The sequence below is a fragment of the Bactrocera neohumeralis genome, chromosome 3 (genome assembly GCF_024586455.1).
Source record: "Bactrocera neohumeralis isolate Rockhampton chromosome 3, APGP_CSIRO_Bneo_wtdbg2-racon-allhic-juicebox.fasta_v2, whole genome shotgun sequence".
NCBI lineage: Eukaryota > Metazoa > Arthropoda > Insecta > Diptera > Tephritidae > Bactrocera > Bactrocera neohumeralis.
The window spans coordinates 62355052-62427140 of record NC_065920.1 but is presented as its reverse complement, the minus strand read 5'-3'; positions in this window follow the sequence as shown (position 1 = coordinate 62427140).

Here is a 72089-nt window from a genome sequence, read left to right as displayed (position 1 = left end):
GAAACACGTCGCGCGAAAATGTTTGTCCTGACTCTCCACCCGCTCGCTCGTTAGCTAGGAACACCCTCTACCGAATCCAGTCGGTGCGCGCACGCTCCGAAGTACAGTCGGGGCGGAAGAAATTCAGTCCTCTTACTTTCCTGACAAACCCAATATATCGCACACTGCAGATTTCTTTAAAATCGAAATCGAAATAAGCATTTGTCATCTATTTCTTGAATAAAATATATTTCAGTCAGTTCCTTGCAAGTATTTCGTTAAATTGCGATTTCTCTAGCCTAAATTTATAGTTGCAGAAGCAAGGTTAGTTTAAAAAATTTCGAATTCGATTTCGAGGTAAGTATTTACGATCGCAATTTTTTTAAAATATACATTATCAGTCAGTTACTTCTAAGTATTTCTTACAATTGGAATGTTTCTAACCATTATGCAATGTTAGTAGAAAATTTTTCGAATTCGAATTCAAAGTAACCATTTACCATCTAGATCTTAACATAAACAATATTTTCTGCGCTACTAATTTCTCTAACTAAAATATACATAAGCCTGGCTTTTGTGCTTGCAACATTTGATAACTATAACCTACCGAAATATCTTCCGGCTCGAGAGCTTCGGTATACGCTCTCGAATGCCTAATGTCCCTAGAAGCCAAACACGCCACACGCAACGGCAAAAAGTCAACAAAGAATAACAAAGGAATGCAAAGTAACAATATTATTGCTTGCCACAATGTAGTTGCAGTGTTGTTGCTATTGTTGTCTAGCATTGCAACATCTGCAGTTGAAAGCAAATCGCGCGAAACCAAAACTCGCGCGCACGGCAAATTTATACAAGGCAAACAAATGATGATGCTAACTGTAACAACAACAAAACAAAGCATAGCGACATAATATCCTTGAATCCTTTTGATCGCAAAGCAATAAGAGGAAAAAATGCTAATATTTGTATGTGAGTGTGTGTGTGTGTCTCTATACACACACATAGATAATCTCATAATAAACCGAAATGAAATGAAAGTGCAGCTCGCTGAGGCAACGGCACTCGTGCGTGCTCATTTAGCAAGCTCCCCAACCCGCTCATGCTGCATGTTGCAGCTATTGTGGCGCTTTGCATTGTTGCAGCATGCAAAACTATTTTATTCATTGTATTATTTTTGTGTTGATTCTTTTTCGAAATTTCCAAAATATTCATTCATTTCGTTATTTATTTTCGATTGTGGTTTTGTGTTGCAGTTGCAAGTGGCTGCATGTTGTTGTTGCTACGAAAGCACTTGTTGTTGCTACCAAAGCTATTGCCATTGCATTTACTGATTTTGCTATTATTATTTGTGCAAAAAATATAGTATATGTTGCATGTTGCACGAACACATACTCACTCGCAAGGTCTACTTTGTTGCAACATACACGTAAGTATTTGTTGTTGTAGCTGTGTTATTTCCGTAATTGTTTTGCATGCATTTTGAATGCTTTGACTTACACTTTTTAACCAGAAAATTATGCCTGCGGCATTCGGTACTGCACCTGCAACATGCAACAAATTTAGTTATTCAATTGCATTCGTTTCATTTTTCTGAATTCTTTACTAATTCCATTACACTGAATATATTATTGTGTGTAGAAAATATTGCCAACGCACACATACAAACACACACACCCAACTGCATAGGTGACTATCTGCAACAAAAGATTTTAAGAAATGGTTGTAGAACGGAAGATGATTTCTTTATATTATGCGGGAATAAATTGTTCTTTTGGCTGTCTGTTGTGCTTTCGGAAAATGCCAGTCACAATAATAACAACAGGAATGTAAGAGAATAATTGTAAATCTTCAGCATTTCGTTTGAAAGCTGCTGCAAGTGCATGATAAGACATTGTTGCAACATTGCTGCAGTGGAAAACTAAATTAAATGTTACAGTTAGGTTACCTTGAGCGTATGAAATGAAATGGTAAATTCAAAAAAATATGAACTTTATTTTTTATAAAATAAGTGATGTAGTAAAGTTTCGGGTAAACAACATTTTCGGGATCCCTAATCCATGTTTCTACCATATGATATTTTAAATGTTTATAGTCTTTATTTAGAGAAAGATTAATTAAAGAAATAAATCCCGAAAATTTTTCGGGATCCCGAAAATAAATATACAGATATTTGAATATTGATACAATTTATGTTTATACTACATACAGTTTCAATATTCTTGTTTTTATTTTTTTTTTTGTATAAAGCAGTTTGAACAAAAATCGCAAAAGTATTCAGGATTCCGAAAATGAGCTTATAAATATTTATATTGCCACAGTTTATGTTTATACTTTATAACGTGTCTTTCAAATAACGTTTTTATTTATCTAGTCATTCGAATGAAATCTCGAAAAAATTTCGGGGTCCCGAAAATTCGATTCGATAGTTATTTTTATAGTCGAACAATTTTAGTGATGATTGGCAAAATTTTTTAATGTTTTTAGTTTAAAGATTAATTAACGAACGAATTCCCGAAAATTTTGCGGGATCCCGAAAATAAATTGACCGATATTTTGATATTGATACAGTTTAGGTTTAATACTATACAATATTTCAAAATATTTACTTTTAATTTTTTTTATTCATATAGTTTTTTTTTTATAAAGTTGTTCGAGAAAAAATATTCAGGATCCCGAAAATGAGCTTATAGTATAAAATTTTTTACTGTCATAGTTTATTCAATAATATTTCTAAAATTTTACTTTTATATTTTTCTAGTCAATCGAAAGGAAATTTTGAAATCCCGCAAACTCGATTCTATAATCTTTCTTTTAATAATCGAACAGTTTTATTTATAAAGAAAATAAGGAAATTAACAGCATATCGAAAGCTTCGTAGCTTCTTGAAATTTTTTCGGGATCACGAAAATAAATTTACAGATACTTTATTATTGAGACATTTTCTGTTTATATACGTTAATCTCAAAAAAGTTCTGGATGCCGAAAATCTGATTCCATAGTACTTTCACTATATACTATTTATAAGGGGATTATTTGTAAGGATAATAAGGAAACTAACAAAGTATCGAAAGCTTCGTGATCCCGAATTTAAGTTTCTACTATACCATATAATATTTCTAAATTTTTACAGTTTTATTTTTAAAGTGATTCGAACAAAATCCCAGAACATTTTCGGGATCATCAAAATGCAATTAAATGCATTAAATGCAATTATAGTTGGCGCTGAAAGCGCGTAGTTCTAGTTTTATTCATCGCATCGGGTCATACTATACCTTTTTGGAAAGCTTATTTCACGCGCCAAGACGTGTTTGATTGATTGTCGTTTCTTTTAAGTCGTTCGTGAGTTATAGCGTCGCAAACATGGAGCAAAATGAAGAGAAAATGCGGCATATTTTACAGTACTATTACGATAAAGGCAAAAATGCATCTCAAGCCGCCAATAAAATTTGTGCAGTTTATGGACCCGATACAGTTTCCATTTCCACCGCACAACGATGGTTTGGTCTAGAGGTGGTCGAAGATGCGCCACGCTCCGGAAGGCCTGTCGTCGAAAATTGCGATAAAATCGCTGAAGTGGTCGAGAGGCCGGCATAGTAGCAGCCGTAGCATCGGTAAAGAGCTAGGCTTGAGTCATCAAAAATTCATTTAAATTTCAAAAAATAAAAATAATATGGCAACCCATTATTTAAGTACTGGTATAGTTTTAATTACAGAGAGAATAAAGTAAAGACAAAACATCAAAACATTTTCGCGATCTCGAAAATATGTTTCTGTATAATGGTAGTCATTTGAAAAATGTTAAAGATTTTGTAAAAGGTTAAAAAAAAAATCAGAAACGTCTTGAACATGTCTCAAATTGGTAAGGTGATTAATTTCTACTCTAAAAACTCTGAAATCTTAATGCTATATAACAATTTTCGGGATCCAAAAAATGCGATTATATATCGTTTTATATTAGCACAATATTATTTATAAAAAAACAAGAAATAAACTAAGTATAGAAACATTTAGGGGATCCTGGAAAAATCATGATTTACAAAGTCAGTATTTTCTAACAAAAATTATTAAAGAAACCCAGAAGCGTTGTGAAAAATTGGCTAAGTGTGGTGTATTCCTCCTCTACAGACTCCCTGCATTGTTAAAGAACATTGTGGAGGGAAGAAAGATTTCTTTATGAAGTGATTCCACCACAACTGAGCACCAGAAGGTTATGGTTTAACCCAAGAACTCGACTCCCATGTAAGTATTTTCATGATGTAGTTCTTGTAATCAAAAGGGGTCTCCCATCCGAGGCTTTTGTTTGAGCGCACAACCCTAGGAAAGGACGATTCGCCTTTTCACTTTAGCTCGTCTTCAAACGTATTAACGTCAACCTAGAAATCTAACGCAGAATAACTCTTGCCAACATATGCTACTTTGGACTGAGTAGGCAATTGAGAAGTAAAACCCTCTCAAAAACCAAATTCTACAAGCCACTTACATCTCTGTCCTGCTACATGGCTAGGGATATGACAACATCTGTTGATTCGGCGTTACGACTTTTCGAAAGAAAGGTTCCTCGGAAGATTTATCCTTTGTCCATTGGAAACGGCAAAAACTGCAGTCGATGGAACGATGAGCTGTACGAGATATCGATTGACATAGTTCAGCGAATTAAAAAATTGTTATGAGAGTATACGACGCAGAGCCCGCCGAGAGAAGCAGTGAAAGGGGATACCTCCACTCCGTTGGAAAGACCAGGTGAAGGCTGCACTTGGAATCTTAAAACGGTGCCAAGTAGCTTAAAGGAAGAACGACTGCTGCCCTGTTATAAATTCGACTATAACTGCGTAAGCGGTGTCTACGCCAATAAAGAATTGTAATCCAATGTGGGATGATATTATGGTAAGCCAGTTTCGAGAATTACGATGTTCTGTTATCGGGGTGAATTCTCATTTATATATTATTTATATGCTCACTTTTATCCCTAGACAAAGGCTAAAGTAAAACCAGTAGATCGTTTTCTGACTTGTGGCAGCTTTCTCTACTTAGAGCTGTCGTAGTGCTCCAGAAAGCCGAAAGAAGAGTTGCTATGGAATTCATTCATCTTTTTTGACCAACAGTTCAAAACAATATTAAATTATTTCGGGATTATTGGTTGGAAATGTAAAGTTTCTTCAAATTTTTCGAAACGCATACCCTTAAGAGCTTGCTTAATTCAAGAGCTCAGCATAAAAAAAAGTTTCAACAAAATCGCAATTGGAATCCCGATTATCTACTAAATATATATACATATATATTATTAGTTTCTACTATCGGTTATAACTCCAATTGGAATTACTATACTAAATATTATAATAATAAATCAGAAAGATACTGAAATATATTTTTCCTCCTTAGGCGTATTTGTGGAATAATGAAAAGAGAGCACAAAATTTTAAATTTATTGAAAACTTTTCTGATAGTTTTCGAAGTATGATGTTAAAATTAAAAAATCTGCAAATATTTAAGTAATCCTGAAAAGTTTCACGCCTTTTTCTTATAACAGTAAATGCGCGAACTGCACCCAGGCGTTCTCACTGTCAAAACAAAGAGGGAAAAATTTATAAAAAATCTGATTAAAAAGCCATAATGCAGTTGTCCACAACGTTAATATCAACAACCATAGTCCATTTATAATTGTTGCCCCCAATTACTTGCCCGTCCACAACGAGTCACTTCAATAAAAGCTGAAAGATGTTTGCAATCGAAAAAAGTGCGCCTGTCATTTGCGAAACTTTTCTGCATTTGTCAAAGCGGCTCACCCACGTGAGATTCGATTCGATCAAGTCGAATGTTGATGATCGCATGCAAATTTTCTAGAACGGTGAATGGTGAATGGAATGGTGACGACGTGCCCGACCCAACGACGCAACAACTGACCGACCGACCGACTGCTCTTACGAAAACACTCACATATGTATGTATAAGTGGAGCGTTGAGGCATCGTGCAAAGTGCGAAAATATGCGCAAATTGAATCGTTGTCGTTGCTGTTGACCGCTTGTCGTCGTTCTGGTGCGAGAGTCCGAGTACATACATACATACATACAGACATATGTCAGCGACATGAGTGATTGTCTCATTTGGCTGTGAACTGTAATGCAGCGATATGCTGTTAGCGTGGATTGTCACAGATCGCCGGATCGCCAGATCATTTGGTATTGAAATGTGCTCTCATGGTCGCTTCAAATGCATAAATTAATGTCAAGTGGCACAGTGGTTTGTTTGGTTTGAAAATTGTGTGAGTTATTTTTGATAAATTTCAATACTTGCACAAGAGTTTGGAAGATCAGGAAGGGAATGCAGACATATGGCTTGTATTTGTTCAGAATGTTGGAAACAAACTGGAATGGGTCAACTCGATCATATTACTAAAGAAGGTTATAAGTCAGGTTAGGTTAGATGACTGATCTAGAGAGATCGCAGGTGGACTGGTGTTTGTGAAGCCATAGATTATAAACCTTACAGCATGGATGCCAATAGGACAATTGTCTGTTAAAAGCCCCGAAACTAGGGAGAGGTCAGCCTTACTGAGGGCAAGTAGTAGTAGAAAACAAAGCATTACGCGAGTACCTATTCGCTCCTTGGTAGCTGATTAGCTTAACAATTTTCTGCGTTTCTGCTATGGCCTGGCGTCCATACCAGTCTTATCACAAAGACATTCGATGCTATTGATAGTGAGGTTAGGCACTCCCTGACCAACACTGACATACGGTCAATGAATTCAAGGTCACCTCTCTGATGGAGATTGCACTCCGGGGCAGTAAACCTACTGCTATCTTAGTGGCTGTAACCTCGGCTTGGAATTCACTGCAATAGAAATATAGAAGTCCGAGGCTGGAGTTGATAGAAAGCTCCTGACAGTAAACCCCTACACCAACCTTCCCATCAAGCTTTAACCCAACCGTAAAGAAGCTCACTGCCCTTCTCCTCCAACGGCTTCTTCCTACCCACAACTCCCTCGCCGGTATATGGGCAGAGAAGGATCCGCCAGAGTACGGTTTGGCGACTTCATCATCCAAGTGATCCGGTATTAAGTCAAAGTGTGTAAGGATTTCCGAGTCTTCAGACACGTGTTCTTTTAGGAACCCTGCCACACACCTTCCGACGATGCTTACATTCACTATGTATGTGCACGTTGGCGTTAAATGCCATTTTTGGGTCGGACCTTAGTGCACCGTAGTGCACCGTCCGTTAACGCTCTCGAGTTTCTTTGCAAGTATGGTCTTTTCTAGAGCCCTCCTCCACATAAAGGATCCATAGAACTTGACTATGGTATCGTGGAGCTAGAGGACCACTTTCGGTGGGAGATTTCACCTTTTGTCAATGCCTTCTCTACAGAAGTCTAAAGCGTTCAATGCCTTTTTGCTCTCTCTTCGATATTCGGCTTCCGTGAGAGAAAGTCATAAGAACATGAAGCTCTAACGGGTTTGAAAGTTCAATACTGCCAGATAGATGGTATTTTCGATGAGATGGGTTACCAAGAGCATAATAAATATTATCTTTAAGTCTTTGAACTGCTAAATGTTATCAAAAACATTTTATCATGCCATTTAAGTGTATCTCTAATTAGCGATTAGTAAACGAAGAAGAAATCAACTTGCCGCCAAATAAATCCACAGAACAAGTCTCCACAATACTTTTGGTATTTGAACAGAGTTATTTAAGATGATTAAAGCTTTCGCGAGCTTTTCTTGTCCACATAATTATAATAAATCAGTTGATTTAAAACTAGAATTATTATGTATTATAGAGGTTTTGGGCTTTCAGTGCAGTTCAGCTTTGCCTCACCGTTTCAATTAGCGGTTGTTGTACTTAGCTTATATCAAAATTGTTGTTGTTGTTTAGCAATGCAAACTTTTTCATTACACAGTTGCATTTAACCAACACACACACAAACAACCGCACACCTTTCACCGCCGCAGTAGCGCGCCCTGCAGTTAAGTGCCACGGGCGCCCCATATATGTGCCACTTTAGCGTATCGCACTTTACGCTCCACCAGTCAGTGACAAACGGCGCACTCCGCCCGCCAACGCGCCGCATCGCCAACACAGCCACATGCATTGCCTTGACGATCATGATTGATGTTTGTGCGCAAGTGCGGCGCGGCACAATGCAAATTACGATCAAAACAAGTGCAGCAGCGGGCGCAACGGCGGTAAGGGTCAGTCGGCATCAGCAGCCAGCAGTATGTAGGAAGGCGCGCAAAAAATCTATGCATTATATAATCAATCAATAAATTTGTGTCGTCCAAATGACATTTATGGATTGCTGTGGCAGCGCGGCATGCAAGTGCGGGGCAAGTGGATGGCTAGCTTTAAGTAGACTGGCGACTAGTACACAAAAACTATTTTACATATATACATATATACAGCTGCTGGTAAGCATTGCGTGCACTTTTGCCTATAATTGCAAAAGTCATACAATTTCTAAGAGGGAGAAAAAAGTTGGAACAGTGGCGCCGCGCGCAGGTGCGCTGCTCAATATTTATATTGTATGCATACATATAAATATATTTATACATATATACGTATATATAGATATATATAGGCAGCGACGTATGACAATGACACAGCTTTGTTGTCTCCAAGTCGCTGTTTTTGTTTTTCTTATTATACCCTCAAGAGGTTTTATTAAATTTGCCACGAAGTTGGTAAAATTTTGAAATATCGCTCTGAAATTTTGCATATCTTCTTTTTTCAGTAAGGAGCTGCTTATTTGTCGGAATCATCGCTATCGGACCACTATAGCATATAGCTGTCATACAAATTGAACGACCAAAATCAAGCTCATGTATGGAAAACTTGTTTAGCGAGATATCTTCACGAAATTTGGCACAAATTATTTTCCGAGACAATGATATTACTTCCAAAAAAATTGTTAAGATCGGACTACTATAGCATATAGCTGCCATACAAACCGAACGAACAAAATCTAGGTATTATATTGAAAACTTCTTTAATTAACGAGATATATTCACAAGATTTGAAGGAAATTACTTTCCGAGGCAACGGTACAATCTCCCAAAAATTAGTAAAGATCGGGCCATTATAACATATAGCTGTCATACAAACTGACCGATCCAAATCAGATTCTTGTATGAAAAGCACTTTTAATTTACGAGATAATTTTATGAAATTCGATAGGTATAATTTTTCGAGGCAACGGTACAATCTCCCAAGAATTAGTAAAGATCGGACCATTATAACATATAGCTGTCATACAAACTGACCGATTCAACTCAAGTCGTTGTATGAAAAACTCTTTTAATGGACGAGATATATTGACGAAATTCGGTAGGTATACTTTTTCGAGGAAACGATATAATCTCCCAAAAATTAGTAAAGATCGAACCATTATAACATATAGCTGTCATACAAACTGACCGATTCAACTCAAGTCGTTGTATGAAAAACTCTTTTAATTGACGAGATATCTTCACGAAATGTGGCACAGATTAGTTTCCGAGGTAGCGCTAAAATCTTCCAAAAAATGGTTAGGATCGAAGCACTATAGCATATAGCCGCCCTACAAACTGACCGATCAAACTCGAAAATAATTCTTTTTTATACCCATTAATTCAATAAGATTTATACCTGTGAAGGGTATTATAGTTTCGGCGCAGGCGAAGTCAACGTTTTTTCTTGTTATTGTTTTTTTTTTTTTTTGTTTATAAGCGCTTTTGTTGCATTGCTTGTATTCACATGTTTGTTTGTATATTACTTCGAGTGCTGGTAATTTGAATTTCTTGAAGTTAATCAATTAAAAAACAGCGTGTTCTAATTGAAATTGACAGCCGAGTCTTAATTAGCGCTCGCAGAGACATGCGAGTACGATGAATTGACGCTGTGTGTCTTTGCCACAGACATTTGTTGTGGCAGTTTGCGCTCACAGTTGCACCCCTCCTCGTCTCTAATCAATTCTGTAAATTAAGCCGTTGGCTTAAAAGGTGTCAGGCGTAGCCGCACATAACGGTATGTGAGTAATAGTAATTGTCGCACCCACATGTGCATTCTTATATGCAAGTGAGTGTGTATGTACTATGTATGGAGAAGGGGTTCAGCTCTACAGTGTACTAATTAATCTTCAGTCGCCACATTTTGTTGCATTTTATTTTTAATTTTGTGGCATTATTGATAATATTTTTTAATTGAAAGTAATGCAAAATGTAAGTTATAAATAAATTCTTCTAAATTTTATTTTTCGTTGTAATAGAAATTCGATGACTCTCATTCAGTACATTCGATCTATTGTCTATGTAGGAACTGAAGTTTATTTCGCCACTCGGGAGTTGAGAGAGACCGATTGAAGTAACGCAACATCTCCTCTTCACCTCAGGGCTAGAGGGTATCCGAATCCTTCCGTTTCCTCATACTAGTACGCCGACAGTTCTTCGGCACACCTAACCTCTCTTGACCACCTTCATGAAAATTGCGGACGTAGTCACCGTGACTCGCTTTCACCTTACATGGTTGATGGCTCCATCTTCCTTGCTACAATTGCACAACCCCAGCTATATCGGGTCAGCCCATTTAAAAGTTTCGCTGAAAGTTGGTACTGCTGCCGTTCAAGGCTTCTAACTCAGTGGTAGTCTCCCTCATGTCGCCTTTGTCGCTTAAACGTTGATTGGGAGTCATTAAAGCCCACTGATCCGCCGTCTTCGCCGCCACAAAGCACTTAACTAATTGGTAGTCCTTCTCATGGGCTTGCACCCACTCGTGTCCACTGATCCGCCGTCTTCGCTTACAAAAGGCACCCTTCTAGACTACTGGATAAACTGGCAGGTTGCTCAGGCTCCTGAACAATATGGCTGTAACAGTAGTACACTTTTATCTTTGCTACCATGCGGTGGCCCGACTTCAACATCGTTGCTGCAGTGTTTATGCTTGGGCCGCCTGTGGTGTCCTTAGCCCTGCCTATGATTCCAGCCTTTAGGCTTCTGCTGAATGGCTTATTATCTCTAGAAAGTAGCCGCGTTTTCAAAAGGAAATTTTCTTTTCTGCCTTTCGGAGTGCATGATTACGTCAATTCAGACAGTGACCACATGGTCGGTTTCGAACTATTACTATCATGACCCCAGAGTTTCCCAAATTCAAAAGGTTCAGTCCGGAAATGATAGTCCAAATCGAATCCGAGTTTAGGAGTTTGCACGGGCCGAGAATGACGCAACTCAATTAGCGTTACTCAAAATACACAGCGACTATTTTCAAAAAAGTATGCAAGAAAAGAACAATTAGTATTCTTGAACTGTTATTTTTTGGGACGACCAAAGGTTCCAAAGGTTTTGTCAATTATTACATAATATCATCAAAGAAAGACTCTAAACAGTTAACAACGGATAATCCATTTTGGGGTTTCCTACTTTTTTTAAAGAAAAAACACAGAAAGTTCAAATTTAATGGGAATGACGAAAGAACTGTCTTTAGCATTTATTTTTTCGTTCGAACATTTTGACTGGGAACTGGATCGAAGTATCCTAATACTCATATGGAAGGTCCTATCTTTGTTTTTTTGTGTTTTGTCTTGTTGTTCTTTCTGTTGTTGTTGTGGTGTGTTCTATTTTGTTCTCATGGGTCTCCGCTTCAAGCCGCTATCTCCGCGCGTTCTAACAGTTGTCCTATATGAACCGCGTGGATATCAATGCAAGCAGGGATGCCACACGAGAACATGTGTCCTTATGGGAGCTTATGCTTAGAGCCAGGTTCAGGCAATAATCAGGAGTTCATCTCAACTGAGCCTGTACGGCCAATAGTATGGCGACGTGCATTGAAAGTACTTGAAGATATGCCAAGGTTTTAATGAGACGGAGATGAGAACAGCATTAGCCTGATAGCCATTTCGGAGAGCGGCCACTCTTACCTACTGAGGTGACAAAATGCTGCTCTCGCCAGCCATTTGTCATAACTGATCCATTCCGGGTTTCCAGTACACCATAATTAGAATCTGACTGGCCTCGATTCTGATTCATTGACATCCGTACACGTTAGTTGCTGGTCGCTTTATGATCCCGCATCGCTTTGTTGCCTAACGTACTTAACATAGGCCGTCCACTATCCACCGCTTATGACCTCGGTAGTAGCCTGAGCTCAGCCTTACCCAATTTGAGTTTATCGAACCAAGCCGATGTAGAATAACACTTTAACTAGAATGTTGAAAAGACTAACTCTGTGTTCCCCCACCTATGAAAGCAAATCACTGTTAATTGATCATTATGTTGCATCCCACAAAGAGGCAGAATAGTTGAAAAATCTCAAATGCGTATACTGCATGAGCTTAAAGTTACTACTCGGACCCCGATCTTTCGAAATAGCAGCTCGTACCAAAGAATGGTCTAATATTCAGCCAATTTAATTCTCATACATACCAGTTCTGTGAACGAAGTAATTCCTTCAACTGTTCTTTAGTGCGGTAAACTTTTGTGGACTCTTTCGCTAAGTAATGCCGACATTCAAAAAATTTATATCTTGTCTTATGTTGGCTTTGCCCTATACTTTACGCACTTACTAATATGCCCATACTCGTTCACTGATTACACCTTATAATGTCATTGTCATCGAAAACCCACAGTTGACTACTGACAACTGACAACTGACAAATTTCTTAATTGAACTGTCTGTCAATCAGCTGAGTGCGTATATGTAGATTTTCATGTTGTTAACTGCCCACGTGACTGATCAGCTGTCTTGCATAACTAAGCGTTGATTGCATTCCATCAGGCAAGGCTTTGTGCAGTCAGCATTAAGTGTTGTGACATAGGAGTTGCAGCAGAGCTTGCGTGTCAAGGTGACAATGTGAATTTCCGCTGAATTTCAAGATTTTTTTTTACTTGAGAGATGCACTTTGCATGAAAGGAAGATATAAATGAAGACAAAGAAGTTGGTTGAAAGGAATTGAGTATATTAAAATTTTGTTTTATTTTTTGATTAAAGATAAGGCCGTATTTTTAGGGACACATTATGGGTGTTATGTTGAAGACACGATCAAAAAAAGTATGTGAGTTTTAGAAAAAGTCTTTCTTAAGTGGAAGCATTCTACTGAAGGTAACAACAAAGTTCTGGTGGACTCAGTTCGTGAAAACTTTTCACATGGTGTTCATCGTCGTTTTGAGGCATTTGAATACAACTCCGTTTATATCTGATTAGATCCTCATATTGGCACCAAACCTTAATTTTCGCTATCTATATAAGTCGTAAAGAACTAAAAATATTATAAAATACCTCTAATTTGATCTGATAAAAACCGATTATTCATTTGGGTAGAGAAATGGTAGAGACGAAAGTGTCAAATTAGAGTTAAATAGATTCGAGTTCCTTACGGGTCTTTCAGTAATTTTTTAGTTAGAAATTTGAAAGAATTGAATTGAGTGCCTCCTCAAAGACGCCGTACAGTCGGCATCGAAGACGCTATTATCGCTGGGAAGCATAGTATCGAAGAAGAACTGACTTAGTCCATCGGCAATCACGTACAAAAATAGGAGCTGTGCCCATTCACCTTATGGTAGACTTTATCGGCTTACAAAAGCCAAATCGTGCAAGAACTAAAGCCGAACGAACATCAAATTTGTGGCAAGAAATGGACACCGACCCCGAATTTCACAAGGGCATTTTATTTAGTGGTTAACGAACTCTTCACTTTTGGTTGAAGGGGAACGTTAATAAACGAAATTGTCGCACTCAATAATATTGCTAAATAATATTGCTGAAGTCATGGAAGTAATTGTTGGTTTGCCGTTATATTGGTTACGTTCTCAAAAAGTAACTGTTTGGTGTACTCTATGGGAAGAGGGAATCATTGGTCCATATTTCTTCGTTACATTAATGTTACGTTAGGTGAACGTTATAAAGTCTCGTTTAAAGATTTTCACTTGCCTGAATTGAAATATGTAGATGCCTTTTATACCAATAAGACAGCGCTACATGACATACAGCCAAAGAAACAGGCAATTTATAGAAAAAATTTTTTTAAGTGCCTTATCTCGTGTCTGTTGCCTATGGCATATCCAATAAGATTGAGGCGCTGGACCATTTTTTCTACAGTTGTTAAAGAGGCTAGTTTACGCAGATAAACCTCAATGGTCTGACGCCTTGAAAGAAAATTTTCGCCGGGTTATTGCTGATATACCTTCTCAAATACGCAAAATTGTTCGAAAATTACGCCGCTGGCTGGAATTTATGCGAGTTCATCGCGGTAAAGAATGTATTTCGCGCACTTTGCTCAACTTGCGGTCAACAAAATAGGCCTACTAAGCGTACTATACGCAACACTATCATTCATCTTGAGACCCAATATTCATTATTGGCTAATATTCGACCGAATCTGGCGTGAAGAAAATATAGCAGCTGTAGCTGAGAGTGTACACGAAGACCGTGCAGATTTCTTCAAAAAAGATGCCGGTGAGAAGGTAACCATCACTAGCGATCGTTATTGCGCCATCATAACCGAATATTTGATGCCGGAAATTGAAGCTTGTGATCTCGGCGAAACTTGGTTTCAACAAGACAGCACCACTTTCTCCACATTGTATCAGTCAATGGCTTTACAGAGAGAACACTTCGATAAGCAGATAATTTCACATTCTGGGCTGGTCGATTGGCCACCAAGATCGTGTGCTATAACACTTACTGACTTTTTCCTGAAGAGATATGTAAAACCTAAAGACTATGCGGACAACCCCGCTTTGATTCAGACTTGGAGACAATATGTTCGAACGAGTCATCGAAAATTGGACTCAGCGGACCAACTGAGGCGTTGCCGCAGTCAATGTTGCAAACTCCACACATGGGAAAAATTGTTTTCTTATCAATATGCACCTTTATTGCCAGCAAGAAATTAAGCAGACCAAAAGAAACCGCTACTGCTTGAATATACTATACATATGTACATATGTATATAAACTTACACTTGATAGGTATACAGTAGCAAAAAGCACATCAATTAATGAAGCTGCCGCTTGGCTGCGCGAGTCAACAATCAAGAGGACAACGTGCAACAGCTGCAGCACACAATCTGTGGCGAGCAAATACCAGCCGGCTTGAAGTGTAAATTTGTCGCCAACGCATTGCATTTAGCGCGACGATGTCTGGTTGCTTGCACAGCGACTGCGCTTGCGCAGCGTGTGTGCGTTGCAAGGTAGTCACAACATGCAACAGTGAATTGTGCCAAACGAAGGGTTGTTGTGTGGCGCACAAATGGAAAGTTGGCGATTTTCTCACGCATTTAAATCGGTTGCAAATATCTTTGTTGTTGTTGTTTTGACAGCTTTAATTGTGCTCATTAGCAGCACATAAAACCGGTTACCGCGCATCACTTACTCATACTCAACAGCGATTATGCAACTAGGCTCCACCGCATATGCGCGTTGCATTGACCGCTGACCATGCTTGTCAATCGCATTTGGCGTCAGCGCTAGCGCCAACGACCTTACTACCTGTCAAAGTCAAAGCACGGCGTTGTCGTTGTCACTCGCAGTTGTTCTAGTCATATGCAAAGTGACACAGCGCATGGCGGTATTCTATGCATTGCATTTATGTGGCATGAATGATTACACAATCGTTATTTACAAAGCGTTTTTTTTTTGTTTTTTCCGTTTGTTTGATTGGCTTTGCACCTGTCATAATCAATCACAGCGCCGTCCAGTGACAGTCAATTGCAATAACTGCTCAACTGATCGCTTATCTGTGGTATTTACGCGTCAGTGCGACAGGCGCACTCGGCCCGCTGGATTAGTGCCCTAACTGATATGGTGATGCATGTTTGTGAAACGGTTCTGTTGAACAATGTGGTCTATTCTTTAGCTGAAATGTCTTATTTGTCAACTTGAAAAAATTCCCCTGAAATTCTAGTCGGAAGTAGGTGGAATCGAGAAATATCTTTGCAGTGTCAATATATTATGTATAAAATATTTCTTATCTACACATTAGCTTTACTTGAGAATTTCCAAGCAAGCTGCGTTAGATTTGAAGAATAATTTGTATTTTAATTGATTACTGATCGCCACATGAGCCTTTGAATGTAATGTCTTCTCTTTGTTATATATATTATATAAGAATTGACATGTTATATGCATATACTACAAAGGGTGAACCATTTCGTGGTTGCCTACTTTTCTAAAGAAAAACACAGAAACTTCAAATTTAATGGGAATAGAATTTTTTGAAGATTATTTCTTTCAAATGTTGGCCGCGCATATGTCTCAGATGGTCCATTGACACGCGCGAAGTTTTGCTCCAAATCCTGAATCATAGCGGGATTATACGCATAGACTTTAGACTTTACACACACAGCCACAGAAAAACGGCTAACATATCATAAGAACTTGGTGGCCATTCGACCGGCCCAAAACCTCATCGAAATATTCTCTCAATAAGTCCATTGATTAATGCGCCGTCTTGTTGAAACTAAATATCGCCGAGATCACGATCTTCAATTTCAGCTATCAAATATCCGGTTATTATGGCGCGATAATGGTTGCCATAGACGGTTACGTTCTCACCGGCATCATTATACCCTGAACAGGGTATACATATTAAGTTTGCCGCGAAGTTTGTAACACCCAGAAGGAAGCGTCGGAGACCCTATAAAGTATATATATAAATGATCAGTATGTTGAGCTGAGTCGATTTAGCCATGTCCCTCTGTCTGTCTGTCCGTCTGTATATATACGAACTAGTCTCTCAGTTTTAAAAATATTGTTTAGAATTTTGCAAACTACATTTTCTCTTCAAGAAGCTGCTCATTTACCGGAACTGCCGATATCGGACCACTATAACATAAAGCTGTCATACGAACTGATTGATCAGAATCAAATGCTGGCATGAAAAACTTTTGCATTTGAAGAGATATATTCACGAAATTTGGTATAGATTATTTTCTAAGGCAACATTGTAATCTCCGTAGAAATTGTTCAGATCGGTTAACTATAGTATATAGCTGCCATACAATGTTTTTGAAGAAATATGATCAGATGATTCCATCGGCCCACAAACCACACCAAACGGTTGTGATTTTGGAAGAAATTGCAGCTCTTGAATCTCATCAGGCTGATCTTCGCCCCAAATGCGGCAATTTTGCTAGTTTACCTTTTAGCCAGAAATTGGTCTTGTGGAAAACGTCGGATCTTTTCGAAACTTTTCAAGAGCCCATAGAGCGAAGCGATGTCGCATGGGAAGGTCGAGCGGCTTCCGTTGTTGCACAAGCTGTATTTTGTACGCTTTCAATTTACATAAGATCTCTACGTAAAATGCGCCAAGTCTTTGTAGTCAGTTCGAGTCACTTTGAACTTATAAGAATGTAGGTCAAGATTTTTTTGCAAAATTCGCCATAACGACGTCACAGAGATGCCCAGCGTTTGAGAACGACAAGTGAAAGACTGATTTGGGTTTTCCTCAATTGATGCGTTAGTGGCAGCAATATTCTCGATCTGACAAGATGATTATGACGACCCTAAATTAGTCATAGCGTTCCTAAAGTTGAGGCCACTGACTCTGAATTTCGGTTGTAAATTTTAATAATTTCGACTAATTATTGTGTCGTTTCCTTGCTGAGGAGAAATGTTAAAAGAGCGGGAAAAAGTATGGCATCCTTTGCTGTCCCTATCGGTCTTTTTAGCGTCTCTATTTATGGGGGTATTCTCATGTAATCACTTCCAAAAATCGATTTTTTTATATTTTGACAGTAAAACCTATTGAAAACATGCTGTTCAGACCGAAATTCATAGTACTTGATCAGTTAAAAAAATATATATTTTAAATGTAAAAAACGAAATTTTTTTTTTTTTTTTGTACATTTCAAAATACAAATAAAAATATATTAAAAAATTAAAAAGATTGAATTTTGTTGTCGCATAAAAAAAATTTCCTAAAAAGTGGTAAAATGTATGCGCTCATGCGCCCTTATATCGGGTGATTTTTTAAGAGCTTGATAACTTATTTTAAAAAAACAACGCATAAAATTTGCAAAATCTCATCGGTTCTTTATTTGAAACGTTAGATTGGTTCATGACATTTACTTTTTGAAGATAATTTCATTTAAATGTTGACCGCGGCTGCGTCTTAGGTGGTCCATTCGGAAAGTCCAATTTTGGTAATATAAACATTTTTTCGAGCATTTCGGCCGGAATAGCCCGAATTTCTTCGGAAATGTTGTCTTCCAAAGCTGGAATAGTTGCTGGCTTATTTCTGTAGACTTTAGACTTGACGTAGCCCCACAAAAAATAGTCTAAAGGCGTTAAATCGCATGATCTTGGTGGCCAACTTACGGGTCCATTTCTTGAGATGAATTGTTCTCCGAAGTTTTCCCTCAAATGGCCATAGAATCGCGAGCTGTGTGGCATGTAGCGCCATCTTGTTGAAACCACATGTCAACCAAGTTCAGTTCTTCCATTTTTGGCAACAAAAAGTTTGTTAGCATCGAACGATAGCGATCGCCATTCACCGTAACGTTGCGTTTCACGGTCTTCAGCCACACTCTCAGAAACAGACGCAATATTCTCTTCTGTACGCACTGTACGCATTCGTGTGGTTGGTTTAATGTCCAATAAAGTAAACTGAGTGCGAAACTTGGTCACAATCGCATTAATTGTTTGCTCACTTGGTCGATTATGTAGACCATAAATCGGACGTAAAGCGCGAAACACATTTCGAACCGAACACTGATTTTGGTAATAAAATTCAATTATTTGCAAGCGTTGCTCGTTAGTAAGTCTATTCATGATGAAATGTCAAAGCATATTGAGCATCTTTCTCTTTGACACCATGTCTGAAAGACGTGATCTGTCAAATACTAATGCATGAAAATCCTAACCTCAAAAAAATCACCCGATATAATGCTGCCCCGAAAAGAAGGAAGAAGTTAAAAAGGAGGAGTCGGAGTCAGAGGAAGACGACGATATTTTGGTTTCTTCGACTCAACATTAAGGTTGTATATATATATTAATATAAAATAAATACATAAATAAATGTATATACTGTAGGGTCTCCGATGTTTCCTTCTAGGCATAATTGAAGGCTTCATGGTTCCCTAATTCCTGCTTGCTTAGAGTATATGCGGGTTTATGCTTACATATTCTATATATCCACAACTGAAAGTATCTCCATCAGTCCACCAAGCCTTTACCCAACCAAGTCACAGCAGAATACGCTTACAAATTGCTTTTAAAACATTCCGTTGTATGTCAAATTCCACCATTACAGCAAAAGTCTGCTGTTGGAATTGAAACTTTCAAGCATCGCGCTGAGCAGCTGAGATGTAAATGTGTAACTTACTTCCTTGAAATATTTAAATTATGGGCGCAATACATACATATGTATTGAACTCACAGCAACTGACAGCACATGTAAAATACCACCTCCTATCCCCCATCACCAGAAATGCGCTGTCAATGACAGTTCTTCTGTCTGCTGTCGCTCCCTCATCACACATACGTTCGCCCGCCCGCCAGTGACACAAGAGTTTTATATTAATTTATTACGGTTCATCCGACAGAGTATTAAGCGCACAGACAATTTATGACTTTGTTTTCAAAACTAAATGAAATGACAAAAACAATTACAAAAATACAGCAGCGCGGCGCTAATACGAAGATACAAATAATGCGCACAAATAATAATACAAAAAAATAATAATAATAAAGCAATAAAACAATAAGACTTATAACGAGCAAACGGGCAAGGCAGGGCGCAAAAGTCGCACGGTGACAGCGCGGAGCGGGGCGCAAGGCCGAGCAGTGTTACAATGCAGAACGACTAATAAGAAATCATTTATGCAAATTACGAATGCGAAAGCGCGCAAGCAAACACTTACTCATATATGTAAGTATATGTGTGTATATAGCGCGAGTTTCTTGTGCGCTTCAGTTCAGACTTGAAGTTGCAGCGTGACAATTGAGCCAGCGCGCTCACAAGCGTTTAGCGCTGATGAATGCGCTTAATTGCTGGTTGTATGCGGATGCGCGCGCTGACCCGCGCGGCACAACCAACCAACCAACCGCGCGCGCGAGCCAGTGAACGCCGTCCGCGCGCAGACTTCCAGTCTCGGCTAATAAATAGATCAACAGCAGTTGGCAATTGTTATGCAATTGCAATTGCAGTTCATCATTGATGAGCAAATGATCTAGTGCTACATTACTTGGCGTACTGTGCTACGTATTCTGCCAGCGCGTCGAACTACAAGCCGAGCGCCATGCTAGAACTATAGCACAACTTGCGCGCCTTAAGCCAAATATGCATGTGTGTGTATGTAAAGTTGCCAGCGCGTTAAAATATTGCTGTGTGTTGCTATTGCAGTCATTGCTGTCGTTGTCGCTGCTGCTGTTGCTGCTGCTGCTGTTGGCACTGTCAAAATTTGATTTACCGCTTTAATTTTAAGTTAAAACCTGTCAAAAATAAATCATTCAATCGCAGCAACTTTTCTGCCGCTAACACCCTGCGCCGTTGTTGTGCTTGTTGTTGCTGTGCGCTCGAGTGTGTCGCATTTGGCACACATTGTATGTGTTGCAGTCAACGCGGCGAGCCGACAATGCGACAATTTTTTTGCGCCGCGCGCACACATACACACACACACACATATTCATGTATTTATTTACTTGATTATAAACGCAAATAAACTTTTCGCCTTTCAGCATCTTCTGCGCTTGTGCTTGCGCGCTTACTTATCCGTCCTTGTGTCCGTCCAGTCATCCGTTCGACTGTCTGTCTATCTGTCATTGCTGTCATGCAGTGTTGTCACTCGTTTGCTGTTCATTTGCTTGCTTTTTGTTGCTGCATTTTGGTGTATGTTTTGTAATTGATGACACATTTGCGCCCGGCTGGCTGTCTCCGCGATCGACGAGGTTTGTCGCACTAACAAACATTTATTAAGCGCTCGCATATGCATAACACTATTTATAACCATGGATTGCAAAAATAAAAAATTATTATTATTGAAAATGTGCAAATTTGAATGTTGTAATAATAATGTTGTTAGAGTGTGATTGGATAGAAAATATAGCTGATTCATTTTTAGAAATCGTTAGATTGATTGGAAAAACTCTTACTGGAGGGTAGTAATAAGTATTTAGTATATAAAGTTAGGTTGTGGTAAAGCTCAGTGCAATTCGCCGGCAATAAAAAATGCTACTTCGTCCTGGCATAAGTTCTGTTACAAGTTCTATGTATATCGGTCTGAATTTGTAACAGAACTTATGGGCAGCATTAAGTAGCATTTCTTGTAGCCAAATGAAGTGAATGAATTTTTTATTAAAATAAAATAATTAAATTATTTTTATTTAGAAGTTCATATTATATTTAAATAAATGTACTTTTATTCGCAATTGTTACCTTTCGCTTTCAGACAAGCCCTCAAACGATTCGACTTTTTGAGACACTCAACATTTCTATGACAAACAAACATTGCGCTCTAACTCTGACACAAACTGTAGCTGTTAATATTGCTCGTTTGTCACTGCTGAGTGATTTTTTTTTTGAGTGCTTGAGAGGAATATTGCTTGAGAGGAATATTGCTGGAAGATCCAATCCTCTCTCTCTAAAACACTCTAATCTCAATTTGTTTCAGGAGCGTTTTCAGCAGGCGACTGCAAAAAAATAAAACTCTTAATTGGCGAGGAAGACAAGGCGTATATGAAGGCAAATAACGGGTGATCCAAGTTAAGGTATTTTTTTCATTAGTCTTTTTTTGACAAATCATGCGTGTTCAGTGTTGTTTGGCATTTCATCATGGAAAGATCTACTCCTGAACAACGTTTACAAATCGTTCAACTTTATTACGCTTCGCTTAACTTATGGTCAACATAATTGGCCTACTGAGCGACCTATTGGCAACACCACAGCCCAACTTGAGACCCAGCATTCATTATTGCAAAATATTTGACCGAATAGATCAGATGAGAGTACACATGAAGACCAAGGAGTGACGATTAGGCGCCGTTAGCTGCAACTCGGACTGACGTAAGGAACGAACTATCCCATTTTACGCCGAGATCTCAAATTGAAAGCCCGTACAGCTTGTGCAAAAACTGAAGCCGCTCGATCTTCCCAAGCAGCATTGATTTGCTCTATGTACTTTTGAAAAGTTCGAAGAAGATCCGATCTTTTCAAGCAAATTTGAGTTTGAGCAAGTGTGAGTTTGTTATTTTAGAATACTATATGAGAACTATCAACGCTGGCCGTCTTGAAATAAAGAGAATATTGAAAAATAGATCTGCGCTTAAAACTCTCTCTCGTTATCTCTCTTTTTCTCAATATCCGTATATGAAAATTGTAATACATCAATCGATGTCAGCCTTCGAATTGACATATTATATTAGATTAAACTTCTCTCTTTCACTCTCTCTATAAAATTTTAATCTATTAATTTTTAGCGATGCTCGACGCATTGTATGAACAAAGCTATGGAGATCGTTAGGGTTTTCAATCAAGCACTCAGCGAATGATTAAGGAATAGGAATAAGAAGTTATAACAGTTCAATTCCAATATTGTTCTCTAAGGTCACTTAAATAAGACGTGGTATGATCATTTTTGATCTGATGACAAGCAAACCCTGCACGCTTCGAGTACAAGCACACCTTGACCTATAATGGAAGAACAAAGCAATTTAGGAAAGAAATTTTGACTCTAACGATAAGCTGTAAGTTAAAGACAAGTTAATTTCTCAGATAGGCTTTAATGTTTGTAGGCTGAATATTACGGCGGAAATCTTTAAAAAGGTCCGATAGGAACTTAGGTGTCAATATGTTATTTTCAGTTTAAATAAGTAGTAGTATACATAAAGTAAAAGGAGCTGTTTTTGTGACTGCTACCGTTCTCACTACCGAGTCTACTTATTGTAATCTACGGTATTATAGGCGAAATTTGATATTGTCTTCAAGGATACAACCGATTTCTTCTAAAATCTTAATCTTTATATATAAAAAGTACGTATCACGCTGTTTGTCCGCGATGGACTCCTAAACTACTGAACCGATTTTAGTAAAATTTAGCACACTGTGTCCAGTTCGAACCAACTTAGAAGATAGGATAGTTAAAACAATTCAAAAATAATGAATACAGTGAAAGCTCTTTTAAATGAACGACCTATTAAGCGGTCATCTCTATTAACTGGACAGAAACGCTGGTAACCAGGCATTGAGAAAGCCTTAAATTCGTAATTTTTTCCAATCTCTTGGATTCTTATATCGACAAAAACGTTTTCGCCCTTATTCGCAAATAAAATTTTCACTGTATTGAATAGTGTATTATATGAATAATACTATAAAATGTATACCACAGCAAGGCATGGACGGATCTTGTTTTATATATAGTACATATGTTCACATTTAGTATATATGTTCAAAAAAATTGTTTATATAATGCAAATCCTATATTTATTCTTCCAAATCAATTTCATTCTCGTACTTAAAAACACCCTTTTGCAAACGCTTTTTCCAATCCTCATGCATTGGCATTTTGAGTTTATTGAGTAGTTGGTGATTGCGGAACGATATTAGTTGTGTTTTGGGCAAAAGGCTCGCGAAGAGCCAAGGAAGTATGACAGGGTCCATTAAGGTGATGAAAGAACCAAAAGTTGTTTGCCTATAATAGCGCCCGTTACAGAATAGCTGGGCGCAAACGACGCATAATAGTCACATAATACTCGAATTTTTAGTCGACAGTTTGGCCTGGCGGAAGGAATTTATACTGCACCACACCACTATAATCAGTTCACCTTACTTTCTAACTTTTTGATCGTAGATATGTATATTAGAGAGGGTTGATTTAAATTTAGCCAAAAAAAAGAAAAATTGCCTATTCTAGGTATCATCCTGAAGTGCTTTAACTAAGAGACTGTAGGTCCACAATCGGTTTCGAGGCAGCGATATATGTATGTGTTTGTGAAAATCTGTCTATTTCGCGGATGTTTGCTGGTGATTAAAAGTGGTAAAAATATCAAGCAAAAACGCGCGTACTCGACTCTATGTGAGCCAGCGCAAATGTTTTTTCAAGCCTGCATTGACGGTCAGAAGGATTTTGCCTTATATTTGTATATAAGATATTGGACCGCTTGAAGGAAGCAATGAGCTATAAGTGGCCAGTGTAAGCTAATGGGAGAGGAATTGGGCCATATAGTATGTTGGTATATCGATAGTCACTCACCAGAAGCTTGGTTGGGAGATACTTAGGCATCCATCTTATAGTCTCGAGCTGGACCCAAGTGATTACTACCTGTTGGTTTTGCTTGTGAAAATTCTCAAGAGAAGTTTGTGAAAATCGACTGTTCCAGTTTCTTGCCAATAGAGAATAGGGGTTTTTAAGAGTGGGTTTATGTAATTATCTTGAAACGGCAGGATTTTACAGAAAAAAACAGTGCAAATTTGACTTAAAGAGGGCCATTTTAGCTATGCTAAATAAAAACTGCATTTTAATGAAAAATAATGAATATTTTCAATAAAATTGATACAAGCTATAAGTCGCCCATCAAAAACACACCATATACATAGAAATAGTGGAACTATCTATGTTATATACTGTTCCTTCTACTTCTCCGACGAAATTGACAGCAGCAAATATATTACAGGAGCGCAATCAGCGAACATCAAAGGACATTATGAGTTGCAGGCGACGTGAAAAAGGACCAAATGTACAAAACTTGTAAGGAGGTAAAAGGCGAAAGGCAAAAAAACGAAAACATACAGACTTTTAGACATAAAACATGTGCACTATCGGCAACTGTTTCGCATGCAAGTGAGTGTGGTGTGTGTGTTTTGGAGAAACCCAACTGCACATACTCGTACATGCATAACCGTAAATTAGCTTAAATCAGACAAAATGAGGGTGTGCAACGATTGCCAGGACATTAGATAACGCTAGAATTTATTGTCATTGATGTATTGTCGACGAACGAACGATGAAACGCATTGGCAGCAGTGGAAGGACAAGCAGAAGAAGTAGAAGACATTTCAAGAGGCGTGTGTCTGTATGTGTGTGCTTACATAAATTTTCAAAACTATATAAGTAAGCACTATTTAATGTCGCTTCGCTTGCCTATGTACATGTGTGTGTGCGCGCACATTTGAACACTACCGTTATACCCACATTTCACAGTTGTTGTCGTAAACGCCACAATTTACTTTGCTGTCAGTGCGAATGAGCCGAGATCGCTGTCTCAGCTGCCGACCTGCGCCCATCACCACCACCGCTACCGCCAACCAATATGGACCTGCAGCTGGTACGCTCAAGGACTGCAACTACACATACCGTTATATGTATAGTAATATGTTGGAATTATTTTCTCGCTTTTTTCGCACAGTTATTGCACATCAGTGCCAATGGGCGTTGTGATGAGCTGGCGACAGTGGCCGTGAATCAAGTGCTGGTACGCGCGTGCCCACACGCCAGCCATGCGCTGCCGCGCCAGCCGAAAGCGACCTTCGCATATGTACGTCTTGCCGTCGGCAGCGCGCACCAACTAGCATGTAATTGTATAACGTCAGCGTCATCAAAGCATACGCCGCCATCATGAGCCTTTCCACGACTTTCTTTCTTACTCTCTGCATAACGCACTTTCGCCTTGCCATTCTTGGTTGAGGCTAGCGCTTGGCGGCAGCAGCGCCTTGTTGCTGCCTGCCGCTCGGGTGCGGGTGCTGTGGACATATTTATGTCGCTATTGGGAACATTTCATCCTCATAAATATTCTTCATACTCTGGTCTACACACACGCTTATAAACATTGGGTGGCGTGTATTGTGCGCGTGTTTGTGTAGAAAATGTGCTGAGCTTTGGCATTATTCAGCGCTGTTCTCGTGTTTCCTTCATATATTTCTACACCCTACAATGTACCATTATTTCAAACTTATCAAAGAAATGTTTCTAAACGCGGTTGAAAATATACAGAATCTGTTAAACAATACTTAACTTCAATATACTAATTTGTGAAATGTAACTTGATATATTATTATCCGGCCAAATTAAGCGTTCCACAAGTTCAATACTGCTTCCTAAGGGCTGTCGAAATATTGTAGAAATATTTACATAACCAAATACAGTCAGAATCTTAATTTAATCAGATCATTATGTAAAAATAATTTTGTCTGTAATTTCGGACTTTTTCCGATGGATATTTTAACACCTCACAGCCAGTGGCAAAACTAATATTATTATTCGACAAAAATTTAATGTTCCACAGTTCACCGTCAAAACAACTTGGTACTATTCGACTAAAATTGAGTGGTCCACAAGTTCAATATAGCCTCCGAACGACAGTTTGGGAGCTTCTGGAAAGAAATTGTTCAGCAAAACTATGCTCAGGGCCTCGATTTTATAAGAGTATCATATTTACATATTTTTGTTTGTAAAATTGAATTTTTTGTTCATAGATATTCCGTCAAAAGAACTTGTTATGATTCGATAAGAATTAGGTACTCTATTAGTTTAATACAGCTTCCGCTTGGCAGTGGGCGATCTTATGGGCAGAAGTTTCATAGGAAAAATGCAGACAGCAGCTTCCATTACATTTGACTCCATCAAAATATCAAATAAAAATATTTTTGTGTGTAAGTTTTGATTTTTTATCTGTCATATTTCAACTCATAACCTCCGTCAATAAACCCTATACCCTTTAAACTACCGAGGCGCAATTTCCAGATCAAGTCTATTCCAGCAATAAGTTTATACATATCTTTTAGAGAGAAATCATAATTATATTCCTTTAACTTTTAGCTTTCTAATTCGCTATTGCTCTCAAATATTGTGCTACCGAATTGGAAGTGGCAGTTTCAGTGAGCTCATTCGAGTCTAGATCGAACCCTCTAACGCAATCTGAACGCCCGAACCATCTGCTGGCCTTGATATTGAGAATCGAAACCTCTATAGCGATCTGAACACTCCAATTATGCTTCTGACAAGGAAAAAATTAAAAATTGTTGGCCATTGGCAAAGTGTCAAAGTGTATTGACACCAACTTACATTTACTTACATTTAGGCTCCTCAATAGAGTCATACCACAATTTCTGTCACCTTTACTTTAGATCTTAGTGGTAAATTCTCATGAAAGGAACTAGACTATTGGGTGATAGCCAATGAAGATAATGTTGCTCACCTGGTTAACTGAAAATTCCTTGACACCGTTTACGAGCAAATACAAGGGAACTTCAATGCGATAGCTAACGGGTGAAAATAAGAGGCCTAGGTTAGAACCTGCTATCTTTATCGATTGTCCAGTTAGAATTTCATGACATTTCATTGATAGGAAGCGAAGTTATTGCGTTTTAAGTGCAAAAATGAGCTTCGAACAAAGAGCCAACATTAAATTTTGTTTTAAAATTGGTAAAACTTTTACCGAAACGTTTCAATTGATGAAACAAGTTTATGGCGATGATTGCCTATCCCGTAGCAGAGTGCATGAGTGGTTTTAACGTTTTCAAAGTAGTCGTGAGGACATAAATGATGATCAACATGTGGGCCAATCAAAATCCGTGATTACCGGAAATTCCATCGAAACTGTGCGTGAATTCATCAAAATCAGCCGAAATCATCATTGAAATTCGTGGAAATGGAATTGAATATTTGGGCTTACGAAAGGCGTGGGCAAAATTGCTCAGAATTCAACATTCGATCGACGTCTGTGACCCATTATTTGACCAAAAATCACATTTTAACCATTAACCGCTCTCCGTATTCACCTGATATGGCACCGTGCGACTTCTTCGCCTTTCGGTAAAATGCATTTTCCCATGAAAGGAAAGCGTTATGCAGACGTAGAAGCCATTCAAAAGGCTTGCACCGGCATACTGGCGGTCATACCGGCCAACGAGCTAAAACACTCGTTCGACATGCTTTTGGACCATGCAAAAAGCTGTATTGAAGTTCCGTTACTCGACCATGTAGAAGTTCGAATAGCAATTGCCCAATGAAGAACAACAAAGCGGTGAGAGTATGCATCATGCTTTGTAGAATATGGTCGGACGAAAGCATATCAGACCAATGGAATTTAAGTGTGCTCTGCTCAATCCAAAAAAGGTTGTACCCACAATCTTCGCCAACTACAGTGAGATAAACGTCCTCAATATCGGCCTTCGACCGCACGAAAAGGAATTTCATCTATACCGCTATGTGTGAACTTGGTATCCCCGCAAAGCTAATACGGCTGTGCAAGCTGTCATTTCGCAGCACTAAAAGCTCCAACAGCTTCGGAAAGGATCTTTCCGAGCCGTTTAATACCAAGCGAAGTTTCAGATAAGGAGACTCCCTAAGAAACAGCGGCTATGCTGCCTAGGTCTTGTCGTCCGAATGGAACTTAGTTGAAGATTCCAGATTGGAGCCAAATAGCGACAAGGAAGAACGGCTGGCGCGCTTTTGTAAGCTCGGCAATAATTATTATAAATATTTTCGAACTACTGGCTGGCTTTATATCACATATAGCGGCCATAGTGAACGTGAGAGAATACTTTTTCAATAATAGTGTATACTTGTGCCTAAAATGGATTAAATCGGGTGAATACGGCCTCAAGCTTTACTAGAGTCTATGAAAATAATGTAGTGAGTCTAATCACCTCTTGTTGCTAAAAAAGGATCGCTTCAAGCTGCATATTCTACTGAAAACCACACGCAGTAGGGCATGTGTTGGCCGTTATTACCGCTGCTACTCTCATACGCCATCCTATTTCATTTCAAGTTGCCCTGCTAAGTGCGCTGCGCTCGCATATTTTTTGCGCTTTTTGGAAAATCAAATAAAATAACCCTGAATTATATCCCATCAAGATACTAAATAAGAAATAGTAAGCTTATGCGAATGGATTGGGTTTCCTTTGCTGCTCGCCACCAACTCACATTTATGTAGTTTTTGTATGTTGTTGCTGCTGCTGGCGTTCGCATTGAGTATTTTGCACGCTCAACACCAACACCACCACTGGCGGCAGCACCACCCGTTTTGGCAGTAAATTGTCAAAGTGACAGCTTACAATCCGTTCCATCAGCTTGCCACACGCATACACACACACCCAAGCGGCGTCGCTTGCCATTTCTTGCGCTCTCACTCCCACTCTCACACGCTTTGGGTGTCGCACATCGTGCTCACACTACTTGTTTGCTGCGTTGCGCGCTCAAAACTGGTTTTGGTAGTGGCTGGCAGCAGCAGCATTGGTAGTGGCTTGCCACTTCCTTCCTTGCCACTTACTTTGATTTAATGTTGCATGTGATTTATGACCAGTCAGTAACGAGTATTTTGTTATTTCGCTCCATATCATAGCCCAGCTTGCCAATTTCTGTGTTGTCATACTTGTTTGTGCTATTGTTGTTGTTGTTGTGGTTGTTGTGTTGGAAATAGTGGTGGTTGATTGCTGGGTTCGCGTTGTTATCGGCAGACGTTCGTCTTTGTCTAAATAAAACCCTTCAGCTGTTTCTCGCTCGCCGTTGCTACGTGTTTGATGTCTTCGCTGGCTTGCTGTTAATTTATTTCTTGTTGTTTTTTTTTCGTTTGCTTCCTATGGTTATTGCTGTTGTTGTGGCGTGGACGGGCCTGGCTTTCAACCACCTTTCGCCACCACTGTGCGCGCACGCTACGCAATTGCCTTGGCTGCCATGTTGAAGTTGCATGTCATTTCTGACACATTCAGCATTAATGGCAAGGCGAAATACAACAACAACAATAATAATAATAGCAGCAGCAGCAGCACTCGTGTTTGGGTGAACGCCTCATGCAGCAAACATTTAAATTATCAGCAATACAATCAAGGCGCAGAAAACGAAATAAACATTATTGAAGCAATACAAGCACACACACATCTACACAAAAATATACTCATAAACAAACTGCACATACATATGTATATATACCCACACACACATTTACATTTCTTCATTTTTTCTGTGTGTGTGTTTTTGCGCCACAACTTTGCGTGTCTTCGTCGATAACGCTGACATTGCGCGCTTTATTCGTTCATTCATTCACCATCCCCTCTCCCGCTCACCGCTCACATACTTTTGCGAGCAGCTTCTACACAATTCGTCGGCAATAAATCACTCACATTTCACTAGCGTTTCTTCATCAACGTCTCCACTTGATTGCCTACTGCTACGCGTAGCAGACAATTCATCTACGCCCGTTTTTTTGCTACGTCCCTCGTCGCCCCTCGGGAGTCCTAGTTGTTGTTGGCAAATTCTGCTTTGCATTGAGAATTGTGTCATTAGACATTTGGTGGTAGCGCCCGGCTTTCAAACTGCTGCGGCTGACTACTACACGCGACTAGCTGACTAATCAACGAGCTTTCGCGGAATCTCATACATACATACATGCATATGTCTTCATGTTACTCATTTGTCGTCTAATTTACGAGGGTGAGTCATCGGTTGGGTGCACATATTTTAGCAAATTGAAGAATTGATTTTCTGTAAACAAATACCAGCTTAAAGTCGATGGCGATTGAACTGGTTAGGTGAAAAATTAGGTCAGTCAACTAGGCTGTTTAACAAGAAAAGAGATGGGTGCTGCTACTTAATGACCCATAAGAAGAGTCAGTGGTGACCCCAACACAGGCCTAACTCTGTTCAGCAAAATTTTGCTCTTGAATATTTTCGAAATTCCATCGAGCTCTGAAGTTATACTCTCTATCTACGAAAAAGGTAAAAACCAGTGAGAATCGTATATGTTGGATAGGCTAAGATAGCTAATAATAATATTACTAGAGTCTTTCACACTTGAATCGTTGATTAAGATAGATAGTAATACTAATCCTCAATTTCGGAAGAGTAAACATGGAAAGGAGTCAAAACTTCCAGGGAAGTACTAAACCCTCATATGCTAAGCATAAGAAAAATTTGATAGCGATACCAGCAAGTTAGTCTGAAGGGCATAAGTATTTATAGCCCTCGATCGAAGATATTTTAAACTTGCTTTTGAAAATCGGAATCGATAAAAATACACTATCATGACGACTCGTCGTTTGCCGTGCAATTTCGAAAATTGGAATCCAGAAAGAAATTTAGATTTCAAACCGGTCAATACCAATACAACAAGAGAAAAAAAGAAATGTGAGGATCGTATCTGTTGGTCAGGTTAACATAAATTGTAATACCAATCCCCGAGCCAGGAGAATATATTTCTAAAGTTGAAGCCTGCGTAGTGGCAAAAACTTCTAAAGCGCTGGTTATTTTTCCTTTATCGAGCACATCACTAATATGATATCGATTCCAGCAAATTCTCCAAGAAGGCTAAATGTATGTGATCCAAGACTTTAGAACCTTAGTTTTGAAAATATGAAATATATTAGGTTGGACAAGGAAGCGAAGCAAATAGGCTTGGTAGTGAACGAGACAAAACAAAATATCTTCTGTCATCAAAAAAACAGTCGTCACACTCGCGACGTGGCTCCCACGTCACTATTGACGGTCATAAAAGTCGTAGATAAATTTGTCTTAATTTGTTGAAATCTAACGCAGAATAACTCTTGCCAACTGTTTCAGAGTTACTTCTTGGCATTCACACTACGTCCTAAACATAATCGTCGCAGTTCCTTGAAAGGGTTCCAAAGTCTTTTTGAATTCTTTCACAGAAGGAATGAGGAATGACGATACGATTAGAAAACATTACTACATCCAGAATCAAGAAGTCATCAGGGAACTTAAAATTCATAGTAAGGAAAAGGTAAGGAAAAAATTCGGTTAAAAACCTCTACGAGAAAGTGTTTTAAATTACATTACTCTAGAAATAACATTAAGAATAACATCTTGACTTCAAACTCTTAGTTGAGTTTATTTAGCCCTATCGAGTTATACTGGTCTATGTACTATGCTCATTACTAAGAACTTCCTTATTATAAAAATATTGACGGTAGCAGTTCAGCGATTTCAGTTGAATGGTCATCTTCAGCGATGAGGCTCATTTATGACGGAATGGCTTTGTCAGTAAGCAAAATATGCGTTATTGGTCAGGCTGAAATCCACACGTACTCCATAAGTGATCATTGTTTCCCGAAAAAAATTACGGTTTGGTGCGGTTTATGGGTCGGCGGCGTCATTGGGCCGTACTTCTTCCGTGATGATCAAGACCGACACGATACTGTTAGTGGGAATCGCTACCCCCTCAATGATAACCGAATATTTTTTACCCAAATTGGATGATAAGAACTTGGACAATATGTGGTTCCAACAGGACGGCGCTACAAGCCACACAGCGAATGTCACAATCGATTTATTGAGAACCAAGTTTGGTGAACGTGCTATCTCACGAAATGGCCCAGTCAATTGGCCGCCTCGGTCGTGTGATTTAACGCCGTTAGTCATTTTCCTGTGGAGCTACACCAAGTCTCGGGTCTATGCCAACAAGCCAGTGACGATTGATGAACTTCGTACGAATACGTAACGTGAAATTGCAAGAGTATCGGCCGATTTATGCTTGAAAACCGTCGAAAAATGGGTTTAGTGTCTGGACTTTTGTCCAGTTCCAAACATAATGACATCGAATGTACTTTCAGGAGAATTAGGAATTTCTCTTTTATTTTAGCCGCTACTTAGAGTAAGATAGTTGTACGAGTGTAGCTTGTTCTATGTAAAATCAAAGTAAACATTCCTTAAGTTAGTAAAAAATAGCAACTAAATGGACCACCCTCGTAAACTTTATAAAGACACTAATACGTACATTCCACTTCATACAACTTGAAGCTCTCTTGTTTTTCTTTGACTCCGTCACCACAGCATCTTCTTGAGTTGCGAAGCGTTGGAGTGACTAACAGCTTTGACAATATGGCATTTCGGCTGCCTATGGTTCTAAATTACTTGGCGTCAACTGATGCGGCTGTATATCATTTACTTTTGTTATCCGTCGCTTATTTTGGAGCTGTTTGGCGTTTTTTTTTTTTTGGTTTTTTTAGTGTTCTCTATAATCGTGGCTGCTTTGAGCATCTCAAGATTTCGGTTCATCGAATTTCCACACACAAACTACCATCCCCTCGTGGTGTTCGGGCTAAAGTGCGGATGTGCGGAAAACGTAATGGAAACGTGAATGAACGCGACAATGTCAACGGCATCGACATATTCTTATCGGACCTGCAATCAATAGGAGATGTCATCCCAGAGTGATTTACCGTCAATTTGGGGATGCAAAAAAAGACTGCCATATATCCGCAGCCGCTTGATATACGACGAAGTGAAGTCGAATTAAATGTTATGTAACAATGCCTCGCTTCACACAAATCCATTTATATTATATGTACATTTGTGTTGTTGTGTGTTTGTACGTATTTGGTAATGTGAGAATAAGTGTATTTAATCAACTTTAATGGTTGTCATACATATCTACGTATATACAAAATATATATTGGTATGACTTTTTAGCATTCTTTTGTGTTTTGTGATTAACTGCAAGAAGAGGGTGAAAGGGATGAGCCAAATGAAGTATGCTTTTAGCAGATAAATACCTTTTGGTACAAGCTTTGAGCTTGCATCAGTCTGAATTCAGACCCAGTACGAGGGATGGTCAAAGCTCATTGAAATCTTTTCTCTAATAGTGCTCCTGTCGGTCCAAAAAAAGTCGAACTTACTAATATATTTCAGAAAAAAAAATTCGAACTTATGGAAATCGAAGAATCTTCCGTTTTCTGATGAACTTCTGGTAAACTTTGGGTAAAGATACTTATTATCGAGATTTATGCGACTATTTGAGGTTAGAAAACTATATTATAGAAACCTTTGGCTTTTTAGAGTGGATTTGCGACTACATTTCCTGAATTGCAACTTATCAATGTCGATAGAAGCGACTATAGGAACATGATGGGAATACTAACTGGTGACACACGCTCGCAGGATGGGACTGACAGATCAGAAGACTGCAGGAAAAGTCTAGTGCAGGGCACCAGGGAAACAATGGAGCATTTCTTGTGTACTTTTTCTGCTTTGCTAGACTTCCCTGTAAGCTTCTGGGGTACACACGGTATTATAAACTGTAGGAGGTAACGATAGTGAGACAGCAGAGTCTGTTAAAATTCTAAAGGACGACTACTCCTCTACTAATCCATGCGTGGCTTGTTGGCCTACCAGCTATACTTAACCAGTTATATCTAACGTAACCTAACCTAACTTATCAATGTCCTCAAGTTGATGATACGCCGTTCATGCTCTTAAGTATATATCAGCGGGGGAGGAAAAGGCCACAATGAGACTCTTCCATTTACTTCGATCTCGCGCTTGCCTCTTAATTTCATTTCATTTTTTTTTGGACCTTAGGTTTTCGGTCTTCATATCTTTACTTTCGTTCAGCACCTTTCTGGCGGTTGCCTTGTGAAGTCCAGTCGGTAGCGTCTCGGGTGATTTTGAGTACTTCTCATCTCTAAATATGCGTCAGCCCCATTTTCTTTTGAGTGTTTTGGCCCTTAGCGGTGGTTATCTCGTGCGTGTCCATTAGACCGTTTGTTGGTGAAGGACCAGAAAATGTGGAAAGTATTGGGAACGTATCGATTTTAGAAAAAGTGCAGCTTTTGGTTGTCACTTAATTAATTCTACTGAAATATATAAAAGAAAACTGGTTGTTGCCGCCCTGGACTCGTAACTCTGTACTACTATGAGGAACCCTTTTCAAAGCACAGATTAAGTAAACTTATAATTAATATCGTGTAGTATTCTACATAGTTAGTTAGCGTAATCATTTCTTATTATAACCTTTATTAACCTTCGTTGGACATCAATTTTCGATGGTCTTATCTTTTATGATCTTCTTGGATTTCATCATTCCTTCTCATGTCGTTTAAACTTCATTTTTAATCCTATCTTCTATTCCATTTCGTCTAAACATATCTCATCTAATTTCTTCTCATCTTATCTCAGTTTGTCATATCTCATCTCATCGTTTCTCATTTCATCCTTCCTAATTTGTTTAACCTTCATCATTTATCCTATTCATATTCACACCTTATTTCTTTTCATCTCCTCTATCTAACCTCATCTCTTCTCACCTCATCTCTTCTCATATCATCCCTTCTCATCTCAAATCATCTCATCTCATCTCCTTTCATATCGTCCATTTAACTCTTCTCATTTTATATTATCTCATCTCATTTCATTTCATCTTATCGTATCTCATCTCCTACCCGTCTTAAGTTCTTCCAGGTTAAGAAAACAACGATTAAATTAGAACTCACTGCCACTCACAAGAACCATCTCTTCTGATCGGATACCATCTCATCTCACACACATTGCAAGAAACACTTGCCTGCTTCACAGTCGTCTGTCCAAGACAGCTCTTAATCTATTTGCTTGTTAATCTTTGCATATTTTTTTATCTTTATGCCAAAATGACGATGACCGTAGCATAAATTTGTATTTATAAATAACTTAAGATGATTTTATGCACACTCTGTCAAAGAATATGAAATGTAATCAAAAAATATTCCGAAAAAATATATGAAAAATTATTTGGCATGCATTATGACATATATAAATACATCTAAATGTAAAAGAAATATTTTGCATTAGGGTGGTTGATTTCAAGTTTTTTAAGGTATGAATAGCTTGTGAAGAAATCATGGAAATTAATGTTAAAGGTTAGTAATTTTAAGAGAATGGAGTCATGTGTAGAAAGTTCACTGAGCGCCATTCATTTGAGAGTGGCCAGAAAATATTCTTTAACATATCGCTTAAGAAGCTCATGACTTTAGACGAAGTATTTTCTGGGTAGCCAAAAAACATCCGTTTGAAGGTGAGCTAAAGGGAGAAACACTGGAATTCCTTGTTCATTGGGACGATGCTGCAAAGATGCCTTCTATGAGTTGGTTGATGTCTTCGTTATAGTGATTTGGCTGACATTCCCATATCTTTGGCACAATCGTCGGTAAATTTAGCCTTCATGATGAAACAGTTGAAATGAGTTGAGGCTGCTAGACTTCGCCGGGGCTCAAAGTATGGTTTTCTGTAGTTCCAGCATTGAAAAATTCACCAAGCTACCTTACTGTCTCCGGATTAAAATCCAGATCGATCATGTTGTAATAGACGGAAGACACATTCGAAGTCCTAACATTGACGCGGACCACCATCTTGTTGTTGCCAAGATACGCAACTGCCTATGTTCTGTTAAAAACGCACGTCATAAAATGCAAGAAAGATTCGACGTCAAGAAGTTGCAATCACAACAGACAGCCGACTTAAGAGGGAACACTTTTCCAGTTTGCGGAAGAACAACAAAGCGACGGGGGCCGATGGATTGCTTGCCGAGTTATTCAAATACGGCGACGAAGAACTGAAAGCAATCCACAAAAAAGAGACCCCACAATCTGCGCCAACTACCATGCGATAAGATTCCTCAACATCGCATCTAAGGTTAAAGATTAAATCCCACCTAAAAAACTGACTGGACCTGATCAGTGTGGCTTCAGGCATGGAAAATACACAAAAAATCTTGGAAAAGACCCTTGCAAAGAAGATGGTGTGTGTCGATCACCTCTTCGACGATTTTAAAGTTGCTTTTAACAGCACGAAAAGGAGCTGCTTTATGCCGCGATGTCTGTATTTGGTATAACCGCAAAACTAATACGGCTGTGTAAACTGACATTCAGCAACACCAAAAGCTCCTCCAGGATCATTAGCTGCTGGCTTATGCCGATGATTATTGACCTCAACGATCGCGCCGTTAGTTCTGATTTCTCCAGGTTGGACAAAGAAGCGAAGCAAATGGATCTGGCATTGAACGAGGGCAAGACGAAATATCTCCTGTCATTAAACAAACAGTCGTCGCACTCGCGACTTGGATCCCACGTCACTGTTGACGGTCATGACATCGAAGTCGCTGATAATTGCGTCTATCGTGGATTAAACATTAACAACAAGAACAATATCAGCCTCGAAATCCAACGCAGAATTTCCTACTTCGGATTGAGTAGGCAACTGAAAAGTAAAGTCCTCTCTGGACGAACAAAGACCAAATTCAATAAGTCACTCATTATTCCCTTTCTGCTATATGGTGCAGAGGCATGGCCGATGACAACATCTGATGAGAAGACGTTACGAGTTTTCTAGAGAAAGGTTTTACGGAATATTTATGGTCTTTTGTCAATTGGCAACGGCTAGTATCGCATTCGATGGAACGATGAGCTGTAAGAGATATATAATAGTTTGTCAAAAAAGTCTTGCGGTATTTTCGCTAGTTGGCGCTGAAAGCGCGTAGTTCTAGTTTTATTCGTCGCATCGGGTCATGCTAAACCTTTTTGGAAAGCTCATTTCACGCGCTAACACGTGCTTGATGGATTGTCGTTTCTTTTAAGTCGTTCGTGAGTTATAGCGTCGCAAACATGGAGCAAAATAAAGAGAAAATACGGCATATTTTACAGTAATACTACGATAAAGGCAAAAATGCATCTCAAGCCGCCAATAAAATTTGTGCAGTTTATGGACCCGATACAGTTTCCATTTCCACCGCACAACGATGGTTTCAACGTTTTCGTTCTGGTGTAGAGGTGGTCGAAGATGCGCCACGCTCCGGAAGGCCTGTAGTCAAAAATTGCGATAAAATCGCTTAATTGGTCGAAAGAGACCGGCATAGTAGCAGCCGTAGCATCGGTCAAGAGCTGGGCGTGAGTCATCAAAAATTCATTTCAATTTCAACAAAAAAAAAAAAAAAAATTCAATAAAAATGCCGCAAGACTTTTTTGACAACCCATTATATGGCGACATTGATATAGTTCAGCAAATTCAGAGATAACGGCTATGCTGGCTAGGTCATGTCGTCTGAATGGATGAAAATACTCCAGCTCTGAAAGTATTCGACGCAGTACCCGCTGGGGGATCGAAAACAAAGTACATGCTGGGTTAAGCAAAGAAAGAGGAAGACCTCCAATCCGTTGGAAACTTGACTATAACCACTGAAGCGGTGTCTACGCCAATAAAGTTGATGAAGAACGATTCTTAACTATTTAAATCTTTCACCAAAATAATCACAACCCTAAAGTAAACCTAACACATATACATAGTATATACATATGTATGTGGATACATGTGTATGTATAGTATATACGTAGTTATTCATGTGCATTTCATCATCTCCAATTCGAGCACATGCAGCACAACTGAATGCTGAACTGGACAGCCATAATTGAACTACATAACAATTGCAAAAATCGAGCCAAATTCGTGTACAAGTCATTCAAGTGTTCATCCCAATTCCAAGGCGAAGCCAAAGCTAGTGCAAACTACATACACAGATACATGTATATGTATATTTATGGATATATATATATATATTTGTATCATATACATTATGCAGTGCCTTGAATTTTGTCCTCATTTCTCGACTCGAAACAATTCCAACAATGTCTCGCACAGCCACATCAGCACGAGCAATGCAACAATGGCAAGCGACTTGCACAAATAAAAATATTTATAAACATATTTATGTGTATGTGAGTGTGTGTATGGCACACACATATTGCCTGCAGATGAAAAAATATGTTTATTTAAAATTTCAAAACGAAAGTAATCGATTTAATAAACTGTCACCGGCATGTTCCATCCAACTGCGGCGCTACGGCACCGGCTCCAGCACCGTGCCACACTTTTGGTTGTTAGTTGGAGCGCTGCAAAGCTATGCAATAACTGCACATGTGCTTCTCTGTATGCATGTGTGTGTGTGTGTGCGGCGTCTACTACGTTCCCATTGCATTGCAGCTGCAGTTGATTGGATTGAAGCGCTTCGTAAGCGAACAGCTAACATCTTAGCAGCGCTGAGCTGGGTGGTGGTGGTTGGTGGCTGCCGCTAGTTGTTGCCCAACTTATGGCACGTGATTGTACGCTGTCTATCGAACTTGCTACCTGTACACACACACACACACACGTGCATATTTACACATTTGATTTCATATTTCGATTGACCACCACCCAAAGCGCCAGCCTCGCCTCAACTCAAAAGGACATGGTTTTATCTGTCTGTCTGTCTGTGTTCGTTACATATTTTTTCTACATTCACTTATTTGCTCGCTCAAGCATGCATTCAAGCATACAAACACACACATACACAAACGTTTGTATGTGCTTGCACAAAATAGAGTTAAGTCACGATAATTGCATATCCAAGTCGTCGCTCGCCGAGCAGTTTCAGTCGTAGTCCAGTTCATTCTCAGCGCTGCTTGATGAGTTTGTGGCATCAGTAGTTTGAATGCATCAAAAAGGGATTTTTATTGCTTGCAACTAAATATAAATTGCTGCACTGATATTGATTTGGCTCGGCATGCATGGACTTTCGGCTAATGCTGCAGGGGTTGTGTGAAAAATATTGTGTGAGGGGTAAGCAGAAAGGGTTGCAACTTTAGATTTGTAAGTTGAAATTTGTGGAGAAGAATAATAATCGCAAGAAAAAGATGAAATAAAAAGTTGTTGTTGTCAAAGGGGCTATGCCTTTTTGAACTTTAAGGTTTTGAAATAATATGGAAACAACTTTAAGGGGTTACATAGGTATATGTGCTTCAAAAAATTTATTATTTTTATTAACTAAATAAATTCTACAACATCTCTTGAATATTGTCCTAAATCTATTAAAGTTGATCCGAGTAATTGTTTCGAAGATACAGCCTTGAGAACTTGTGCGCCGTCTTTAAACGCGTTTTTCTCGAAACTCTGTTTTTGAAGTGGGTTCGTAAGATTTCTTGAGAACTGCTCGACTCATCTTAATGAAATTTTCTTTGAGCTACAATACTTGTACTTAAAGACTTGGATGTAGGATGTTTTTCGTTTACAACTATTTAAAAAAAAGTTTCGCGAAATTTTCACCGAAACTATAATTTTTTGTAAAATTGTCTACCAAAAATCCAATTTTCAGTTTTTTTTTGTTTCCTTCGCCCAAGTGCTAAGTTAAGGTTTTAGCTAAAACAAGTATTTTCTGTCACTTTAGGTGATCCTATAAGGAGTTTTCCTGCCAATGCGGGCGCATCTTTTTTCCGTGGGACACTGGAAATGGCGTCTCAATGGCCGAGTTCAAAATATTTTTTTCCAAAAATTTAAGAATTTCTTTTTTAATAGTGTATATTTGTAACAGTAAAAATATTTTATTTTCTATATGAGAAAAAAGGCTGGTTTTCACCGAGGAAACCCATGTAACCTCTAAAGAAAGGACAGATAAAGCAACAAACTTCTCAGGCAGCAGGTACTTCTCAGAAAGTTAGGATCAGTTTATATATGAAAAGCTGAGATCAGATTCTCTGAATTTTTTTTTGGTTTGACGAATAAACAGTCACCGGATATTCAATTCTTCTCGTCATCCTGATAATTTATATAACGCTATACCTATCTCGATTAGTTTAAGGTATTATTGGTTGTAATGTCTTTGGGTGACAACAACGATGTTATTGAATTTTTATTTAGCCAACTTCACACTTACCTTTTAACAGTTATATATTTGAACAGCTGGTATAGTAAGGTCTGTTTGTATATAATATTCCAAAATTTTTTGGAATAGTTTTTGTTTGGTGCCCTATCGAAGATGTAACATCGAAAACAGCATTTTTCGGAGAAGATGTGTTGACCCAACGTCAATGTCAAAATTGGCTTGCAAATTTCGTTCAGGCAATTTCGATCTTCAGGATGGACCACGTCTTGCAGGAACTCTTGTAACCGATCGTTGGTCGATGCAAATTGTCGAAAAACAACTTGAGAGATTGCTGAAAGACTAAATTTCTCTAACGCGACTGTTCAAAACTTGGCATACGGGTTCCTCATATCTTTACAACGTCCGCTGTGTTTAACGTGTGTACTTGCTTATGACAGCCTTGCTCCACGGCACTCAAGTCAATGCGTTGATAAGCGCCGTGAAAATGCCACTCATTTTCAGTACCAATTGGTAGCGTGATATGAACACACTAACCAGGGTAGGGCCCATCTAAAATCTCTGCCGTACTTTTGGTCCGGCACCTGGTGAATTTCAGTGTCAGTTCTTCCCGCATTCGGGTTTTAATTGCAATCAGCACAATACTCCCCGAGGGGTCGGTCTTCATGAGCAGATTGGAGCAAACTCCAAGGGCTTCTGCTCCCTGTGGTGTCAGACTCCGATCAGTCCTCATAGCCGAAATTTCTACCAGTTCAGCTTCGATACTGCTCTGAACTGGTGACCAGTGGTTAGACCCAATAAGCACATTAGACGCACGCACCATTCACACGAGAAGCTGACAGTCAGTTAAACGCCTTCGCCGCCTAAGCAATTCAGGCGCAAACGACCCTAACTGTGCGGCATTCCACACCGATCACACCGCTAACATCTAAAAGTCCATCAGTACAGCTAATCCCAAGCCATCCAGATAACTAATGTCCCAGTACATCGGGAATTCTGCATTTACATGCACCCAGTTCTCCACCATACCACAATTCAGACCACCCACATTCAGAGGCCAATGCCCCGTAAGCTGAAAACCCAGACTTAGGCGAAATCTGAAATATAAGTTGCCCTCAACAAACCCAACATCCTCAATGTACTCATATGGTAACCCCGTTAGGGTTGTTGTCCCAGCGGTCTAGCCACCTACATCGGACACTATCGTCTACATGCCTCCTGTTCTGTAGATATCCCTGCCTCTCCACATCATCATCGGAAATGCAGTCATTCTGCAGCAATGGCACACTCAAGCCCCTTCTTAACCTGAGTGTTACAGCACGCTCTGTGACAATCAGGTCAAGAGGGGGGCACCTAACATAACCTGCATAGTATCCGTTGAAATGGTGCGACATACAGTCAAACTGGCAAGCATCATACAATGCTGTATTGAGAGGAGCTTTTAGGACCCTAAGACTGTCGTGGCTGCTTCCCACCATACAATGGTTCGATAAATGGCACAGGCCACAAACAAGCCACGATATATATTGCGAACAGCACTACACTTGACTTGCCGCACATACCTGATAATTCCCTATTCGCCCGGACAATCGGTGGACGAACCGGCGACAATCTGCCCTTAGGTAACATGAAGAGTTTGAAGAGCTGTCATTTCATTCAGAAAAAAACACAGGTTTGGTGCCGGTGGAGTCATCGGTTCATATTTCTTCAAACATGATGCCGGTGAGAACGTAACCGCCAATGGCGACCGTTATAGCGCCATGGTAACCGACTATTCGATGCCTGAAATTAAAGCTCGAGATCTCGGTGCCATTTGGTTTCAACAAGGCGGCGCCACTTTCCACACATCACATTAATAAATGGAATTATTGAGATCGCTGAGCAGATATTTTCACGTTTTGGCCACCAAAATCGTGTGATATCACACCGTTAGACCTCTTCCTGTGGGGATATGTTAAGTCTAAAGTCTTCCGCTTGGATTTAGTCCTTGAAGAAAAACCTTACGTGTGTCATTCGGCAGTTACCAGTCGAAATGCTCAAAAGAGTCAACGAAAATTGGACTCAACGGATGGACCTCTGAGACGTAGACGCGGCCAACATTTGAAAGAGATAATCGTCAAAAAATAAATGCCAAGGAATGCTTTTCGAATGATAATACACATTCCCCATTACATTTGAAGTGTGTGTGTTTTTTCTTTTAAAAAGTAGGGAACCTCGAAATGGATCCCCCTATATACATATATATTTTACAGGGTCACGCACGTTTCCTGCTGTGTATTATAAATTTCATGGAAAATTGAGGGTGTATTCAGTATGGAAAAAATATATCGCCACTCACTCCCTAGAACCACTTATAGTACCCTCTAATTTCAAAAACCCCCAAATAGCGAACCAAAAAACTCAACCATCAAATTGTATATCCAACACAACTGCCAGCGTGGGGCTTAAAGAAGTGGAAAAATTGCTATCTCGTTAAGCAGAAAAACGATACAAAAACCTTCTCATCTACAGAAATTCATATTTTTGTGAAATCCTTTATGTTGATTGCATGAGCTTGAGTTTATTTTATTGAAATGAAATGAAATGAAATGAAAAGAAAAGCAGATCAGAACCACAGATAGCGCCGTGAAGGGGTGAATGTGATAGGCGGCGAGTGGTGAGTGTGCTGTGTGAGAGGTGGCACAAACGGAAAAGTATTCGTTAGCAGAAGTCAAGGTGCACAGCATACCGTTAAACTGTGTTTGTGGTCAGTGCAAGATTATAGCTACGTGCACGCACATACACACATAACTGTATGCAACAAGCAAACAGTTAATGCCACATGCACGAAAAATTATTCAACTTGACTTGGAGCTGCAGCTCGGTCGTTGCACAACAAAAACAAACAGCTTACAAAGGACTTGCAAGATAAAGGGTAAGTATATGACGTTAACAACAAAATCAGCTACAATAACAATAATAACAACAATGCCGCTTGAATTGCTAGCTGATATACATGCAGCAATATATAAAAGAGAAAAAAATAAATAAATAAAAATTGGCAATGAGTTCAAAAGTAATTCACTTTGGTTCGGAAGTTATTGTTATGCGGCACAGGCAGGTCAGTGCTGTTGATGGGCTCGAGTTAAGTAATACCACTCATTGTATTGATGTAGATGGCTGAGGTAGTGTGTATTTCGTATCATTAACAAAATATATTTTTAAGACACTTAGAATTCTTTAGAATATACAAAATAGGAAGTAGCCTTAACATCGGTTACATCGATGCCTTATCCTTCATAGGTGCATTTCTTCTTCTTCTCTGTTGGCGGCTTACGCGGATATATGTAGCTGTTTGGTGCCAATTGGAGATTCCAAGTGCAGCCAGGTCCTTCTCCACCTGATCTCTCCAACCGAGTGGAGATCTTCCTCATACTCTCCTGCGTCGAATACTTTCAGAGCTGTAGTGTTTTCATCCATTCGGACGATATAACCTAGCCAGCGCAACCGCTGTCCTTCTATTCGCTGAATTATGTCAATGTCGTCGTATATCTCGTACAGCTCATCGTTTCAGCGAATGCGATATTCACGTTTTGGCAAAGGAAATTTGTAATACCGACTGATCAGATTTCGTCACCGTCCATACCTCTGCACAATATGCAGAATGGGGATGACGAATGATTTGTAAAATTTGGTCTTTGTGTGTCAAGAGAGGACTTTACTTCTCAATTGCCTATTCATTCCGAAGTAGCTTCTGTTGGCAGGAGTTAATCTGCGTTGGATTTCAGGGCTGCCGTTGTTGTTGATGGTAATTGTGGTTCCAAAATAGACGAAATTATCGACGACTCCGAAGGAGACACGTCGCGAGTGTGACGACTGATATTTCTTCTTGCTCTCGTTCACTACCAGACCCATTTGCTTCGCATCCTTACCCAGTCTGGAGCAAGCAGAACTAACGGCGCGGTTGTTGAGGCCAACGATATCAATATCAGCGGCGTACGCCAGCAACTGTACACTCTTAGAGAAGATTGTATCTTTACTATTCAGATCTCCAGCTGGAACTATTTTTCCAGGAGTAGAACTAAGGAGATAGGAGTCGAAGGACAGGGAGTCTACTTGTCTGAAAAGTCGGTTCTTATCGAACGGCTCGGAGAAATCCTTCCCAATCCTGATGAAGCTCTTGGTATTGCTCAAAGGTGAGTTGCATTTATTATGTCCAAAATGAGTATAAAGAGTACATTATATGGATTTTGTTTGGTCTTTCGGTGTATCAATGAAATGTTATAGTAGTTCGATCGATTTATTGTGAAATAAAAAAGTTTTCCATACAATAACTTGATTTTGATCGTTCGGGTTGTATGGAAGCTTTATATATGCTTTATATATAGAGGTTCAAAGTTGGATTTGAATAGAATAGAAGATTGTCAGCCTAACTCTGGACAGTATATTCCCGCACGAACTCCATCGTCCATTTTCGAGCCATCCGTATAGATGTTTAGTGTGTTGCGCGTAGCTAACATATTTATGTGTTTACTTTGAACCTTCTTTTCCAGTTGAAAAGTATGGTCATGTAGTAGGTGTTTGCCCAACCGCCAATACCCCGAGCTATGTCCGCAGGTTCTATATACAAAATTCTGCAGCCAGTAGTCTTTCCACAGAGTTTGATGTATTTTCAGCGAAGAGTTCTGTAGGTGGAAGGTTTAGTACCAGTTCAAGATCCGGCGTTGGATTTGTTTATAAAACTCTCGTTATGCACTGCGCAGCGAGCCTCTGAACCATTTCTATTGGCTTCCGATAAGTGGATTTCCGTACGCCTGTACACCATACTACTGCACCTTGGAGCAGAATTGGTCAAACAATAGCTGTGTAGCACCAGCCCATGAGAGAGGAAGAGCACCCCTAGGTTGTGCCGAGCATCTGCCAAAACGCATATAAAGCATTGTTGGCTTTCCTCACTCTTTCTTTCACGTTGTGCTTCCACAGCAATTTGCCGTCCAAGACTACCCCAAGGTACTTGATGCAGGCCTTGAGAGAGAGTTGTGTCCCATTTATTGAAGGAAACCTCCATTGACGATTTTTGCGTTTTTTTGTGAACACGTGTAGATCTGTTTTCTCTGGGTTCAACCTTACCTGCTTGCGATGCTCAGTTCTGGACTCTATTGAGAGTGTTGGTCATAATACAACTAATGGTCTGTACACCCCTACACTTTATTAAGCTGGCAATGTCATCATGTGTTTATTTACCACTATTGCCAAAGAAGCGGAGATAGGAATCCATCTTGGGGAGTACCTCTAGAGACTTCCTTGGCCATTTTAGCGTCGTTCCATTTCGTTCAAATAAAATAATTAAACTTCAAGATTCTTCAAGGTTCTTTAAGACCGCCAGCTGGCTAACACACATGATCATTCAAACAGTTCAAATTAAAACAGAAAGATATATGTATGTATGACTCACAGCCATACACATACATACCTACCAAACATACAAGAAGCTCATAAAATAGTGTCAAGAATGAGCAGAAAATGCCAAATCGGCGAACAATTGACCAAATGCATAAAACATTGCTTTACTGCAATTTGTTGTACTACGAAGTCTTTGTTTTGTTGTTGTAACTGATGAGGCTTGTACAAAATGTTTTTATTTGTTTTGGAGGCAAATGTGCCAGCAGTTGATGCCATCACAACCGCATGTCCGCACCGACAAACTGCGCCTCTAATAAAAGCAACAACAAGCATAAGAATAACAACAACAAATACTCATTCGAACAATATTTATGTGCGCAATGACGTTGAGCATTACAGTTGCTGTCGCTGCCGATGCGACCACCATTGCCATCGCCACCTCGGCGTGTGTGCAACAAAACGTTGCATGTTTACAGTTCAGTTTTCAGTGTCTGAATGTTGCACATCAAACTATCAAGTTTTGCACCATGCCGCGCCTCTTTTTTAGCCTTCGGCCGTCAATGGAAATCCATCGATGGATTGTATATTTTCGAAGTATATTTTCGAAGTAGTTCGAATATTAAGAAGGGTCGTTGGAGTGACGAGATATTCCGTTTTTGGTACTGTTTTGGGAGACTTACCAAGCGAAAACGGTTGCCGTTAAGACAGCAGTAGATTTACTGCTCTGGAGCTCAGCATCCTTTAGAGTGGTAACTATCTACGCTAATAGTAGAGCGCCGATTTTAGCTTTGAGCTCCCTGTCTGTACTCTTGAGATTAATGAAATGATTCCTTGTCTCTGACATCGAGTTACTAGTTGATTAGACTGGTTTGGGTGCCTGGCCACAGCGGTGTTACAGGAAACTGTAAGTGTGCTGACCTGGCTAGGTCGGTTTCGGTTTCAGTAGCTTAAGAATGGGATCGAGTAGAGACTCCGTTAGTTTCTTGCTTTTCGCTACTGGATGGTTGAGCCTTAAGCTAGCTGGACAAGCGCTGGTCATCTACTAGCAACTGTGCAGTCGCAAGATCCTTCTGACCCAGGGTAAATCGTAGGAGATCTAGTAAGTTCTTCGTTCTCAGCAAAGACTCTTGCGCTCGGAATTCATCCGGAAAGATCGAAAATTATAGCGGATGCTATAAGCTGCTTGGAAGGAAATGATCAAGGATAAAAAACCACGGACAGCATACTTTTAGACAGTCAGGTAATGTAAAAATAAAGCACCTAAGCAGATTTGTGAACAGTTGCTATGGATTGAGTGGTGATAGTGGATTAAGAGGAAGTTCTCTGATTGTGGCTGCTTGGTTAAGTAGATCTTTCGACGGGATATTAAGTTTCAAAGCACTTCACTGTCACTACTAAGATAACAATGGATAATAAAATCTCTCCAAAGTTAAAACTTAACCTTCCAATTTTACTAAGGTTTCCGAAAACGTCCGTTATCTAAACGATAAGTTCCAGCTTCGTAGACATCTAGTTCAATGTTCTTCGGCAGTATTTCCCAAATTTAAGACTCCTAAGATTTTAGGGATCGTACACCTACTGGACCTTTCCGATACTTTCAATTCGTAATGAAGGCGGAGAGTTTTTCTTATCTTTAATAACCACTTTCTCATATTTGGGAGGCAACTATGCTCGATCCTGAACCATTATCTAACTAAATGGAAATAATGAGTATTACCAACTTCTTTAGGACGACCAAATTATAATCGCGAACTCATTCTACTTCTTCTACTTAATTTGTAGATGATAATTTCAACTAATATCTCTCTCAATAATTTTTTTTATTTTATTGATACCACATAAAGGTCGTTTCAGAGTTGGTCCGACACTACATTAAAAGCTTGATTCAGAGTTCAAAAAGAGCTCCGAACTCTGATTTTTTTGGCTCCAATAATAATTTGCTTGACTATTCCAGAACTATGGACCGAAACTACGTGAAGAGCTCGGTCAAACAAAGGTGCCGATATCTAAGTTTTTGTCTCCAATACTAAGTTGTACGACCATTTCTTATTGGTTCTTCGATCCTACTTGAAGAGCTTAGTTCAGAGTGCAAAAAGAGCTTCCGAACTCTAATTTTTTTGGCTCCAATAATAAGTTGCTTGACTATTCCATAACTATAGACCAAAACTACGTCAAGAGCTTGGTTCAGAGTTCAAAAAAGAGGTTTCGACTCAAAAGTTTTGTCACCAATATTAAGTTGTATGATCATTCCATATCTGTTTTTCGATCCTACGAGGAAAGCTTGGTTCAGAGTTCAAAAAGAGGTTCGTCGAGCTCGGTTCGTCTTTCAGCATATGAAGCCCTTATAGTAAGAGTACATTCTCTGAACAAGTTACTCGAAGATGTCGCATAACAGCTAAGTAATTCAACCCAAGTTTTCAAGTGCTCCGCAACCCCACCTTTTTATTAATACAGCTCCGCCCTAATGAATATTGATATCTGGCGAATATATGCCTGTACATACATATGTATGTAAACGAATGTGAACGACGATGATGGACAGCGGTGTGGACATGGTGTGTGCGTTGCTAGAGCGTAGCGTGGGTGTGCGGGAGCGAGTGCCAAACCGCCATGAGTGTGTAGCGTGTGAACGTGCTGTGCCGCGGCGCGCGCTGTCCAAACGTTTATTAGTTTACGCTTTGGCTGCCGTGGCTGTTGTTATTGCTGTTGCTGTAGTTATTATACCCTCAACAGGGATGTCTCTAACAGAAAACAAGACCTTCAGTTTTTGAGATATCGATTTGAAAATTTGCACACGTCCCTTTCTCATCAAAAAGCTGCTCACTTGTCGAACCCGACTATATCAGACAACTATAGCATATAGTTGTCATACAAACAGATCGATTCAACTCAAGTTCTTGTATGGAAAACTATTTTATTTGAGGAGATATTTGCATGAAATTTGGTATAGTTTATAACCTAAAGAATTACTACAATCTTCGAAGAAATTGTTCAGTTCGGACAACTATAGCTTATAGCTTTCGTACAAATGAACCGATCCGACTCTAGTTCTTGTATGGAAAACTAATTTATTTGTAAAGATATCTTCACAAAACTTAGCACAGATTATTATCCCAGACATCGCTTTAATCTCCGAAGAAATTGTTTATATCGGACAACTATATCTTATAGCTGCCATACAAACTGACCGATCCAACTTAAGTTCTTGCATGAAAAACTTTTTGATTTGACAAGGTATCGCCATGAAATTTGGTTCAGTTTATTACCTGAGGTAACTCTACAATCTTCGAAGAAATTGTTCAGATCGGGTAACTATAGCATATAGCTGTCATACAAACTGATCGATCCAACTTAAGTCCTTGTATTAAAAACTTTTTTATTTGACAAGTTATCGTCACGGAATTTGGTACAGATCACCGTCTAAAATTTCGCAACAATCCTCGAAGAAATTGTTCAGATCGGATAACTATAGCATATAGCTGCCATACAAACTCAAGAACTCCTTTCTTTCATTTCTTTGTTATAAAAATTAGACCTGTGCAGGGTATTAAAGCCTCGTTGCAGCCGAAGTTAACGTGGCTTCTTGTTGCTGTTGTTATTGGCGTTGCCGTTGCATGTGGCGAACATGTCATGTGTGGCATGTTGTTACTCTCGTTGCCATTGCCGTTGCCTACGGTACGGAGTTGTTGTGCGAATCGGCAATTATTTACAAACGTTAAACGTACCAGCGTTACATATAGAGTCGTTCACATCAATACAAATATATGCGCAAACACACACATACACACTTACGTATGTGTCGAGCTCGTGCAATGAATGTAGCGCAACGTTTACTGGCCGCTGTTTATTGCTTTGCTTGTTACATTTTTGGATTGTTGCTGCTGCTGTTGTTGTTGTCGTTACTGATGTTGTTGTTGTTTTATTATTAGCTTATGTTTCGCGTTGTAGTTGGCGTTGTAAGCTGTTATTGTCCCAGAAGCGATTTTAGTTGCAGCTACCAAATCAGCGCGCAACAATGAACTGTCCGTGGCCACATTTATGGCTGCGGCGTGGCGTGGCATGCCATGGCATAACATACACAGCATAGCATGGCATGGCGATTGATGGGAACGCTGCAGGAACTACTCTAGCATGCATACAAATGTTCCGATCATTTTATGTGCAAACATTTGCACACATCTATATGTGTGTGTACTGTTGTTGTAGGTGTTCGGGCTGGGCCTCATGCGCTTGCCACCATCGGTCTTGTCTATCTGCCAGTCTGCATAGTCAGCCCGGAGCTAAAGTTTTGACATTTTCACGCTGTTGCTTGTGCCAAGGTGGTGCAACGCTTGCCAGTTGCGCTCAAATGCCCATATGCGGTATTTGTATATGTGTATGTTGGTATGTGCACTTATTTATTCAGCTTACAAAGTTGTACTGGTTATGTAGTTTTATGTTTTACATTTACATTTTAATCACCGATTTGTGGTTTATCTATCGCCGAAGTTGTCCATTGCATTTTGATGGATTGTATGGCGGTATTTGGCGCAACAGACTGTATTGCGAACGCAGGGTTGCAATTTAAGAAGCAAAACATATCATATTGGATATAATTTAGTCTTTCTTCGTCGTGAGAGGACTTTACATTCCCATTACCTACTCAGTCTGAAGTAACACCTGTTGGCAAGGGTTATTTTGCATTGGATTTCGCGGCTGACGTTGTTGTTGGTGTTGATGCTGGTTCCAAGATGGACGAAATTATCTACAACTTCGAAGTTATGACTATCAACAGTGACGTGGGAGCCAAGTCACGAAGGCGACGACTGTTTGTATGATGACAGAAGATATTTTGTCTTGCTTTCGTTCAAAACCAGACCCATTTGTCAAAACCTGGAGAACACAGAACTAACGGCGCGGTTGTTATGGCCAATGTGAAAGATTGCCCCTTCTCTATTTACTAGATATGCAGCTCGACTTATTTTCTCTTGGAGTATATTGAAGAAGTCGCACGAAAGGGAGCCGCATTGCCTGAAACCTCATTTGGTTTCGAACGGCTTGGAGAGATCCTTTCCGATCCTGACGAAACTTTTGCTGTTTTGCGTATATACCAATTTCAGACAAAGCAGCAAAGAGGCAGTAACTTTTCGTGCTGTCCAAGAAGGCTTTCAAATTGGCGAAGGATTGATGTGTGTCGATCTTCCTTTCACAAGTTTCTCCAAAATTTTGTGCATGGTGAATGACTGGTTTTCTTGGCCTGAAGCCACACTGACAAATTTCATTCAGTTTGTTGACGGTGGGTTTTGATGTTTCACACAATACGCTCTATAGAACCTTATACGCGATGCTGAGGAGGCTTATCCCACGGTAGTTGGCGCAGATTGTGGGGTCTCCTTCTTCTGGATTGGGCAAAAAACACTTAAATTTAAATCCTCGGCCACGCTTTCTTCGGACCATATTCTACAAAGACTCTGATGCATGCTCATTATCAGTTCTTTGCCGCCGTATTTAAATAGCTCGGTCGGCAATCCAACGGCCCCCGCCGCTTTGTTGATTTTAGACGGTCAGGCAATGGAACTTCTACTTCATCGTCACCGATTGGGGAATCGGGTTCACTATTTCCTGATGTTTTCATTGTCATTCGGCAGCCGGAAAAGTGTACCATCCATAATTTCAGTATGACCTCGGCATCAGTCACAAGATCATCTTTGGAGGTTCAGTATTGTCGGAGCTTGTGTCATAGAGGATCACCACTATAGAGAAAACACGTCATAATTGTCAAGCGCAATTAGGCTTTTGTGATCTCTGTTTGATGACAAAGAGACAGCTAAGTCTGGAATGCCCATTGTCGAAGAGATTGATATTATAATGATAATCGAAACATCGCTTAAATAACGGTGGGACTTGCATCACATAGGCACTGCGTAGAGTGCCTTTGTGCTAAATATAGTAAAAAAAAACTATTCGGAACAATTTGAATAAGACTGGATACAAAATTAAGCTCGATATATGGGCGCCTCAAGAATTAACACAAAAAAATATGGACCGAATTTCCATCTACAATTCACTGCTGAATCGCAACAAAATCGACCCAATGGTTCTTCTTCTTCTTAATTGGCGTAGACACCGCTTACGCGATTATAGCCGAGTTAACAACAGCGCGCCAGTCGTTTCTTCTCTTCGAACGCGGCGCCAATTGGATATTCCAAGCGAAGCCAGGTCCTTCTCCACTTGGTCCTTCCAACGGAGCGGAGGTCTTCCTCTTCCTCTGCTTCCCCGGGCGGGTACTGCGTCGAATACTTTCGGAGCTGGAGTGTTTTCGTCCATCCGGACAACATGACCTAGCCAGCGTAGCCGCTGTCTTTTATTTCGCTGAACTATGTCAATGTCGTCGTATATCTCGTTCAGCTCATCGTTCCATCGAATGCGATATTCGCCGTGGCCAATGGCAAAGGACCGTAAATCTTTCGCAGAACTTTTCTCTCGAAATCTCGTAACGTCGACTCATCGGTTGCTGTCATCGTCCAAGCCTCTGCACAATATAGCAGGACGGGAATTATGAGCGACTTAGAGAGTTTGGCTTTTGTTCGTCGAGAGAGGACTTTACTTTTCAATTGCCTACTCAGTCCAAAGTAGCACCTGTTGGTGTAGTAACCCAATGGTTACTAGTATTATAAATGGATCACTTACGGTAACGTTAAAAGGCGAATCACAGTGAGCTGGGGCAAACGCTGCTCACGCCAGGTTTAGTAGGATAGTTGGAAATAATCTACTACGAGCTGCTTCTCTACGACCATACTCTTAACTCGGATCTGTACTGTGATTTAACCATCTGAGCGAAACAATCTCTCAGAGGCCGTTCGGTTCTTGTTTATAGCGAAGCATTTTGCTGGTGAAAAATTCGCCTCATGAGAAGGGTTTGAAAATCGGCTGTGCCAGAATTTTGCCAGTAGTAACGAGGGTTTCTTAGAGAGTAGAACTATGTGTAATTAATTACGCAAGGGCATCAAGTTACCAAACAAACACTGTATACTACTGTGATCAAATTGAAAGGTGAATTTTGTCCATTTCATCTCCTTCAAAGTAGTCCCCTCCCGCTCCCGCTGCAATACACTTATGCCAACGAATTTTCAGTCATTATAGCACTTGGAAAAATCCTCCGTCGTGATGGCCATCAGAGCCTTCTTCAATTCAGCTTTTATATCCTCAATTGAGTCAAAACGGTGTCCTCGGAGTGGTCATGTTAATTTGCTGAATAGACAGAAGTTACACGAAGGCAAATCAGGCTAGTGCGGTGGTCTTTCATTCACCAAGGGCCAAGTTTTGGTTTGCAATATTTGGACAAGTTTTGTAGACAAGTGTAGAAGTCTATTTTTAACTTGACTTAAAAATTTATGAGGAAAATTCAAAAAACTTAGTTTTTGAGCTTGTTATTTTTATCTTGTGCAAATTCCTACACGAAATTTGGTTTAAACCTACGTCCTTGTCGCACAATGCATTTTTAAAATTTAAAAAATTTATTTAAAAAAAAAAACCAAAATTTCAATCAAAAAATCACAAGTTAATACTTTATAGTGTTCACTGTTATTGCAGCTACCTCTAAAATCCCACTTCAGAAACTTGGTCAAGCATACAGAACATGCTCAGAAATTGATGAGACGCCAGGTCATTACTTCTGTGAATACCAAGTTTTCAGTCATTTGTGAGAGAATATCTGCCATGGCATCCTATGATCCTACTTAAATTATTTAAGGCACATGTAAAATCCACTGAGTTGCTGATAAGAATTTAATCGGTTACTGTTCGGGAGCACAATGCTCTTAATGATGGCTTAATTGCGGCCGTCAACAAACCAGTCAACATTTGTAAAAATGTTTTCGAAAAAATGTTGCGGCTAAAACCGAAAATATTTAGAAGACATTGAAAGATTCTTATGAGGCTTATGAATCTTCCCTGTTACCTTCTCCAGATCTTTTATCTATCTAGTTTTAGCAATGGGCAGAAGACCTCATTGGAATCTCCTTTAAAATTTTTGAGTTAATGTTTATCTCTAATTAAAAAAGTGCCTCCACCACCAGGAAATCGATATATTTTCAAGAACAACGAAACCAAACAAATTCGCTCAAATTAAATTGTAAATATATTTGTTAGAAGGCACTTAGGTTTTTTACTCGAATGCAACACACACCCTTTGACTACTAACTCTGATGTAATCCACTGCCATTTTCTGCGGATATATGCGCGCTACCAGGGGTTGCGTCAATTCTGATTTGTTGCATTTGTCACTCGAACGCCCTATGCATGCCCGCACACCTCCTGTGTTTTTCACTGGATGTTGCAACAACGGCCGGCCATCAGATTCAATTACACGCCATGTGTAATGCATGATGCACGCACAAGTACCGCTGTCCGCTGCTTGTCCGCAAACTGACCGAACATCCGTCATGCGGTAAATGGCCACCCCGAATGTCAAACACCCTTTGCAGCAAAGCCCCAGTATAACAATCATTGTACTCTGTTTTTGTTGTTGCTGCACAGTGCATCAGTCACCTCACCTTTTCGGCGCTGCATGAGGATGAGTGATGGATGAATGGTGCATTCTTTGCTTTTGTATGTGACTCTGTGTGTGTTTGTGCATAAGCCACTTTGGTGGCACTGTTATGCTTTGGCATGCCACTGCGTATGCGTTACGTGCAATGCGTGTGTATATGTGTGTGTGTGAGTAAGAGCAAGCGTACATTCTCTCAGGCCAATTTGGCATTTTTTGCTGCTTGCATTGCTCAAAGGAGCTTCAATCCAGGCTGCACGTTGCATGCCACCGTTAGTGACTGCTGAAATTTCAATCAAACATTGCAAAGACAAAAAAACAATGGCGAAAAGTAATGAAATGGCAACACAAGGCATACTCGCATCACCGGCATACCAAATCTAGTGGTGCAGTAATGGGGAGCAAAAGAAAAGACGAAGTAAAGCACTGAGCTGCGCAGCAAGTGGACACCTTGATGAGTGGAAACTGCATAAAATGTTGCACAGTGTTCGGAAATTGCTGTCGGGTGGGAAATATTATTTTTCGGAACAGAGTCACTATATTTCCTAAGCCCCTTATATGTTCCTTATATAATAAGTTTAAACTTCCAGTTGAATATATAAGTTCATCACTAAGATATATAAGATTTTACTTGACGGATATCAAATTTCTTTTTAGTACGTTGAGTTAGCGTCTGTTACACGAAACTGGATAAGATCCCTGATAAAATGCGGATCGGATCCAGTAAGTGAAAACTTGTGTTTGGAGCTCAGTGGAACCTGAACACCCCTGTCATCGGTACGTTCTGGCTATGTAGCAGTCTAGCCGCTACTAAACCAGCTGTGACTCCTAACTATAAATATATATTCGTATGACACCAACTACCACTTCCCAAATCCCTCAAAACCATTAATATAGGATCTCGTATGTCAAGAAGGAAGTGTTGAGATGTTTTTACTTTGAATTCTTCTAAGCAGTGTCTGAAAATGGTTTCCGGTAAAACTTTTGACCTTACCGCGTGTACACCAATAAGACAAAGGCCAGTTATAACCCCTAAAATTAGGGTAAAAATAAACTTACTAAGAGCGAAAAGCTCTTGCAATTTACTTTGGGCCAACAGAATCTTGCGACTGCCGCGACTGTTACTTGTCCCGTACACCAAGCTCCAGTCCCAGATGTCCAATAGCGCACAGATCCAATCTAGTCCCACACCAGCGGTAGTGGGGCTGAGGTGCCTTTGCTTGCCAATTAAACAGCTTTGCAATTGTCTGCGATACCGCAATGATCTGGTTATTCATACTATTTTTATCCATGACAAATTACAGCTACAATTAGAGAAAGAATATCCTAATTGAGGACGGAAAGCTTCTTGGTTCTCTAGCAATTCTCTTTGGGCCAGTAGCATTTTGCGATTGCCGTAACTGCGACTTTTTCAGCTCTCACCAAACTCCCGGCGGACCTACTTGTCGAATAGTAACCAGCAAGATGACAGCGAGTCTCCGACCTGGTCTCACTCTAACAACAGCGACGTTCAGGTGCCTTTGATTGCCAACTCATCAGTTTAGTGGTTGCACACGATATTGCTGCGACGTGGTACTAAAACTACTTTATCTGGAAGAAAACCGATATGGTTGAAATGTAAAAAAAAGTCTAACATGAACGAAACGCTCGCAGAGGAAATGTCACGCATCTTTTCTACTATTGTGGATCACATTCGCATAGCAATCAGCTAAGAAATAGGTCCGTTATAGTCTAAGTAAGTCTTTGGCCTGCTACTTCCGCTACTTTTATAACCTTGGTACAAGGAATATCTAAATATTTCGCCCTCATTCGGTAGGTCTAATTGTAAACAGCCAAAAGACTAAACTTATGTTACGCTGCTGGCTTAAGACACGACATTAACTAGTATTAATCGAATTTCAGTCTTTATAAATTGTATAATTAAATGTAAATCTGTCAGAACTAGGTATCTATTAATCTATCTCATTACAAATTTTTATAATCCAAGGTTCTCAACCAGAGCTAAGGTTTTGATCTTTATATTATAGTGCAAACTCTAGTGTCACTCTGGAAATATTCATTTTCTTACACTGATTGTAAAGGATCAAGAAGATATCATTTGAATACGATGAACAAACGACGATTCTTTGGTGGGACCGGTCTGTGTTTTTAATTACGAAGGTTGTTTGAAAGGGTACCCGAGCCATTGACATAAACTCAAATTTGTAGAAAATTAGTGTTGTAAGACAGATCACCGGGGTGTCATGCTTCTAGGTAAGCAGCTACTATCATAGCGCTAATCCCTATTCCAACTCTTGCGTCCCCACCGCGCACACGGGAAACTTGAGCAAACATTTTTGTAAGATGCGGTAGTCAAATCGTGTGAAGCCTGGAGTCACAGCTAAAAGGGAGGAAGTTTCAGCCGTTGGAGCCACTCTGACATATTCGAACTAAGGATTCGCTGAAGTCCAGTTCGATCGAATGTTCATCAGAGGTATGACTGCGAGCAGACTCAGGTCTTCAAACAAACGGCTCGCTGTATCAATGTGCATTAAACTTTATATTACTCTCCCAGCGAAGTTGTGCACTGAATTTGGGACCCGCCATTTAGAAAACACTACAACTAAAAAGAAACTACAACGGTTGGGCCGGCTATCCGAATGGAAGATGGGGTGTTCACCACAGCTTTGAAGGTTTTCGATTCAGTACCCGCCGGTGGAAGCAGAGAAAGAAAAGACCGCCACGGCGTTGAAGAAAAGAAAAAAACGAGTGGCGCGTTTTTTTAACTCGGCTATGATCGCGTGAGCGGTGTCTACGCCAGTAAAAAGAAAAAGATAGTTCACACCTGCGCGATGCATCTTGTATAACGCTAAATGATCTTCGACCTTTGCAGCCTTTGAATATTCCTACCGGATTTTGATCTTAGATTCGATTCGGGCTATGATTTTAGAACAGTTGCGTGTTTGGATTTCGTTGAACCATGAGTTGGTAGTCAAGGTACTTCGTCAGCAGAGTATACCTGAGACTCCGTTCAGTTAAAATCCTAGTAGACCTTGCAGTACGTCCCCCCTCTTACTAAGTTGGTATTGATTGTAGAGGACTCCCTCTTTGCATTGGGACTGAACTCATTGCCCTACCTACCACCTTGTCCTCTTAACTGTGATAGCCTTGTGACTATTAAAGGCGATTACCTTCCAGGAGTTGGATATCGGCTTTGAATGGGGAGGCAATAGACACGAATAGTAAAAACAACAAAAAAGAAACGGATGTGGATGGAAGACCGACCTTGAATTCGGACAGTGTCACGTATGGGTCACTGCTTCGGGCGAAAGAATCGTTCTTCATCAAAGATAACGAAAAAACTTACCATTTCAAAACGCGGTTCCAGATTAAGGATAAGGCAGTCGACAGAAGTCGATGGTTCGATACGTAGGTTGGGCTAAAGTGTGAGGCGGAATCGCCAGCACCAGCAGAGGAACCGCTGCCAGTTGCATTTTGGATTCTGGGACCAAAGATTAGCTGAAAATCTAAAATTGAAAATTAAACTGCTAGTTCACTCTTATACCCACTGTACAATTCCAGAGTCGAGTAACAAAAATTCTCCCGAAAAAGTGTGACTTGTGCAACAGTGGTGCGGCAACTCAATTCAATTTAATTAAAAGCGACTGCCATACAGCAGGCAGCAAGCGGCAAAATGAAGCGCCCAGCTTGCTGAGTGACTCGCTCGATACGCTGACCGAATGCAGGGCACACGGAACGCACGAAAGGGCAGCGAGCTGGAGCTGCACGAACGCAATGATTACCATACACAAACAATTGCTGGCAGTTGCCGTCAACGATGCTGATATTGCCAACGCTGATGCTATTGTTGTTGTTGTATACCCTAGTTGTTGTTAGTATTGTTGTTGTCGTTGTTGTAATACTGAGGCGCGCGCATTGTAAGTGGCAGCAGGTGCACGCAAAATATTTGCTGCCATTCTCCGTAAAACGCTTTGCTGCCGCAGCGCAAATGAAAATATGCAGTTGCAAATGAAGAAGAAAGCACAAACACAAAAAAAAATGAAAAACGAAAACCAACAACAATAAAAATTACTTTCATTTCTTTTCGCTTTGCCAGTTGATATTGAATATTTTTCGGGCGTTGATTAAGTCTGAAGAACGTGTGCGGAAAATTGAAATGCACGAAATGAAATGAAACGAACCTGAAGTCGGTGCAGGTTGCAACACAGCAGCACAGCAGCTCAATGAAGTGCAGCGCAACTTCCAATCAGCATATTTGGCATGCCACATAGCGCCGCAAATCCAAAATATGTTGTGGCACGTGGCACAATGCAAACGGCGCTGATAAGACGCTGAGCGAAGTGTTGAAGGCAAAAGCAAATTAAATTATGCAGCGTCTACGCTAACGGTATATTATATATACATGTACATATATATCAATATATTGCATTTGCAACAACAGCTGTTGATCGCTACACTTGCCGTTCCTGCAACGGAAATGCATTCACCAAGCTCAATTTAATACGATTTTCAGCCACATTGACCCTCTAATGACCGAACTTCCGCTTATTTGCTTATTATGCTCATTTAAACCATCCTGCTGGCAACACAGCGCTCTAACAACCGCTATGTAAGTATGCAAGTATGTGTGCTTGGCGATTTCACATTCAAATGCCATATCCTCTTTGGAAAATCTCTATTGAATTCTACATTGACAGCCAAGCGCTTAGTGCTTAGCGTCGTGGCTCTGGTGCTGTGTGTGTGCGCAGCGCACAACTTCATCTGTCTCACATTCGAACTTCATTAATTTCTATGCAAATCAAATTGACAACGCAATAAAATCTTAACCCATGCTGCGCCATATGTAAGTAAACACATAGTCCGTCATTGGAGCGCACGCTCTCGTTTGCATAGTTATACCGATATGTATGTATGTACATATATGCACATGTGTGACAGAATCTAGGCGACCCTGTAGGAAATTAGTACCTAAGAATGTAGATATACATATGTACAAAAGTATTATTCAAATTACTGGCGAAGTTATAACATTTTCCTATCTTTTTTCTGTATTCCATTCCAAGACATCTGTGCTCGCTTGGGGGCCAAGAATAAATCAAGGCAGAGTATCTGTTCTGTTGTTAACCATATTCCAGGGCAGGCATTCTGCATCGACCGGAAATTATAATGGTCAGAAGGAACATGAACTGGACTATAAGGCGGTAGAGACAAAACTTCCAGCCGCTAACAGTCGCTAACATTATGAAATAATATAATATAAATATAGGGGATTATCCTGGATTGGTCATGGCTGATTTGTCAAGTTTAATATAAGATTTTTAGTGTCTAAAGCTCTCGTAGAGGATCCGTTTTTCTTCATTGGTCATAGTTCAATGCAAAAACGGTGTTTTTCCTCCTCATTTAACCTCTTTTCGCTACGATTCATATGTCACCCATTTTCTTTGCTTTGCTACATTTATTTACTTATAGTATTTACCATTTAATAATGAACACCGAAAGGCTATTGCTGCTGTGGGTCAGAGTATCGAAGACGTCAGCGGTTTTGTTTTTCGTAGCAGACATTTTTTCGGACGATAAATACGATTGGTATTGGCCACTCAAGATACATCTCCTTTGGAACCACGCCCAAGCAAGACTTACGGCACAGTACGCCTACGTACTAAACCCTCAACTCTGTCGTCATTGCTTGTATTCGGCCCACGGGACTGCCGTTAGGCATTACATCGTGCGGTCAAGCTTCGCCATTCGGCTCTCCAATCACTCATTTTCACCCTAAGTCCCATTAATCCTTCTGTTTTCGCTGCGTTGCCATTCTTTCCTCCTTAGCTCTTGCATAGCTATAGCTGCCCACGCTCTATTGCTGTCCCAGACCACCTTCGATTAGATCATGTACGATATCACGAGTAAGTCGATTAACCTTCGCGTACAACAATTGTCCATACACTTTATGAAAGATTTTGCGGATAAATATTGATTTGTGGGGTTACAAAATCCAACTCATGCAACAATTGAAGTCGAACGACCATCAGGCGCCACACATTCGGTGAATGGTCTCAAAACAAATGAAGCTCATTTTTAGTTGACGAAATAGTCATATTTGTATTGATTATAACCTACAACTAATTTTGAGACGCCGTTACATACCGCAAAAAGTCACCGTTTGGTCTTGTCTGTGGACATCATCATCATAATCATTGCTCTGCGGTAGCGTGTATGATGACGGGGCCAGAACCCTGCATTGCGGTGGTGTCTCACACTATAAAGGTTCTGCTCCGCTCAGAGGAGAGAGTGAAGAGAAAACAGCATTGGCAACCGGCAGCAGGAATGCGCCATGCCAAACTACTTCTGGAAGGGTACAACCTTGTAAGGTTTAAGGATATGATCGACCTCCTCCGAGACAAATTCCGCCTCCTTGTTGCCTCTATACAGGGCACTGCAGGCTCCAGAAGCACTTGTCCAATATGGGCATAGTCTCTTACGCAAACTGCCGGTTCTGCGACATGGAACATCAAACTCCAGAAAACCTGTTTATGGATTGCCCAGAAATTTGCAGAAGCAGGCTCAACATTGGACCTCCCTCAAGACCCTAAGTTACATTTATGTGGACAGGGATCACATCACCTCAGTCGCGCCCAGTATGCTCCTGGAATTGTTTAAAATGCTAGACCTTTGTGAACATATGTGATATAGGAGAGGGCACATAGACCATGGGTCACAGTACAAATCCTCAATTTTTCTATCTATCATTGAACCATAACATATTTCTTTAAAAATTAGACCGGTCATAAAGTTACAGTCATTGGAGAAAACTATGAAGCCATGATTAATGAATTTTTCGTGCCTGAATTGGAGTAAGTTGCTTCGGTTTCAACAAAACGGCGCTACATTCCTGACAAACAAAAAAACAATCAATTTATTGTATCGAGGCATCCAAGATCGAAAGATTTAACGGTGCATTTGTTTTGTGGGGTTATGTGAATTCGCTTTCATAATCCAGCTAAATTCTCGACCAAAGCATTAAACTGCATGGTTTTAATATCTTCTTCTGGACCATGTACATATCTATCTTATAATATTTTCTTTGTGCACTATTAATTACAAAACCTGGCTTTTTTCTCATTTAGTTCGTGCTGACATTTTATTTCATACTCATCGCTTACACGGACGGCTCCAAAGCCCTTGCTAAGGACAGTTCTCTCCAATATTCTAATTGCTTTCTCATCTCTGTTCGCCTTAGTTCGTGTTTCCAATTCTACTTTCGCTTTCCTTATTAAACAATTTCTGTGAATTTAAAATGCTGAAACTTGCAGTTAGTTTGAGGCTAATGGGAGCACCTAAGCTAACCTTAAAATCTATAGAAGCCATTTCTGGTCGGGTTTTTATCTATCGCTTTCCATATCAAAGAATTTCTTTGAGCATTTAGTGCACTTACTTTATGAAAACGTATCCATAACCTGCTTGTTGTCTTATGTATTATATTATAAACAGAAAATTCATTTCCTCATTTAGTTCTTGTCCAAGGTAAGGCTACAATTTTCTAACATATTGTTTGAATTGGACTACTATAGCATATAACTGTGAAGCAAACTGATCGATCTAACCGAATTCTCGTAAGATAAGCTTTTTCACTTTGAAAGGTATTCTCACTAATTTTGGCATGGATTGTTATCCAACCCGGATTACTTGGATCATGGAGTCGCTAAACCGAACTCAGGCGGCTCCTTCTCTAGCCATTTGCCAGCGAAGGAGTAGTAGGTGGGAAGAAGCCATTGGAGGATAGAGGCAGTGAACTTCTTCACGGATGGGTCAACGCTGAGGGAAGGTTATGGAGGGGTCAACTCTCAGGAGCTCTCTATGAACTCCAGTTTCAGATTTCCTGACTACTGCAGTGTCTTCCAGACCGATTTTGTAGGCATTAAGGTAGCAGTAGATTTACTGCTCCGGAATGTAGCCTCCTTCAGAGACCATCCACTCAGATAGCAGAGCGGCGATACTAGCCTTGCCCTCATTCACAGTGTGTTCTGGTCAAAGGGTGCCTTATCTCGCTATCAATAGCATCGAGTGTCTTTGTGATAAGGCTGGTATGGATTCCAGGCCACAGCGGAATCGCGGAAAACTATAAAGTTGATGAGATAGTAAAAAAAATGCACCCTAGAACAGCTATCGGTAGAATGGGAGCGGATCGGTGCTCCCTTTTGTGTTACTTGGGAACCCTTGACGCCATCTGCAGAAGCTGTATGAAAGAAGATGATGGAGGATCGGTGCTCCCGTATACTTTTGTGTTCCATTATTGAATAGCTTGGCATTGCGAAAGCTTGGAAATCCTTCCAGACGCCATCTGCAGAAGCTGTATGAAAGAAGATGAGGTGGAAACAACTCAACACTACCTTCTTAACTGACATCCGTTTATCTTTAGACATCCCACCGAGCTGGCGGGTATGGAAATGAAACGTCTTGCTAATTTATAGTTGGAACAGAAGAGTTCTTCTCTTCTGTGGCCTTACAATGGACTACATATAATAGTCCACCTGCGATCTTTGTTCAGCCATCTTACCTTACCTAATCTTTTATCCAAGACAAGGCTGCAATCTCCGATTTTATGGTTCAAATCGGTCAAATATACAAATTTTTAAACGCTTTTATGTTATAAGACATGCTTCTGTGTATTATAGCTTCGGTGCAGTCGAAATTAATTATTATTTTTTTATATGATTTTCTTTTTTACCATTTTTTTCCTACAGGGTCGTAGCCATACTCGCACTCATAAATATCGTAGCCAAGTGCAATATAATCACTGAGTCGCCTGGCAAATGCTGTCGCACGAATTGCGATGATGGCTGCCACTTGAGGCGCAATTAAACTGCCGCAATTCTGCCATTCGTTCGCTGCCACAACACACATACATATGTATGTACATACACATATGTGCTGGTATATCAGTCCAAGATATGGCAAGAGCCAACCAAGCAAGCATCCATCCATCCAGCAGCCAGGATTTGTTAGCTGCGGTTGCTGTTGTTTGTTTATGCTGTCACACACGTTGACTGACTGACGGACGCACGGACAGACATACGCCCTCATAAACAAACAGCATACAGCTTTCGTGTCGTGTGCTGCAGCAATTGCTCCGCTACAACTCCCCCCAGCAGCAGCAGCAGCAGCAGTCGTTGTAATATGTATTCATTGCCAACAACTACACTAATAAAGCTTGTAACTGGCACGTACACACACACACACATGTACATTTGTGCATATATCCCTAAAATCGGAGAAAGGCGCTCACTTACTTTTCGTGCTGCGGCAATTTATAGCCCAGAGTGGTGCAAAGCAAGCAGCCAGCAGCTGGCAATGAGCGGTGCGGGTACAACTACCTCTCGAGCCTTGGCACTAGATCAGCATCAGTCTCAGACATATGTACATACAAGTATACACATGCATAACGGCAAGTACCCACAACTCATTGCTGGTGCTCGTAATGCGATAATAACGGGTTTGTAAGCTTTTCTGCTTGTTAACACACACATACACACACATGCATACATACATATGTACTACTTGCTTGTGTATTTATGAGCTCATGCTCGCCTCAAGTCCTGCAGCAAGCGAAACATAAACTTTACAACATCATGCAACTTATCTGCATTCTACTCGTGCTCACATATACTTGCATGTGCCTTTCTATGTGTGTGTGTGTGTGTTTGCTTTTATGTGATGTATGCGCTTAGAAGGCAGCGCCGAGATTTATGAACAAGTGAAGGACGCGTGTCTGTCTGCTCCTTGTTTAGTTAGTCGGTTGCTTGCTTCGTTGGTTCGTCGATTGGTTGGCTCCAGCTAAAGGCTCCCACTTGCGTGTTTGGCTGCTGTTTGAATTAAGTGGGTGCTGTTGCATGCGAAATATTGGCTACGTTTCATTGGTTTGTTTGAGGTGTGAGCGATTTGTGCGATTTCGTATGGCACACTGAGGCAGTGCGCTCGATTCATTAAGAAATTTGTTAATTCACATGCGAAGTTATCGCACCGTAGAACGGTTTTCGCATATAATAATTGCCGTTATTTTGTTATTGAAAATGTGAGAATCGCATCCAAGCTATAATACCCTATAGAGGTGCACTTTCATAGCATAAAACGGTATAAAAACATATTTATCTGTATTTTGATTGCACAGTTTGTATGGCAGCTATAAGTTATCGTAATCCGATTTGAATAATTTTTTCGGAAATTATAGTTTGGCTTTGGAAAATAGTATATGCAAATTTTCATGAAGATATCTTGTGAAATAAAAAAGTTTTCCATACAAGGACTTGATTTTGAACTTTCAGTTTGTATGGCAGCTATAAGCTATAGTGGTCCGATCTCAACTGTTTCTTCGGAGATTATATTGTTGGCTTGGAAAATAACAGAAGACAAATTTTGTGAAGATATCTTGTCAAGTAAAAAAGTTTTCCTTACAAAGACTTGATTTCGATCGTTCAGTTTGTATGGCAGCTATAAGTTATCGTTATCCGATTTGAAGAATTTTTTCGGAGATTATAGTTTGGCTTTACGTAATAATACGTGCAAATTTTCATGAAGATATCTTGTCAAATAAAAAAGTTTTCCATACAAGTACATGGTTTCGATTGCACAGTTTGTATGGCAGCTATATGTTATAGTGGTCCGATCTCAACTGTTTCTATGCAGATTGTAGAGTTGCTTGGAAAATAAGTTGTGAAAGTTTTCAAGAAGATATCTTGTCAAATAAAAAAGATTCCAATAGAAGGATTTGATTTTGATCGTTCAGTTTGTATGACAGCTATGAATATGTTATTTTTGCAGAGATTATATTATTGGTCCGATATCGACAATTCCGTCAAATAAGCAGTTTCTAGGTGAGAAAAGGAGGTGTGTAAAATGTCAGGCCGATATATCAAACATTGAGGAACTAGTTTGCATATATACAAACGAACATATTGACAGATAGACGGACATAGCTAAATCAACTCAGATCGTCACGCTGATTGTTTATTACTTACTATACATAATTCAAACCCTCAAAACTTCAAACATGAAGTATAGGTGCTTTAAAAACTGTCTTAAAGTCGTATTTATTCATCTAGCTTGGAGAGACCAATTTTTGGGAGCGTGGAACTACCCTTGACTCCCACTTATTTCTTAATTGTGCCGTCTATGCGTTTAAACACCTCACTTTCAGACATCCCGCAGAGCCGTTGAGAATACATCGGCTAAGCAGATTTGTATTAAGCTTAAGACGCTTTGACAACTTATACGATTTCATTACCGAAGTTATATTTTCTGGCTGCACAAAGAACTGTAAGTAAGTAGTATTCAGTTGCGATTCTCTTCTTGAGTATTAGCCATTTAAACCATACCTAATCTCTAAAGAGTCCACTTTAAAAAACTTGGAACATAGTTCCTCCTCATATACTATATATATATATATATATATATATCGTATCGTAGCGTGGGAGAAAACTTGCTCGAGGCAACACTTCGGACATTCAAAAGTAAAGTTTTCGGAGGAATATTTGTAGTACATTGAATAAATAAATCCAATGGTAGCTGAGGATATTTCACAGCTTAAGGAGGTCTTAATTTGATTTGACAAGTTTGACGTGGCTTTTGAACTATGATATAATAGTATGATTAGTTTTTACTGCCAGGATTCATTGGAAGACCTAGTCAGTGTACACTTTCCAGGCTGTAAGTCCTAGCTATAAAGGGAGCAGTTCGATAAACTTTCCCGAACACATCCTTAAGGAGATTAAATAGAGTGGGCAATCCGCTCATTCGACCCATACAAATCTTCCGGCACGGACGCAATCATTCCAGCAATGTTGCAGAATGCACCCCATCTATATGTGACCTCGATAAAAGCGCTTTTGATGGGATGCTGGAAGCTCATCTACATATGTGGCACACTCATGGAGAGAATCTAAGGTAGTTTTCATACCAAAGGCAGGTAGAAACAACCTAACCTACTGGAAAGAGCTTAAACCTATAAGCCTAACTTCATTCCTATTGAAAACGCTAGAGGAAATCTTGGACGTGCACAATACAGCCGCAGCGCCTCCTATAATCTTGTCCAAAGCACGGAATACGAAAGACAGATTAGTAGCGACTGCACTCCATACACTATTATTGCACATATATGAAAGAGGCTTTTGAATATAAGGAATACACTCTTGGAGCATTGCTGGACATTTTTGAAATGTCCAACAACGTCTTTACGGAACAGTATCCAGCCAACAGGTGTTGACCCTGCTATACAACGCTAGATCAGAAACCTTTTGACCTCTAGAAGGATAAGAGCAGAATGAAACGAATGAATGATGAATGACCAAGGAAGTCTGAAGAAGTACTACGCAAGATGGAGTGCTATCTCCACTTCCAAGGACATTAGTGGTAAATAAACTGATAAGAAACTTAGACGGCAAAGCCCCTAAGAAAGTGACATGTGCGGATGATAATGCTGTCTTAATAACGAGTACGAATTCGACATTTATTTTCATTTATTTCCGTATACTTTTTATACGTTTTCAGTTACCAAATTTCCGCAGTTAAAAAATTTATTTACCAAATAACATTAATTTTAGAATGTCTACTGAAAGAATCGATTTAAAATTATCTAGTTCTGTTAAGGGGGTATTCTGGTCTAGACGCATGAATTTTAGGCATTTTTTAAACTAAGATAAAAAAAAATGAAAAACATTTTTGCTTACCATTTTTTTAAATGTTTTTTATTGACATTTTAGTAATATAATAGGAAATTGCAAGAAAAAAAAACCAAAATTCTTCCAGATAGGGGCCGATGGAGTGGGGGCTTCAAAATAACGGAGCGTCCTGTTTGACGTGATATCAACCCTTGTAGAGATCTAAAACACAAAAAACAAGAAGATTCTTCCTTAGTAAGGATGTCGTTATCGCGTTAACCATTTTCAAAAAAAAAATATAAAAAATAACAAAATGGCGTTTTTTTGATCCGATTTTTTCGACCTTTTCGAGTTTTTTAAAAATACTTCAAACCAAAATTTTTGGAAATCCAAAGCAGACACGATAGAGCATTGTATAAAGCAGATATATACCATATTTCAAAGGAATCGGTTTAGTAGAACTTGAGATATCATGTCAACCACCTCAAAAAAAGTAGTTTCGAGAAAAACGCGTTTAAAGTTTAGGAGACAATTCTAGTGAACAACGCCACGTCACAAAATCGGCTGTATCTCCGAAAGTCTAAACTTTCAAAATATGCAAAAAAAAAAATCGATTTTTTCAAAATCCTATACCAGAAAACCCCCCTAATGTAAGACTCAATCCTAGAAGTCGACTCATTAGAGGGCTCGGCTCAAAAGAATTAGCGTCGTAAGAATATTGCATTAGTAGCTCACAGCAATCGCTCTGTGAGGTCGTCACTTCAGTACAGTTAAGTCACTCTTTAAAATCCAGGATCATCCGATTTATATCAACTCTTGAATTGTGCCTTAAAACAGATCAACTTTTCTCGATAAATGTACTATATTTTTAACTCAATAACGTTAAACTATTGTATCACATCTGACTCCAAAATCCTTCAGGTAGCATAGAGAAGTGAATGTGCTCTTAAATGCTGACATTATGGTAAAACAAATTTTACTTATAGCAATACTTCGAGGAACGGTGTGAGTTATAATATTGTGTAATAAAAGGGTTCCTTCCCACAAATTTTGTATGTGGAGGCTTAGATGAACTTTGTTCGAGACAGTCGGCTTTCCACGACAATCGCGTTAAAGTAAACGAAATGGACCAAGGACTTCAGGATTAATTTCTGACACAGCAAAAAAAAAAAAGAAAACGAACAACGAAACAATGGCCTTTGGTTTCCAAGGTATGGTAGAGCTTTCAGTAGGGTCGACCCTCTGACATTTTACGTAATACCTTAGAACTTAAAGTTTAAGTAATTGGGTTTTCAGCCGAATTAAGGAAGAAATATATTACAGTCTCCTTTTTATTGCCTTGAAAGCTTTTTTAATGAAAGTCAAAAACCAAAACAGAAGAAAAAGGAAAGGGAAGGATACTGCTAACGATCATATTTCCTATTTCGACTCATTACTTGTTTAAAAAGTATGGCTTTAATCCCTTTTTGACTTTTTTAAGAGAGGTCACGACATGACTCACCCAAATATTTGAAGATTTCAAAAAGGTTAGATAAAAGAAAAATAATTATTTGGCATTTGTCTTTAGCGACAAATTCGTAACTCTTCAGTAAAACGGATAAAGCTTAAAGGAGACAGCAGATAGACACGCCACATCCGGCACTCGAACTTAACAGTAAAAATATTCCAAAGTTGGATGGCAACACTTTGAGCCATACCCATCTCAAGCGCCTAGCAATATAACTTCAGCTATTGTTTTACTGCCGCCGCTACCCGCACTAACACCACTTTTCTATAAAAGAAAAAAAACAACCGACTGAAAAAGCGCACAGGCTGACTTGAAGTTTTTCTCATTTTGCGAACCCTTTCTGGCAGACACTATTGTTGCTATTGCTTTTGCCATTTGGCTGTCGCCATTTTGTGTTGTCTTCTATATTTCAACATTTTCAAGGCTGCAGCGGTGCACGGAGAGCGCTGCCGCTGCACTTATGAGCTTGTGCCGAAATTCAATTGTCATAAATACCCGCTCATACCGTGCCACATTGGCGAAACTGTCGCTGCATTGCCACCGTGTCAAGCCGAAAACATTCAACGGCCCACCGCTACCGGCGCTCGGCACCCCAACGAACTGCCGCTGCGCTTGAGCAGCATCAGTAGTACCGGTGCCATTGGCTGAAGATTGCAATGACAAAGTTATGCCAGCAACTTCTACGGCAACTTATGCTTGTGGCATGATGATGAGCACGCTCTGCCAGCTGCTGTTGCCGCTGCACCAACTCATGCGCCCGACAGCCGCGCTAAGCGTCTCAGTCGCCAGTTGCCGGTTGCCGGCTGCCAGTTGTGAGTTCGAGTACGAGTTTTTGTTGGACTGTCGTTCGTTTTGTTTTTCGTTTTGCTTTTATTGTTGCTGTTGTTTTTGTTGCGCCACTTTGAATTTCAGAGTTTCTGAGTTTGTTGCGATGATTTACGAGTGTTTGCGTCTAGCGGGGAATGCGCTGCTAACTATTGCCCCAGCAACAGCAACTGCAACAACAACATGAACCAACGCCCAATTGTCCAATAATCCGCCGGCAGCACCGCCGCCGCCCGGCCTTGCTGCTGTCAGCCTCATCAACGTTGTAATTCATCCTGGGCGCATGGCTTTCATTCAATTCCATTTTTGGGCGCAAATATTTCTTGTGCAACAACAATGCCGCCAGTAAAACAGTAGCATTGCTTGGCAGCCATTGGTAGCTGTAAGTTGCATATAACGGTAACTCATTTTTGCCGCTGACATTTTATAAAATATTTAGAGCAGCAGCCGTAGCAGCGGTGAAGGCTAAGGTCGTCCCACTTTCAAACATATACATATAGTATACATATATAGGTATACGAACCGTGTTGCAGCTAGGGACTGTTGTGGCGCTGAGGCTTAAACTTTTCTGCCTCTCATAGCTCACATGTAGTTCGTAGTTCGCTTTTGGATAATATGTAGTCGCTACAGCTGTGCCAAAATTGACAGCTGACAGGAACCAGGTAGTGAACGCTGCAGATTATTAGAAGTAAAGGCTTCGGCGCGGCGGTAGCTCATATTCCACTGTTGGCGAAAGAGATAAGCGAATTTCCGCGAAACTTTCGACTTGCAAGCGGTGCGGTGAGATTTACTACTTTTGGCAACTAACAGCAAGCAAATTTCGAAAAATAAATATATATTAAATAGGTGGTATAATATTTAGTAAATAAGACAAAGCGAATTTATTCACTCACGAATATGTTTATAGAATGGTCATATATAATTTATAGAAACCTGACTTAAATAAATTATCGAGATTTTCCCCTTAACCGTATAGTAAGAAATAATATAGCCGTAATATATAACATAATCTTCAATCAGTTTAGATCAGATAATAAAATTTTCGTACGATCAAATTTGAACCGCAATGAAAAATAATACATCTCCTCGTATTTTAATACAAATCCTTATTACTTCCTTCAAAGTAGGCTCCTGAGCCAACACCATTATGCCAACGCCTTTCTTTTGTTATAAGTCTCGATTGGGATGTTCTTCAGTGCCTTCAGTGACTTTTGGTTTTTCCGGCTTCAACTCATATTTGGAGCGCCATTCGCTAGAATGTTGGACGGGTTTGATGACAATTTCCTAAATCCACGTCGAGTCACCTTTTCGCATTAAGAGTATGCTCCGCGTTTCGTACGGTATCCGAAGACGCTGCCCTAGTGATCGCGGACTTACACCCGCTAGACCTCTTAGCCAAAGAGCTCACATACCCTTCAAATGAGAGAGTAACGCCCAGAACCCAAAAAGAAAAGCCAGAGCAGATACGGTGAAGCGCTGGCAAAAACGATGGGAAGACAGCCGAAATTTCCGCTGGACATTCCGACTAATCCCTAAAATAGAACTATGGCTTAATGGATCGCACGGAGAAGTAGATTTTTACCTCACCCAAGTTCTCACTGGACACGGCTGTTTCAAATCATATTTGAAGCGATTCAAACATGAGGACAACGATGAATGCGATTATTGTGGAGTCGAGATCCAATGTGCGAAATACGACGAAGAAAGCAATTTTTGAAAAACGTATTCGGGATATAGCCAACCCCAGAAATTCTAGTGTATCAAATGGTAGAATCACTAGAAAGAGCAAAAATCATGAAACTCAAAAGAGCTGGAACAACTAAGACGCGACACACAAACCATGACTGGAGCAGGCAAGAAGGTTTTGGTGACAATCACTGTACTATGGAGGTATAAGACAAACCGAGGTAGGGCTAAGTAAATGCAGCTTGTTACTGAATGCATTAGGACCATCACGTACGTATGAGTAATACTCAACCTTCCTCCCGACGTAATACTTGACGGTGGTACCGGGGGGGTTCGGTACAAGACAGTAGGAGGTTTAGTTCGGATTTAAGTTCCACACTGACATGGGTTCAGGTTTTCGATGCTTTCCTCGTAAAAAACAAAAAAACGTCTCGTGATAAAAGTAGAGTCATCAGTTATGTTTTAAAACATTTTTTCAGATCGAAAAGACTGCATGAAATGTGTAAAAAACAATTGAGTATCCTTGTGCATTAGTCTGACATTGATAGGACCACGCTAGAAACATCTGGAGATCGCAGGGTATGATACATTGGAAGTGGTATCGGTAGTGAGGCCACAGAGTCTGTTGAAATTCTTGTCAAGCCGAAATATGACAACTCCTCTTGGACCTAGCAACCGAACTCCACCTGATATCGCAATTGACCAAACCCGGTTTATGCGTGGCTCATTAGCCTACCAGACTAACCTTTCGTATCTTATAGTACGATTCTAACATTGTTACTCTTAATACACAAAACATAAATGTAGAGCAAATCTGTCAGCTAATTTGGCGAATATCTTTTCATATGTATCTTATATAATCTCCGATTCTAGCATTGATCACTCCCGAAATATTAACCAAAAAATATTAACCACTGTTTCCTTAATTCCATTGATTTCGTCATTAAAAGATATGGTTGGGCGACTCGCATAAGGAAAGTTTGCAATGATTTTACGATCTTCTCTGAATGCTTTTGTTAACTCAAATACTTGAATTTGTGTTAAAGTAGACTACCCTAAGCGTATGCAGATTAAATAGTTAATAAATCCAATCAGATCCGTAACTGAAAGTGCTAAATTTGAAACGACACGGGTTGATAGAGAACTTGAAATTGATGCTTCATTCAGCTCTAGCTGTGATCTGTTCCATTGATACCTATAATAACTATCACAAGAACGCAATGGCTGCGGAAAAATACTTTATGAGGAACTA